This window comes from Lissotriton helveticus, chromosome 7 (genome assembly GCF_964261635.1).
Source record: "Lissotriton helveticus chromosome 7, aLisHel1.1, whole genome shotgun sequence".
In the NCBI taxonomy this organism is placed as follows: domain Eukaryota; kingdom Metazoa; phylum Chordata; class Amphibia; order Caudata; family Salamandridae; genus Lissotriton; species Lissotriton helveticus.
The window spans coordinates 86,110,185-86,182,273 of record NC_136068.1 but is presented as its reverse complement, the minus strand read 5'-3'; the positions used below and the strand labels follow the sequence as shown (position 1 = coordinate 86,182,273).

Sequence of the window (72,089 nt, the reverse complement as noted above, 5' to 3'; positions counted from 1 at the left end):
AACACAGACAGTGGAAGGGGTCAAGCAACAACCCAACCAGCGGGAGGAGGATGGGAGGGGACAGGCAACAATAAGGACGTGGAGGGAGGGGCAAGCAACAAGATAGGCGGCCGCTGCGGCAAACAGCAAAGACAGCGGTTGGGGGTAAGCAAAACCATGACTGGGGAAAGAGGCAAGCACCAACACAAACAGCGGGCAGAGGAAGGGAGGGGGCAAGCAACAATAAGTACGAGGAGGGAGGGACAAGCAACCAGATGGGCAGCAGGTGCGGCAAACATCAGCAAAGACAGCGGGTGGGGGTAAGCAAAACCATGACAGTGGAAAGAGGCAGGCACCAAGACAGACAGTGGAAGGGGTCAAGCAACAACACAAACAGCTGGAGGAGGGAGGGAGGGAACAGGCAACAATAAGGACGTGGAAGGAAGGGCAAGCAACAAGATGGGCGCCCGGTGCGGCAAAGACTGTGGTTGGGGTTGGGGGCAAGCAACAAGATTGGCAGCAGGTACGACAAACAACAGTAAAGACAGCAGGTGGGGGTTAAGCAACATGATGACCGTGAGAGGAGGCTAGTACCAACACTGACAGAGTGAGGGGGCAAGAAACAAGGACATTGGGTGGGGGCACATGAGGGATAAAGCTTGTGAGTTACAAGGTTACACATTTTAAAAATAACTAGTGAATTTACATTTTTTATAATACATGTTTATTCTGGTGTAGTGAAAAAGCTGTTTTCTTAAAAGTAAAGACTAAAACACATCTCTTTTTCTGCTACATGTAGGGTCCCTGTAGAGATTGTAGGTGCTTGTAGCCATCCCTAAGGTGATACCCATAGGCTCTGGAGGAAAATGTACTATCAAGTCACTCTATCTAACGTAGCAAGAGAACTTGCTGTGAGCTTCGTTGTGTGGCATGGAGAGAACAGGACTGCCGCATATCTAGTAAGACATGACACATTCCTGCTCTTTCCCTTCACCTGTGCACTGAGTGCAGCCTAACTCTTACACAGGCTGCTTTGCACCTTGGTGCAAGGGTGCTTGCATTCCAGGCAGGATTGTTTTTTACGCAGGAGGGGCCACCTTCCAGTACATAAACAATCCTCTAAGGCGTGTTCCTCTTTCTATGTGTGTTGCAGAATGCAGTAAACCTGGGATTGCACCAAGAAACGTATGGGAACAACTATACTCCACCCATGGAACACTTTCCCAGGGCAGGGTAACATAAGGCAGATATAATCCAGATTTACATATAGCTATGCAACATGGCTTTGCATGGTTTAGTAAATCTCAAACAAGCCCTTGCGTGACGCAATAGCAAGGCAAGGGTTTAATAAAGCTGGCCCTGGATGTCTAGAGGAGTTTGAAAGCCACAGAACACAAGGGGCCTCATTTATGAGGCCGTGCGCCACTTTTACGCCGCCGGTGTGTCACTTTTTGTGACGCACCAGCAGCGTAAAAAATGTGCCTTGTTGCACCACATTTACAAAGTGACGCATCTAGGTAGATGCGTCACTTTGTAAACCCCTGCGCTACATCATACCTGCGCCAGGTATAATGTATGCAGGGGGGGCGTTCTGACGCAAGACAGGGTCGTAGAAGTGACGCAGTGAAATCTATGTGATTTCACTGTGCCACTTCTAGGACACAAATGCGTCAATTTCTTACGCCTGCCTCACAGCAGGCGTAAGACTGACGCAGGCCCTTTCACATGGGGCAACACATTGCTGGAGTTGTGTCACTTTTGTGACACACTCCAGCAATGCGTCACTTTTGCGCCATACAGATACATCAGAAATACTGACGTATCTGTAACTCCTTGCGCCATGATGCGTCATACTGTAAATATGACGCATCATTGGTATCGCAAGGAGGGGGCAGTGAAAAGTGACACATCGCTGTTTTCACGCAGCGATGCGTCACTTTTCATAAATGAGGCCCCAGGTCTCTATAACTGCACACACTACTTCGGATGTGGCAAATAACTACACACACTACATATATACAAAGACTTGGGCACAACGCTCTAGGTGAGCTCTGCACTCTTGTGTTCACCTTATTATGGCATAATATATGGCATAATATATGCCTTACAGCTCGAGGATGATGGCTCCCACCAATTATAGGAGGTCACCAAATATACCAGGAGATGTCTTTCAATATGTATCACCTTGATTATATTGTGGTAGTATAGATAAAATTCCCTGTTCACAATAATAATGTATTGTCCACTATGACCTCAGGCCAAGATGTTTTGCTTTTTTTTTTTTAAGAGTGCTTTCTTTAACAAGTAGACAGGCAAGCCATATTGTTGACTCCCCATACAACGTGGAATTATCTTTTAAAAGAAGTTCCTGTCTACCGAGTAAATGCTCCGACAACATGAATCAAAATATGTTATGTTATATGCAATTGTACCACGCGCAGATACTCCGAGAAGTGTCCCGGCGCGAAATTTACCTGCTAGTATGTTTTGCGGTCTCTTAAGATTGGTGGGAGTCAAGATCTTCAAGCTCTTTCACACTTGGTTTTATACAACCCTATATGACCATATATGAATTCTTTATGGAAGATGCAATACATTTCTGTGCCCTGAGGAAGGTGGTCTGAATTCATTTAACCCACTGAAACGCATCAACAAACGCTAAGAACTCATTTCTTGCTCTTACAATTGGTGTTATGAAATGTAAATTTACCATATCATTTGTCTTAATAACGAGGCATACATTTAGATGACTATATGATTTTTTTAAGGAATCTTCAGTTTTTATGCGTGCTTTGTGTGAAACTTGTATTCATCTTCGTAATTTGTCGAAATAGACGTGTCACATTTTAATAAATTATGTAGTTTTTTTTTTTTTTGCACAGTTGGTAAATGGTTTATATAAATTAGCAACATCACAACTTAGGGGAGGTGTAATATTTTCCAGAGGCAGCATATCAGGACATGGCACTAAGGCCCACATTTTCTAAAGTTTGCGGCTGTGCTTTTGTGATGCAACGCAATTTAGCACAGCACATCAGCCTTTAAAATAGAAAGGAGACTGATGCAATCTCTTGCATTGCTTGAGTGTCAGCACAAACGTTTAGTAAATGCAGTACTAATGCCCTCTTGCTCGCATTATTCTTCATAATGTGTTGCATTAGAGGATGTTGATCTATCCATCTAAATTGTGATGTCCTGCAGCCATGGTTACACCTTCTCTGCAGTTGATAACACTGAACCTAACTGTTTGTAAGGTTGGGCTCTGGAGGACTAAGGATTGCACATAGTGAAACACCTACATATGTTTCCTGGCACAGTGGACGACAAACCGTCCTAGCTTCTTGTACCTGAATCCACCACTGGAGCCATGATAAAGGAATAGCCGATGGGGTCAGAGCTGATCAATCATAGAAGAGCAAGCCATATACTGCCTTGTACATGAACTGAGAAGTGGTAAACTCGAATTCCTGTCACTGTTCCAGCCAAAATTACTTCCAATGGGGAATCCACCCTTGTTCTCGAAGACATCTACAACCCTTCTGCAGAGCTCACAAGTTTTCAAAATTCTTAAACTTGAGAAGTAATTTGTGCATTAACCCCTTCACTGCGGCGGCTATTCCGCCGCAGTGCTAAGGGGGCGGGGCGGCCGCGCGGCAGCCGCATGCTGGTGACGGAACCGCTCCGTCACCAGCCTCGGTTGAGCTGTGCTCATGACGGACCGGTTCCGTCATGGCCCCGCCCGTTCAATAGAACGCCCAGCGCAGGCGCGGAATCCGCGCTGCGCAGGCGCGGCGGCAGGGCCATAACGGAACCGCTCCGTCATCAACACAACACAGCGCCACCGCAGCTGATGACGGAGCGGTTCCGTCATCAGCATACAAAGGATTAATGATGTCGGAAGAGGTGTGGCGCCATGGCTAGGGCGACTGACTCCGGAATCTGGGGATCACTGTTTGATCCCGTGTGGCGCCGTGGCTAGGGCGACTGACTCCGGAATCTGGGGATCACGGTTCGATCCCCGGCACTGGCGGCAGATTAGCCCAGCACCATACGACTCTGGGCAATAGCTTGCGTAATCTTCCCGATGGCCCCCAGCGCCTAGAGACCCTTAAGGGGGATTGTGCGCTTTACAAATGTGAATTATTATTTATCATTATTAGTATGTGGTGTCACACAACATGTATCCCCTTCTTCACTCCAGGCTTCCCCCTGAGGTTCCCAGTATCTGATGCCACCACTGAGGTCAGTCACTGCATGCCTGGCAGGGTGCTGCATAACTGCACTGCTGGAAGCTCACTGCAGTGCCAAGGGGACACCATGCCACACTGGCGTGCCCAGAGGGGCAGGCTATATCAAACTGCTACATTGTTGTGCAGTGACAGTTTGCTGCAAGCAACAAAGGCTGGGAAGACCCTCGCTCCCACAACTGGCACTGGCCTGGGGTCTACAGTGACCACCCAGAATATTACACAGAGGTCACCACTGGGCATCCAGAGCTTGGCACAGTCTGCAGACTCACTCGGACAGTGGACATAGCCACATGCACCAAGATCAGAGTGGGCACGCTGTGGGTGCAGCACAGCAAGGCCTAGCAGCCACGGGCAACAGCCCAGTTGTACCAGGTGTGACAAATCGGGGTCTGCCACCAACCCATCAACTGAGGCATGAGCCGCAGTAGAACGTGAATGCCTCCCCTGGGTGCCTGTCCCGGAGCCCACCCAAGCCTTCGAATTAACCTATGGATGGTATTGGCTTGATATGAGGAGGCTCAGGCTCCCAGCCTAGAGATTACTTTTAACTCCTTCGCCGTGGGGCTAATTCCCCTGTGGCGCGGGGGGAGGGGTGCCGCACGTGGCGCCACGGTGCTCGTGACGAGCTTAGCTCGTCATGCAGCACAGTGGAGCTGTGCTCATGACGAGCTGAGCTCGTCACGACTCCGCCCACTCAATGGAACGCCCCGCACAGGCGGGGAATTATCCCAGCATGGGTGTTCTGTGGCAATTATAACGAGCTCAGCTCGTCATGAGCACAGCTCCACTGTGCCTCATGACGAGCTGAGCTCGTCATGAGAGCCGAAGGAGCTAACCATGTGTAAGAGACATTGGACCACATGTATCAACATTAGGAATAGCGATTATCAAATTGTGATTTCCTGCGAATCACAATTAGGTAATCGCTATTCCTAATGTATGAAACTCCAAGAGTTTCATTTAGCGATTCCTAGGGGGTCGAAAATTTGCCCACCTCATTAATATTAATGAGGTAGGTCACAATTTGCGACTCCCTAGGAATCGCTAAAATCATGGGGCTGGTGGCCAGCTAAGTTTAGCAGACAACAATGTCCGTGATTGCTTTTCAATGAATTAATATTTTTTTTTTAATGCAGCCCATTTTCCTTAAAGGAAAACTGGCTGCGTTTAAAAAAAAAAAAAAAGTTTACATTTCGTTTTTTAAGAGCAGGCAGTAGTCCGTGGGTTTTCACCACCATTCCCAAAGAGGAAGGGGTCCCTTGGCTCCCATTTGCGAATGGGTTACCACCAACTTTAGGTTAGTAGTAAAATGTGAACTTTTTGCGACCGCATTCATGACCATAAAACATTCATACATTCTGCTGTGATTCGGTATTTGGAAGGGACGCACTAAACACGCCCCTTCCAGATACCGAATCACAAATCCATTTTGCCATTAATTGCCTAGGAAAAGCCTTTCTTGAGTTCACAAATGGACTGATTCTGTCAATCGGCCGGTTTGCGAACGCATAATAGGTTCATACATGTGGCCCATTGAGCTGTATTGTGTCGCTCTTGGAGTGTTTTGTTGTGGTTATGTAGGGGGTGAGATTCACTGTATTAATTAAATGTCTTATGAAAGTTCATTTAAGGTGGCTGTGTCTTCCAAGAGCATGGGATCACAGACAGCAGTGTTGAAAATGGATGTGAACATTGAGGACGTGCTGGGCGTGGAACTAATAATGGTTCTCTATGGTGAACGAGCCGCCAGCACCACTCCCTTTGTAACAACTTGTTCCAACAAGCGGATGATTGTACTGTAAGACCTCATTGCACTATATGGGTAGGATTATACCTTTGTTTGCGTTGTCGTCTTTTTAGGTTTTTAGCTTAATGCTTATCGATTACTCTGTCTGAATGTAGATCCAGTAATTACTTTCCAGGGTGAGCGAGTTGCTATCACCGCTCTTATTAACATTTCAATCAGACAAACGGATGAGTTCTTCCTTTCTCTAACGCGACTAGGAGATACAGATAGGCTTAACGAAAGGTCAACCTTTTTGGTTAGGGGGGATTTAAACAGGGGCGGCTGGTGACATTTGAAATTGGTGAGGCGAAAAAGTATTGTCGTACTGCACTGCGGCGAGCGAGCGAGCCTGAACAACCTAAATTTTGAAAAAAGAGTGGACAAATGGTGCAATTTTAAGCAAATTTGAGGAAGCAGGAAGTTTAATAAAGCAATATTATTTAGTATTTGTCATTTAAGAAATTGCCAATTTTTATGAGCTATAGAGGATGATCTTCGCGTATGCTGATGTTATCATTTACCCATATTAATTTATGAACAAACTTATACACTTGTAATGGTTTTAACTATACAATAAATACATTCATTGACTGTGCAGTGCTGTACATCAATATGATGACACTATTTCCTTACATTCATTTTCTGTTTTCATGCAAGAAACACCATTTTAAAAAGTAAAGTGCAGAAAATATGAATGCATTTCAAATAGTACTCTGTGTAAAAAATTCCAGTATATAACAGCAAAGGCTTCCCATGTTATTGTTTCCCAAAATTCTCAGTAGAAAGCCATCCCTCGTCATCAACAGAGGCTCCCAAGTTATCAGGTATGAGCAGATTAATAAACTCTGATAAATGGAAGGGGCCAGGGCGTTCATGCAATGGATTAGCCTGCACTAATGGACTCCGTGGACCTGTGCAATCAAATAAACTGAGGTGCTAAGAGTGGTTTAACCAGATCGCTGCGGCGGCTATTCCGCCGCAGCGCTAAGGGGGCGGGGGGGCGTGTGGCGGGTGCATGCTGGTGACGGAACCGCTCCATCACCAGACGCGGTTAAGCTGTGCTCATGACGGAGCGGTTCCGTCATGGCCCCGTCCGCTTAATAGAACGCACGGCACAGGCGTGAAATCAGCGCAGCGCAGGCGCGGCGGCGCGGCCATGGCGGAACCGCTCCGTCATCAGCACAGCGCCACCGCGGCTGATGATGGAGCGGTTCCGTCATCAGCATGGATAGGGTTAAAGCAACACACAACATTCAGCAAAGCATGAATTTCTGCCCAGACCTCAGGCTACTTTGACTTTTTATCAATTTTGTTTGAGGTCTGGCCTGATAACTTTAGCAAATAATAGTACATACATACAGAGAGGAGCTATTAATAGTGGTCAGTTCAAACAAGGCTCGTGACTCCACATACGTTTTATCGAAACACAGAAAATGGGTTTAAAATCAAAACAACTAGCTGCAAAAAAGCATGGAAAAGTGAATAATGTAAAGCTACATAGCGTATTTTAAAAGGAAACAAATACCTCTGGCCTAGCGCCAGGCTCAGAGACCCCTGGAATACTGCACTCCTCCAGCAACACCAGCACCAGCGGTCTTCTTTCTGAAGAGACCCCGATAGAGGTCACACCCTCTCCATTAGGCAGTGCAAGGTGCACGCTGCACCTTCACAGCTCCACAATCTAAACAGAGGCAGCTGCGAGGTAAACATGCACAGAGGCGAGCCTGCAACCCAGGGGTGGCTGCACACATACATAGGTCAGTGAAAAGCTGCTGTTGTGAGGCACAATAGCCTTTTTAACTATCTCCGGGTTCCTTTGAGCACTAATCTCGGACCGCCTGCATGAGCTGCCCGTTTGCTAACAATTTGTATCACTGACCAGGACCCTCGCCCTCCCACAATCAAGCCGCAGCACATGATTTCGTAATTTCTTATAACCTTTATCACTGCGCCCGCACAAAACGGATTTCGTTGCGCGCACTGCATCGCATTTGGTGATGCAGTGCACACAACGAAATTCGTTTTATTTATTTATATGTTTACTTACCTGTTAAAGTCCATAATCCATACATTACTACCCTGCACTGCCCCCCCCCCCCCTCCCAAGTCACCGCCCTGCAGTTACACCTTCTACCGGCCGCGGCTTCACCGTACCCAGGCCAGAACTTAAATTCTCGGGAGCAATATCACACCAGGCAGTTGTTTTCTATAATTCACAAGAAATATATAAATTCAGCGACTTGCATATTTATTTATTTATTTATTTTAAATGGGACCCTGAAGATGTTACATTCAGCATGAAATACACAATGCCAGGCGAGCGAATCTTTTGTTCCCTAAAAACACCCCGAGGTTCTAGGGAAATGTACCGTGGTGGGCCAGCTGTCTGCTACTTTGTGGTGTAAACAGGGCACATGAGAGGTATGGTCGGGTCAAAATACAGGGTACACGTTATATATTCGTATACACAAAAGAAATGGATGGGTGAATGGATGTATGTTTGGCTGGATGAACTGATGGTGTGGATGGATGGGTATGTGGGTACGTAGGTTGGTGACTGGACGCGTGGATGTATGATTAGAGGTATTGAAATGGATGGATGACTGAATGGATGCCAGAGTGGAGGAATTGATGGTTGGTTGTATGGATGAACGGGTGGGTAAATACATGGGTGGATGGATGGTTGCATGGGAATATGGATGGACTAGTGGATGATTGGGTGGATGTATGCATAGATGGGTGAAAGAATGGGTGGATGAATGCATGCATGGCCACAGGACGGATCGATTTGTATCCCTGAATATAGCGGTTTCCTTTTCACTGGTTCTGTTCAGTACACTTCACTCTGTCTTTGCTGTGGTACACATTGCCCATCTCAGCCAGCATGCTCATTTTTATGCGAAACTTTTAAAAATCGTTTCACACACTACTTTTAAGGAAGGCAAGCTAAATAAAGGGTGTCGGTTTCTGAAATATAATTACATTGTACATTCACGAACTATAAATACGTCTTGGGGAAGAAACTCGTACTCCACCCCCTCAGGTTCAGGCTCGACAGAGAAAGAGCGCGGGTCGAGGAAAGAGCGCAGCACTTGCACTTTTCATGCTAAGGCTTTTAATAATACTTTAAAGTATTATTTAGCGAGCATTAAAACGAGTATGTTTAATGTAATAGCCTTGCGTCCTGTACACGAATTTCGGGAGGAGGGGTCGAAGATAAACCGCACACAAAGACTCAGAAGTTAGGTTTCCCAGCGAGGACTCCCACCTTCAGATGTGTCAAGAGGCCTATACAGTCGCGGCTCGGTCGCAGTACTCGCAGGGGGTGTCCGGGTGGGGGCAGAGAGGGGTCGCGCGGGGCGGGGGGGGGGGTGAATACAATTGATAAAACTTACCTGACTGCCTCTGCTCCTGGTCCACGCCTCTTCAAACAGGAACAGCAGCAACCCCTCAGCCAACCCTGGCGCTGGGATTTGGCTTGGGGGCGGGGCACATGTTTCTCTTCGCCCTGCGGCCTCCTAATGGGCATGCACAAGGCAGTACAAACACAAGTGCGCATGGCACGGGCTAAAGATTCGCCCTCAGTCCCCACTCATATGCTCTTGTGCTGCTGCCTGCTGCCTCTGGTGACAATCATGTCAGTCAACATGACGCCAGACCCCCCCACCCCCTTCAGACTCTGAAGGGGGTGGGCAGGGCCGTTTCTAGGTGTTTTGCCACCCTAGGCGAGAATTGAAAAATGCCGCCCCCTCCCGTTTACTACTATTACTCCGCATCTCTCTCTTCTGAAGTTCATATCAAGCCCTCCCTATAGAGCTCCCTACTCTGCACCTCTCACCCCTCCACTGGTTCATTAACTCTCCCTGAGTCTATCACCTATTGTTCCAGTGTTCCTCGTTCCCTTGCATTTCTCCTCTGCCTCTCCCCCTTACTCTCTCTGCAGTTCTCAATTGTCTCTCTCCCTCCACCACTCTGTGTTGTTCTAACCACCCCGCCCCTATTCAAAAAGTCCTGTCCTTCCTGTTTCACCAGATCGCATCTGTTCACAGGCCCTGCACTCCTGATACTTCCTATCATACCACCTTCTCCCTCAATGATTTCCTCATCGCCTCTTTCATCTCTGCTCTTGGTGTCTTTTATCCCCACTGAACTTAGAGTACCCAATATTCCCCCTTTTTTAACCCATGCCTCCCTGTCACCTTTCATCACTTCCTGATATCAGTGGTTCTCACCTTTCGCCTTAATTCAACACTTACCCCTCCCCCCGATTCTCTAATATACTCCTTCCTGCAGAGCTCACTGCTTCTCTCAGCTGAGCCCCGGTGGCATCGGGAACCCCCCACTCCAGCAGCTTAAGCAGAGGCAGCACTTGACCCCATGGAGTGGCGAACTTGTCTCTACTTAAAAGTGAATAGGTCGTTTGGGGGCCTCTTCTTCCTGCAAGTAAAAATACCAGCATCAGGGAATATCAGGAAAGAGGGCGGATGTGTGAAAGGACGGATGCACACATGCAATGACAGATGGATGGATGGAAACAGTATGGTTGAATGGGGCAAGAGGTTAGTGTATGGAAAGGTGAAGGGGGTGGATGGATGAGTAGAAGGGAGGGGGAATGGATTGACCCTCCAAAGAAAGATGAAAAGCTGAAAGGAACTCTTTTAAGCAGGGTTGGATTTGCAGGCTTTGCGAGCTCGGTGTGATTAGAGGTAAGTTACAAGTGAGGGGTCTTTTAATTTTCTGGATACTCACTTGTGTCCCTTCCTTTAGCACCCCTACCCTCCATTCACCAGGTCCTGCTCACCCTTTCTTTCTTGCTCCGCCATCCCCCACTAGCTGCTCCTCTCCCTGCTTCTGTGCGTGCCATCCCTCCCTTCAGTGGTTCCTGCTCACACCCTGCTTCTTTCGTGTTGCATTGCCCTTCCTTGCTTCCCTAATACACCCGATGTGTCCCTGGTTCTTGCGTGGTCTGCTCTCTTCCACTCACCCCTCTTTAGCAGTTCATTATTTCTCGTCTTTCTCCTCAGCTCTCTCAACCCCTTTCTGGCATGCCACCGCCTCGAGCCCCTCTGCCTCTCCCACATGCACCTGAAAACCATTCTCCACTTGCTGCTGGCCCTAGTCCGCTCATTTAGACCCCACACATCCCCCTCCGGCCTACTAGTGCCTTAGCAAGGGTGCCAAGGGCCCTACTGTGAGCAAGGAAAACATCCCCAGTGGAGTAAAAAAGGAGCTATATTTAGACCCTTCTGTGTCTCGGTGCCACTTCTCCCACTGCACAATTAACAGCTAGGCCTCTGCTGCCCTTTTCAGCACCCCTTCCCGCTCCCTCTGTCACTGCAACGCTGTGCTTTCTCTGCCTTCTCGGCCTCCGAGGGGAAAGGTGCTCCGTGGCTGGAAGGGCTAGAGCGGTAGGCCTGTCGCCTCGTGAACTGCTGGAGCAGAGAAAGGCATGGCGGGTCAGGTGGGTCACAGGAATGGCAGGCCATGGCGGTGCCGTGTTACGTGGGGGATGCAGCGGAATAGTGGATGCAGCCACTTCTGGTGGAGGTGGGGGGGGCGAGGGCTGCGAGTGTGTGAAAGTGTGGGGAGCAGTGAGAGGAGTGAGCAGCAGATTATGCGTGAAGTACATTGGGAGAAAGTTGCGACTAGCAGAGAGCAGAGTGGGAATCTGTGTGTACACTGGTACCGCCAGCCGCTCCACACACCGTTATGCTAGGGTGCACTGCGTAGCATGGATGTACAAGCAGGTGCGCTTGCACTCACTGCCTTCAAATTTAAAAAAAAATCCCCGCTTTTGCCGCCCTAGCCCTTCTGCCGCCCTAGGCGGCTGCCTAGTCCTGCCTAATGGTAGAAACGGCCCTGGGGGTGGGCGGTCAGTTCTCCCAGGCAGAGTTCTCCCTCGGCGTCTGTGAACTTAAGTAAACTGAGTCAGTTTACTTAAGTTCAGAGACGCAGAGGGAGCTGCGGGCGCGGGCGGGAGGGGGGCTACACCCCCATGCCCCAATGGACACACCGCGCCTGGATTTAAAGTGTTAGTCCCTCTCATCAATCCAGAAATAGCTCCTTTTGTTGAGGGAGGGACCATCACTGACCTTTATTTGATAGCATCCACTACAATGAGCATATAAGCATTTGATCTATATATGATTGCCTGAGGGACGCTTATTTTGGTCTTTTTTATATTGCTGGTAAACGCAGTTTAGCCTATTTAGCGTGTTTTCCTTGTTGTTTCAACCCAGGGTCAACAGATATTCCGAATCGGAAGTAACAAAGATACCTGGTCGTGTTGCCACATATATGTATGCATGTATATGTGTATGTGTATGTGTATATATATATATATAGAGAGAGAGATTTTGTTTTTAATAGGAGGTAGATTTGTGCACAATGTCTTCTCTTCATTTATGGTAAGGCTACTTTTTCATCAAGCCTTGGCCTCTACTTGGGATAGAACTAAGGGAGACTTTACTGTATAGGACATTGAGGAACATTACAGATAATGGGAATAGGAGGATTCGCTCTGAGCTTTCAATGAATATGATGGGAAACTTTTCTGTTGTTCCTGTAGGTTTATCTTTTATCCCTGAAGAGAGCCACTCTGAATACTTAGTATGAGCTGATTCACTAGGTCTCTGCATCTGTGAATGTGATTCGTGCTCACGAACACACCCTGTCTGAAGACCTTATAGGCTGTATCCCTATTAGAATGAGGTCTTTAACAATAGTGTTTTGAAATTCCTTTGGATCATGATACTATAAGGATCACATGGTCTTTGTTACCCCATGGAGTGTTTTGTTGTGGTTCTGTAGGAGGTGATATTCACAGTATTAATTAAATGCCTTATGAAAGTTCATTTGAGGTGGTTCTGTCTTCTGAGAGCATGGAATCGCAGTCAGCAGTGTTGAAAATGGATGCGAATATTGAGGCGGTGAATTCATGAAAGCTTCTGTAGCCCCTGGTGAGCTCTGGAAGAGGAGCCAGGATGTCCTGTCCGGAGAATCGAGTGATGACGTTAGTGGTCGAGTGAGAAAATGACCCTTTGTGCTATTGGTCATTGCAAGGCTTCTGCGTACACTTCCCAGGGGGCCTGCTGAGTGAGGAACTTAAAGCCTCAACTTTCCTAGTACCATGTGCCAGAAAAGTTTTTGCATTATGGGATTTCTACCAGTGGTGGAGGAGCGTCGCCCCACTGCTTTGCAGCAGTGAAAGCAGCAGTGAAAGAAAGGAAATTAAAATGATACCAACTTGATGTTATTATCATTTTACTTGTTCCTGCTGCGGCTGCATGGAGGCGGGGCAGGACTGCTCTTCTCATAAAGCAGCGCAGGGGAGGAGTGGTGGGCACACTGAAGTGCGCATGACATTCTGGCCGGCCAATCATGTGCACTTAGCATGTTAGCATGTTCTCAACCAAGGCTACATTACAGCCCAGTTGGAAAACATGCCCAGGCCCCCCAGTCCCCATCACAATGCTGCATTGCAGTGCTTTGATTGGCTCTGGTGAACCTGGCTGCTTCCTGTTCAGCAAATGCGGAGGAGAGATGACGTGGGAGAGAGTGGCGAGGAGGTAAGTGTCTTATTTTTTTACACCCCATTTCCCCCTCTCCCCGCCACCCAGATCCATGCCGGCAACCACTAATTTATAGCCATTCTAATACAAATATAAAATCAGTGCTTCAAGTCCCAGAATGCAAAGAAACAAACTGGACTAGAGCAGCTACTCAGAGATGCAACTAGGAAACTTCGGCAACTCAACAGTACTCTGGAATGAGTTCACTGAAAATGAGGAATAATTTCGATGTGGCATGTTTCTTTTTTTTTTGAAGACCTTTATTTGCATCATTAGGATAAATATATGCAGGCCTACAACCAATCCGGCCGGCCACAAGTCAAAGACGATCAAAAATCAAAATAAGCGACACAAGACTAGTTGGCAGGCAAGCAAACATGATTAAACATTGCTAAAAATGGGATAGGCGGCAATAACGGCCCAATATCAGGATCAATGAGGTCTATTTTATGATAAGGGGACAAGGCTCATGACTGACTCACAAATACGGGATAACCCAGAAACAGGAATACACCCATGCTGAAACAAGAAGAGGGGGGGGGGGTTTGGGGGGGGAAGGAGGATGTAAGGGCACGAGTCGATCGCAGCACAAAATAAACGTAAAGCACAGTGGAGCATACAAGTGCTACCAAGATCTTATGTCCCCCACCCAATAACACGCTAACAGAGGCAAGGGGAACGGATAAACTGTACGAACCGAACCCACTTCTAACAATACGAGCCTGGGGAAAAAGGGGGAGGGGGGGGAGAAAAGGGGGGGGGAAGGGGGATAGAGGAAGGAAAGGGGGAAAAAGAGGGGGGGAAACAGAGGGAGGAAACCAAAAAGGGGGGGGACAGAAAGGGGAGGGAAAGAAAGAGAAAGAACAAAATAAAGAAATATAAAAGAAGAAACACAATCGTGCAAGATGGGCGCCACCCCGGGCCAGGCAACCCGCGGCTAATAGCACAGAAGAAAGTGGAGAGCTGGCAAATAAAAGGGTATGGCAGTCGCTACGAAGCATCGAAACCGATAAAAGTGGCATAGCAACAGACCCCAACCCGCTCATGCCTGAGAAGCGAGGACAGAAGCGGCACCGCTAAAAAGGGATAGAAAAGGGCCATAGAACCAAAAGAAAACATCTGAAAGACCCCGCCCACCCGTCCCACCCCGCACCCCTGCAGAAGGCTACGGCCTACCCTCCAAACAGCGTGCCTGTCGCCCTAATCCGAAACCCGAAATATAGGGAAAAAAGAAAGTAGAGAAAGAAGACAAAAAGAGAAGGAGAGGAAATACAAAACAAAAATAAATGTGAGGGAGGAGCCAAAGGATATGAGCAAACACATTCGGCCGCGACCCTCCCCCGACCAACGAATGAATAAGCATCGAGTCAATACTACATCTTCACATACAGCAGGAAGAGAGTGTAACGATTCACTGTGTCAGGGAGTTCATACCTCAGTGCAACGGGCAGATAAACCAGCAAACTATCATGTCGTACAACTCACCCCCAACCCTTCCGAACCACGAAACCAACCCAGTAAAGGAGAATGTGGGGCGGACCACCCAGCACAAAATAATCATAATGTTGTCTAGAGTCACGGCAGTGAAATAAATCAGGGAGAGCCTTCGTACGGAGGGAACACAAAAAGTCAATAAAGCAAGTCAATTGTAGTAGCAACGACAGGGCTAGCAAAGGCAAGCCGGAGTCCAGATGCGTAATTCGACAATACAAAGGTACACCTCCAGGACAAAAGTTCGAATCCAACGAAGCAGGATCAAACAGCGGCCCACCACAAGTCCCAGGCACCCGGGAAGGAGCAAATCTCCGCGGCGTGTGGAAGTCCTCAAAATCCAGGCGGTGAGGAGGCGGAGGGTCAAAAGTCACCGGTCCAGCAATCGGCCGAAGAATAACAACAGCAACTCCTGGCGCAGCTGAGGGGGGCGAAGCAATGGCGGCATCAGGACGATAGGGGTGCATGGAAGAGCGGCGGCCCAAAATGGCGGCGAGCTGCATGGGGTCGGCAGAGGCACCGGGGGCCAAGACAGCGTACAAAGACATCAAGGCGTCCAGAACATCTCCGGGCGTGGGCGCTCGAGTACACACCCAGGCCGCCGCACAATCCGGCCGCTAAGGAGCGCCGATGCAGAGCGGAGCATCCCCCGCGTTGTCGGTAGCCATCTTGCGAGTTTCGCCGCCCCACACTCCACCGTGGGCCCCCAAACAGTTCCCAAATGGAGGACTTTACAGACCTCCAGAGGCTCCCAACAACGGCCCCACCGGCACAGGACGGGCGAGCGCCCGATGGGGGGGGGGGGTCCCCTCCGAACAGTGGCAGGCCCCACAGGCGAGAGCCAGGCACGGGGTTCAGGGCCGCCGGACAGGACAAAGGCGAAGGGACCCCTTCACACGGTCAGCCCCCAACACATCTCGTCCCCCTCCAGCCGCACGGCCCAGTCGTCAGGGCCGGTTCAGGATCTCCGGGGCACACGCATAATGGTTCCCACCAGTGGCTCACTTTCGCGGCCGGGGCCGGCAATCTCTTCTCCGCCGGTCGGGTCCCGCAGGCGAGGTCCCGGTCTCGGGTGCCCGGAGGCCTCAATTTCACCGAGGGCACAGCTGCGGACCCACAGCACACAGGAACCTCCGGACCAGACGGTGAGTAAGAGTGGATCTTTAAATTTCGAATTCTGTATGGAAGTATCGCAGCAGTGCAGGATATATTGCAGGATAGTCGAGGTTAGCCAGAGGGCCGACGGAGCCGAGCTAAAAGGCGGCCATTCCGTCCTCGAGCTAGGCTCCTCCCCCGTGGCATGTTTCTTGAGTAGTGAGTCCATGTCACAATTGAGTAGAATATCTGCTTTGTCAACTATTTATCCAAATGTGAATGTGCATTTCAGCTAGCATGATAAGCCGTGTGTGGCTTTTGAGTAATGTGTTTTAGGTTGGGTTGGCTGCACCGGTGCTTTTAGGTCTTACCCAGGGCACAAGTTGGGAGTAGACTGCGCCAACCAAAATTTTCACAGGGTGGATGCTGTCCACCCTGCCAAGAAGTTGGGCCCCACTTAAAAAATGCTCTGCTCATCCCAGTGTAATTTTCACACACCTGGACACATTCAGCAGTCCCTGCACCTTGTCTGCTTTCATTTGGAGCAGCACTGTGCAGGAAATGAGGGATCCTTGTTATTTTAAACTCCAGCTGAGCACAAAACAAAGGCCAAAGTTAAGGGGCCATAAGATAGTACCTTGGCTGGGTGCTATCTGGGGCCTCCCGCCTAGATACAAACGCAATGGAAGGGAAGCAAAGGCACACAGCTTATTACTTCACGTACAAGAGAGTCATGGCTTTGACTTTGTTCAGTCCCGGTATATAAGAGGCACTGTCAGAATGTCATATGTGTTGGTCTGTCCCAGTATTTACACAAATAACAATTTAAAAACAACAATTTTGTTTGTATTTCTTTTATAGCGCTATTCAACCCAATGCAGTGTGTCGGAGTGCTTTACATCAAACACATATATTAAACATCGACAATAAATTGTGTGTGTCTATATCAACGTACAGGATGTGTTACATAAGACTGTGATGGTTACAAAATTTAGGAGTCACATGTCCTTCATAGCTCACTGTGCAATATTAGAAGGGTTACAATTGATCAGCTGCGAGTAAAACAAGCATTTACAATGCAATGGTTTCGCCTTTGGAAAATTTTGAGTTATTGGCATTGTATATGCCTAAATTTTGTTTATCTGTTTTTGTTTTTAAAACAGATAAGTAAATGGCATTGTCATTTACATTGCCCTTATTTTTTTTGCAGTTACTCTGCACTCCCTATGCACTCTGCACTCTTTATGCAGTCTGCATTCCCTATGCACTCTGCACTTCCTATGCACTCCCTATACACTGTGTACTCCCTATGCAGCACTCTGTACTCTCTATGTACTCTGCACTTTCCACTTCCTATGCACTCCCTATGCACTCCCTATGCAGCACTCTGTATGCACTCTGCACTTCCTATGCACTCATTATGCACTTCTATGCACTCTGCACTCCCTATGCAGCACTTTGTACTCTATGCACTCTCTGTGCACTGTCTATGCACTCTGCACTGCCTATGCACTTTCTATGTTTTCTGTATTTTGCACTGTCTGCACTCCCTATGCACTCTGCACTTTGTATGCATTCTGCATTATCTATGCACTCTATGCACTTTTTTTTGCAGTCACTATGCATTCTGAACTTCCTATGCACTCCCTATGCAGTCTGCATTCCCTATGCACTGCACTTCCTATGCACTCTGCACTCCCTATGCACTCTGCACTCCCTATGCACTCTTTATGCACTCTGTACTCCCTATGCAGCACTCTGTACTCTCTATGTACTCTGCAGTTTCCACTTCTTATGCACTCCCTATGCACTGTGCACTACCTATGCAGCACTCTGTATGCACTCTGCACTTCCTATGCATTCTGCACTCATCATGCACTCTCTATGCACGGTGCACTTCCTATGCACTCCCTATGTCCCTATGCAGCACTTTGTACTCTCTATGCACTCTGCACTGTCTATGCACTGTTTATGCACTCTAGGTACTTTTTTTCCTGTACTCCGCACTCCCTATGCACTCTGCACGTATTATGCACTCCTTATGCACTGTGCACTCTCTGCATTCCCTATGCACTCTGTACTCCCTATGCACTTCTCTGCACTTTGTATGCATTCTGCATCACCTATGCACTTGCTATGCACTTTATTTGGAGTCACTCTGCACTCTACAGTCCCTGTATTCCCTATGCACTCTGCATTTCCTATGCACTCTGTACTCCCTCTGCAGCACTCTGTACTCTCCACTCCCTATGCAGCACTCTGCACTTCCTATGCACTCTGCCCTCCCTATGCACTGTACACTCTCTGCATTCCCTATGGACTCTGTACTCCCTATGCACTCTCTCTTCCCTCCCTATGTACTTTGCATGCATTTTGCATTCCCTATGCACTCTGCAATCTCTATGCAGTCTGCATTCTCTATGCACTCCCTATGCAGCACTCTGAACTTTCCACGTCCTATGCACTCCCTATGCAGTGCACTCCCTATACAGTACTCTCTATGCACTCCGCAGGGTTTATGCACTCTGCAATTTTTCTGTACTCCGCCCTCTCTCTGCACTTTGTATGCATTCTGCATTACCTATGCACTCTCTATGCACTTTATTTTTTGCAGTCACTCTGCATTCCCTAGGCACTCTGCACTCCCTATGCACTCTGCATTTATTATGCACTCTCTCTGCATTCTCTATGCACTCTGTACTCCATATGCACTCTGCATTACCTATGCACTCTCTAGGCACTGTCTATACATCCTGCACTCCCTATGCACTCTACACTCCCTATGCACTTTGCATTTTTAATGCACTCTGCACTTTCTATGCACTCCTTCTGGACTTTGCATTCCCTATGTACTCTGCACTGCCTATGCACTCCCTATGCACTCGTCATGCTCTATGCACTCCTTACTCTGTACTCCATTTGTTAAAGTTTGAGCTTTTGATAAATGGTGTTTTGTATTTTCTTTCAATTATGTGTAAAACGTTGATGTGTTTTACTTTACACATAAATGTGCAGTGCATTTATAATGCAATTATTTGCAGATGCACTTTGTATTACAATACAAGTTATTTGATAAAGCATGTTAGCATTTTGTTTAGAGATGTAATATATATATGATAGCACAGTAATATATATTTATGTACTTTGTTTATAAGAATGAAAGGACATGAAAAAAAGGTTATTATTTTTTTATTAAAGTATATATATTGACTTTTTATTACTTTTTATTAATGCAAAGTTTTGTGCAGTATTTTTTTAGGAAAGTATTTTGATGATGTATCCATTCTGGAAAATCACATTTACTGTTTTTGGTAGGTGTTCTATTAATGCTTCTTGCAAGTCATCAATGTCGGCTGGTATATTGAAGTAGTCCATTATAACTGTATTGTTTATGTCAGCGTTTTGACAGTTTTCAGCATTTTCTATTTGTATAGCAATAGTACAATGTTCTTGATTTGTTTTTTCTATTGCATATATTGTTAACGTAATTTCTTCTTGTGGTGGTTGTATTTTCTGTGGAGAAAAAAGAAATGAGTTAGTTGCTGTTTTCTGTTTTTTATTCTTTTTGTTGCCCTAAAGATAAAAATTTTTTTTTATAATTTGGTGCAAATGAAGTTAATACATGGTGAAGGTAATAGAAGTTAGCATTTATGAGAGTATATAGTAGTGCATAGGGAGTGCAGAGTGCATAGGGAGTGCATAGAGAGTGCATAAGAAGTGCAGAGTGCATAGGGAGTGCAGAGTGCATAGGGAGTGCAGAGTGCATAAAGAGTGCAGAGTGCATAAAGAGTGCAGAGTGCATAAAGAGTGCAGAGTGCATGCAGAGTGCATAAAGAGTGCAGAGTGCATAAAGAGTGCAGAGTGCATAAAGAGTGCAGAGTGCATAAAGAGTGCAGAGTGCATAAAGAGTGCAGAGTGCATATAGAGTGCAGAGTGCATATAGAGTGCAGAGTGCATAAAGAGTGCAGAGTGCATATAGAGTGCAGAGTGCATAAAGAGTGCAGAGTGCATAAAGAGTGCAGAGTGCATAAAGAGTGCAGAGTGCATAAAGAGTGCAGAGTGCATAAAGAGTGCAGAGTGCATATAGAGTGCAGAGTGCATAAAGAGTGCAGAGTGCATAAAGAGTGCAGAGTGCATTAAGAGTGCAGAGTGCATTAAGAGTGCATAAAGAGTGCAGAGTGCATAAAGAGTGCAGAGTGCATAAAGAGTGCAGAGTGCATAAAGAGTGCAGAGTGCATATAGAGTGCAGAGTGCATAAAGAGTGCAGAGTGCATAAAGAGTGCAGAGTGCATTAAGAGTGCAGAGTGCATTAAGAGTGCAGAGTGCATAAAGAGTGCAGAGTGCATAAAGAGTGCAGAGTGAATAAAGAGTGCAGAGTGCATAAAGAGTGCAGAGTGCATAAAGAGTGCAGAGTGCATATAGAGTGCAGAGTGCATAAAGAGTGCAGAGTGCATATAGAGTGCAGAGTGCATAAAGAGTGCAGAGTGCATTAAGAGTGCAGAGTGCATAAAGAGTGCAGAGTGCATAAAGAGTGCAGAGTGCAGAGTGCATAAAGAGTGCAGAGTGCATAAAGAGTGCAGAGTGCATAAAGAGTGCAGAGTGCATATAGAGTGCAGAGTGCATAAAGAGTGCAGAGTGCATAAAGAGTGCAGAGTGCATTAAGAGTGCAGAGTGCATTAAGAGTGCAGAGTGCATTAAGAGTGCAGAGTGCATTAAGAGTGCAGAGTGCATAAAGAGTGCAGAGTGCATAAAGAGTGCAGAGTGCATAAAGAGTGCAGAGCATAAAGAGTGCAGAGTGCATAAAGAGTGCAGAGCATAAAGAGTGCATAAAGAGTGCAGAGTGCATAAAGAGTGCAGAGTGCATAAAGAGTGCAGAGTGCATAAAGAGTGCAGACTGCATAGGGAGTGCAAAGTGCATAGGGAGTGCAGAGTGCATAGGGAGTGCAGAGTGCATAGGGAGTGCAGAGTGCATAGGGAGTGCAGAGTGCATAGGGAGTGCAGAGTGCATAGGGAGTGCAGAGTGCATATGGAGTGCAGAGTGCATAGGGAGTGCAGAGTGCATAAAGAGTGCAGAGTGCATAAAGAGTGCAGAGTGCATAAAGAGTGCAGAGTGCATAAAGAGTGCAGAGTGCATAAAGAGTGCAGAGTGCATAAAGAGTGCAGAGTGCATAAAGAGTGCAGAGTGCATAAAGAGTGCATAAAGAGTGCAGAGTGCATAAAGAGTGCAGAGTGCATAAAGAGTGCAGAGTGCATAAAGAGTGCAGAGTGCATAAAGAGTGCAGAGTGCATAAAGAGTGCAGAGTGCATAAAGAGTGCATAAAGAGTGGGGAGTGCAGAGTGCATAGGGAGTGCAGAGTGCATAGGGAGTGCAGAGTGCATAGGGAGTGCAGAGTGCATAGGGAGTGCAGAGTGCATAGGGAGTGCAGAGTGCATAGGGAGTGCAGAGTGCATAGGGAGTGCAGAGTGCATAAAGAGTGCAGAGTGCATAAAGAGTGCAGAGTGCATAAAGAGTGCAGAGTGCATAAAGAGTGCAGAGTGCATAAAGAGTGCAGAGCATAAAGAGTGCATAAAGAGTGCAGAGTGCATAAAGAGTGCAGAGTGCATAAAGAGTGCAGAGTGCATAAAGAGTGCAGAGTGCATAAAGAGTGCAGAGTGCATAAAGAGTGCAGAGTGCATAAAGAGTGCATAAAGAGTGCAGAGTGCATAAAGAGTGCAGAGTGCATAAAGAGTGCAGAGTGCATAAAGAGTGCATAAAGAGTGCAGAGTGCATAGGGAGTGCAGAGTGCATAGGGAGTGCAGAGTGCATAGGGAGTGCAGAGTGCATAGGGAGTGCAGAGTGCATAGGGAGTGCAGAGTGCATAAAGAGTGCAGAGTGCATAAAGAGTGCAGAGTGCATAAAGAGTGCAGAGTGAATAAAGAGTGCATAAAGAGTGCAGAGTGCATAGGGAGTGCAGAGTGCATAGGGAGCGCAGAGTGCATAGGGAGCGCAGAGTGCATAGGGAGCGCAGAGTGCATAGGGAGCGCAGAGTGCATAGGGAGCGCAGAGTGCATAGGGAGCGCAGAGTGCATAGGGAGCGCAGAGTGCATAAAGAGTGCATAGGAAGTGCAGAGTGCATAAAGAGTGCAGAGTGCATAAAGAGTGCAGAGCATAAAGAGTGCATAAAGAGTGCAGAGTGCATAAAGAGTGCAGAGTGCATAAAGAGTGCAGAGTGCATAAAGAGTGCAGAGTGCATAGGAAGTGCAGAGTGCATAAAGAGTGCAGAGTGCATAAAGAGTGCAGAGTGCATAAAGAGTGCAGAGCATAAAGAGTGCATAAAGAGTGCAGAGTGCATAAAGAGTGCAGAGTGCATAAAGAGTGCAGAGTGCATAAAGAGTGCAGAGTGCATAAAGAGTGCAGAGCGTGCAGAGTGCATAAAGAGTGCAGAGTGCATAGGGAGTGCAGAGTGCATAGGGAGTGCAGAGTGCATAGGGAGTGCAGAGTGCATAGGGAGTGCAGAGTGCATAGGGAGTGCATAGGGAGTGCAGAGTGCATAGGGAGTGCATAGGGACTAGAAATTGATCATAGAGCTATAGTTGTATATAGTAATGAGTAAGTAGCAAAATTAGTAGTAGTGTGTTATTAATAAATAGTTTTACTTACTTGAAATTGCGTATTCCGTGTTGTATTTAACATTTTATTATTCTGAAATTCGTGCACTGATAAGTGAGTTATTTTGACGTAGGAGCCGATTTGTATTTGGAAATCTGCGGCATCTCTCCAAAGTGTTATTTTGATTGAGTCAGTTGTATCGTTTACTGTAATTGATTTAAGTTTTGTTTCCTGCCCAGCAACCAAAATATTTTTTGTTTCTTCTTCCTGTAAGACAAATCGAAATATTTAGTGTGGTGTGACAGAGTGTGGGAGTGACAGAGTGTGGGAGAGCGACAGAGTGGGGGAGAGCGACAGAGTGGGGGAGAGCGACAGAGTGGGGGAGAGCGACAGAGTGGGGGAGAGCGACAGAGTGGGGGAGAGCGACAGAGTGGGGGAGGGACAGAGTGGGGGAGGGACAGAGTGGGAGTGTGGGAGCGACAGAGTGGGAGTGTACGAGCAACCGAGTGTGGGAGCGACAGTGTGTGGGAGTGTCAGAGTGAGAGTGTGTGAGCGACAGAGTGTGGGAGCAACAGAATGACAGAGGGTGGAAGTGTAGTAGCGACACTGTCGCTCCCACACTCTGTCGCTCCCACACTCTCACAGTTTGTTGCTCCCACACTGTGGGAGTGACAGAGTGTGGGAGTGTAGTAGCGACACTGTTGCTCCTACAGTCTGTCGCTCCCACAGTCCCAGAGTGGGAGTGTGGGAGCGACAGAGTGTGGGAGTGTATTAGCGACACTGTCGCTCCCACACTCTGACGCTCCCGCACTATGTCACTCCCACACTGGGAGCGACAGTGTGGGAGCGACAGTGTCGCTACTATATTTCCACACTTTGTTGCTCCTGCACTCTGTTGCTCCCACAGTGTTGGAGCGACACAGAGTGTGGGAGCGACAGAGTGTGGGAGCAACAGACTGGGAGTGTGGGAGCAACAGAGTGTGGGAGCAATAGTGGCGCTACTACACTCCCACACTCTGTCACTCCCACTCTGTCGCTCCCAGACTGTGGGAGTAACAGACTGTGCGAGTGTGGAAGTGACAGAGTGTGGGAGCGACAAAGTGACAGTGTGGGAGTGTAGTAGCAACACTGTTGCTCCCACACTTTGTTGCTCCCACACTCGATCGCTCCCACACTGTGGGAGCGAGTGTTGCTACTACACTCCCACAGTCTGTCACTTTGTTGCTCCCATACTCTGTCGCTCCTACACTCTGTCATTTCCACACTCGCAGTCTGTTGCTCCCACACTGTGGGAGCAATAGAGTGACAGAGTGTGGGAGTGTAGTAGCGACACTGTGTGTGAGTGATAGTGTGGGAGCGGCAGAGTGTGGGAGCAAGTGTCGCTACTACACTCCCACACTCTGTCGCTTTCACACTCCTAGTCTTGTTCCCACACTCCCACAGTCTGTCGCTCCCACACTCGGTTTGTTGCTTCCACACTGTGGGAGCGACAGAGTGCGGGAGCGGCAGAGTGTGGTAGCGAAAGTGCCGCTACTACACTCCCACACTCTGTTGCTCTTAGAGTGTGGGAGCGACAGACTGTGAGAGTGTGGGAGCAAATGACTGAGTGTGGGAGCGACAGTGTGGGACTTTTTTGCTACTACACTCCCACATTCTGTTGCTTTCACACTCCCAGTCTGTTGTTTCCACACTCCCACAGTCTGTCGCTCCCACACTCTCAGTTTGTTGCTCCCACACTGTGGGAGCTATGGAGTGTCGGAGCGACAGAGTGTGGGAGCGACAGGGTCGCTACTACACTCCCACCCTTTGTCATTCTGTTGCTCCCACACTCTGGGAGCGACAGAGTGTGGGAGCAATAGAGTGACAGAGTGTGGGAGTGTAGTAGCGACAATGTCGCTCCTACAGTGTGGGAGTGATAGAGTGCGGGAGTGGCAGAGTGTGGGAGCGACAGTGTCGCTACTATACTCCCACTCTGTTGATCCTGCACTTTGTTGTTTCCACAGTGTGGGAGTGTGGGAGCGACAGAGTGTGGGAGCGACAGAGTGTGGGAGTGACAGACTGGGAGTGTGGGAGCAACAGACTGGGAGTGTGGGAGCGACAGAGTGTGGGAGCAATAGTGTCGCTCCCACACTCTGTTGCTTTCACACTCCCAGTCTGTTGTTCCCACACTCCCAGTCTGTCACTCCCACACTCTGTTGCTCCCACACTCCCACAGTCTGTTGCTTCCACAGTGTGGGAGTGACAAAGTGCAGGATCAACAGAGTGTGGGAGTATAGTAGCGACACTGTCGCTGCCACACTCTGCCACTCCCGCACTCTATTACTCCCACACTGTAGGAGCGACATTGTCGCTACTACATTCCCACACTCTGTCACTCTATTGCTCCCACACTCTGTCGCTCCCAGAGTGTGGTAGCAACAGAATGACAGAGGGTGGGAGTGTAGTAGCGACCCTGTCGCTCCCACACTCTGTCGCTCCGACACTCCGTCGCTCACAGTGTGGGAGCAACAAACTGTGAGAGTGTGGGAGCAACAGACTGTGGGAGTGTGGAAACAACAGACTGGGAGTGTGAAAGCGACAGAGTGTGGGAGTGACAGAGTGTGGGAGCGACAAAGTGACAGTGTGGGAGTGTAGTAGCAACACTGTTGCTCCCTCACTCTGTTGCTCCAACACTCGATCGCTCCCACACTGTGGGAGCGACAGTGTTGCTACTACACTTCCACACTCTGTCACTTTGTTGCTCCCATACTCTGTCGCTCCCACACTTTGTCATTTCCACACTCGCAGTCTGTTGCTCTCACACTCTGGGAGCGACAGAGTGTGGGAGCAATAGAGTGACAGAGTGTGGGAGTGTAGTAGCGACACTGTGTGTGAGTGAGAGTGCGGGAGCGGCAGAGTGTGGGAGCGAGTGTCGCTACTACACTCCTACACTCTGTTGCTCCCAGAGTGTGGGAGCAACAGACTGTGGGAGTGTGGGAGCAACAGACTGGGAGTGTGGGAGCGACAGTGTGGGAGCAAGTGTCGCTACTACACTCCCACACTCTGTCACTCCCACACTCTGCCGCTTTCACACTCCCAGTCTGTTGTTTCCACACTCCCACAGTCTGTCGCTCCCCCAGTCTGTTGCTCCCACACTCTGGGAGCGACAGAGTGTGGGAGCAATAGAGTGACAGAGTGTGGAAGTGTAGTAGCAACACTATTGCTTCCACAGTGTGTGAGTGATAGAGCGAAAGTGTCGCTACTACACTCCCACACTCTGTTGCTCCCAGAGTGTGGGAGCGACAGACTGTGGGAGTGTGGGAGCAACAGACTGTGGGAGTGTGGGAGCGACAGTGTGGGAGCAAGTGTCGCTACTACACTCCCACACTCTGTCACTCTCACACTCCTAGTCTGTTGTTCCCACACTCCCACAGTCTGTCGCTTTCACACTCGGTTTGTTGCTTCCACACTGTGGGAGCGACAGAGTGCGGGAGCGGCAGAGTGTGGGAGCGAAAGTGCCGCTACTACACTCCCACACTCTGTTGCTCCCAGAGTGTGGGAGCGACAGACTGTGGGAGTGTGGGAGCAAATGACTGGGAGTGTGGGAGCAACAGTGTGGGACTTTTTTGCTACTACACTCCCACATTCCGTCGCTTTCACACTCCCAGTCTGTTGTTTCCACACTCCCACAGTCTGTCGCTCCCCCAGTCTGTTGCTCCCACACTCTGGGAGCGACAGAGTGTGGGAGCAATAGAGTGACAGAGTGTGGAAGTGTAGTAGCAACACTATCGCTCCCATAGTGTGTGAGTGATAGAGCGAAAGTGTCGCTACTACACTCCCACACTCTGTTGCTCCCAGAGTGTGGGAGCAACAGACTGTGGGAGTGTGGGAGCAACAGACTGGGAGTGTGGGAGCGACAGTGTGGGAGCAAGTGTCGCTACTACACTCCCACACTCTGTCACTCCCACACTCCTAGTCTGTTGTTCCCACACTCCCACAGTCTGTCGCTCCCACACTCGGTTTGTTGCTTCCACACTGTGGGAGCGACAGAGTGCGGGAGCGGCAGAGTGTGGGAGCGAAAGTGCCGCTACTACACTCCCACACTCTGTTGCTCCCAGAGTGTGGGAGCGACAGACTGTGGGAGTGTGGGAGCAAATGACTGGGAGTGTGGGAGCAACAGTGTGGGACTTTTTTGCTACTACACTCCCACATTCCGTCGCTTTCACACTCCCAGTCTGTTGTTTCCACACTCCCACAGTCTGTCGCTCCCCCAGTCTGTTGCTCCCACACTCTGGGAGCGACAGAGTGTGGGAGCAATAGAGTGACAGAGTGTGGAAGTGTAGTAGCAACACTATCGCTCCCATAGTGTGTGAGTGATAGAGCGAAAGTGTCGCTACTATACTCCCACACTCTGTTGCTCCCAGAGTGTGGGAGCAACAGACTGGGAGTGTGGGAGCGACAGTGTGGGAGCAAGTGTCGCTACTACACTCCCACACTCTGTTGCTCCCAGAGTGTGGGAGCGACAGACTGTGGGAGTGTGGGAGCAAATGACTGGGAGTGTGGGAGCAACAGTGTGGGACTTTTTTGCTACTACACTCCCACATTCCGTCGCTTTCACACTCCCAGTCTGTTGTTTCCACACTCCCACAGTCTGTCGCTCCCCCAGTGTTGCTCCCACACTCTGGGAGCGACAAAGTGTGGGAGCAATAGAGTGACAGAGTGTGGAAGTGTAGTAGCAACACTATCGCTCCCATAGTGTGTGAGTGATAGAGCGAAAGTGTCGCTACTACACTCCCACACTCTGTTGCTCCCAGAGTGTGGGAGCAACAGACTGTGGGAGTGTGGGAGCAACAGACTGGGAGTGTGGGAGCGACAGTGTGGGAGCAAGTGTCGCTACGACACTCCCACACTCTGTCACTCCCACACTCCTAGTCTGTTGTTCCCACACTCCCACAGTCTGTCGCTCCCACACTCGGTTTGTTGCTTCCACACTGTGGGAGCGACAGAGTGCGGGAGCTAGAGTGTGGGACCGAAAGTGCCGCTACTACACTCCCACACTCTGTTGCTCCCAGAGTGTGGGAGCGACAGACTGTGGGAGTGTGGGAGCAAATGACTGGGAGTGTGGGAGCGACAGTGTGGGAGCAAGTGTCGCTACTACACTCCCACACTCTGTCGCTTTCACACTCCCAGTCTGTTGTTTCCACACTCCCACAGTCTGTCGCTCCCCCAGTCTGTTGCTCCCACACTCTGGGAGCGACAGAGTGTGGGAGCAATAGAGTGACAGAGTGTGGAAGTGTAGTAGCAACACTATCGCTCCCATAGTGTGTGAGTGATAGAGCGAAAGTGTCGCTACTACACTCCCACACTCTGTTGCTCCCAGAGTGTGGGAGCAACAGACTGGGAGTGTGGGAGCGACAGTGTGGGAGCAAGTGTCGCTACTACACTCCCACACTCTGTTGCTCCCAGAGTGTGGGAGCAACAGACTGTGGGAGTGTGGGAGCAACAGACTGGGAGTGTGGGAGCGACAGTGTGGGAGCAAGTGTCGCTACTACACTCCCACACTCTGTCACTCCCACACTCCTAGTCTGTTGTTCCCACACTCCCACAGTCTGTCGCTCCCACACTCGCTTTGTTGCTTCCACACTGTGGGAGCGACAGAGTGCGGGAGCTAGAGTGTGGGAGCGAAAGTGCCGCTACTACACTCCCACACTCTGTTGCTCCCAGAGTGTGGGAGCGACAGACTGTGGGAGTGTGGGAGCAAATGACTGGGAGTGTGGGAGCGACAGTGTGGGAGCAAGTGTCGCTACTACACTCCCACACTCTGTCGCTTTCACACTCCCAGTCTGTTGTTTCCACACTCCCACAGTCTGTCGCTCCCCCAATCTGTTGCTCCCACACTCTGGGAGCGACAGAGTGTGGGAGCAATAGAGTGACAGAGTGTGGAAGTGTAGTAGCAACACTATCGCTCCCATAGTGTGTGAGTGATAGAGCGAAAGTGTCGCTACTACACTCCCACACTCTGTTGCTCCCAGAGTGTGGGAGCAACAGACTGGGAGTGTGGGAGCGACAGTGTGGGAGCAAGTGTCGCTACTACACTCCCACACTCAGTTGCTCCCAGTGTGGGAGCGACAGACTGTGGGAGTGTGGGAGCAACAGACTAGGAGTGTGGGAGCGACAGTGTGGGAGCAAGTGTCGCTACTACACTCCCACACTCTGTCGCTTTCACACTCCCAGTCTGTTGTTTCCACACTCCCACAGTCTGTCGCTCCCCCAGTCTGTTGCTCCCACACTCTGGGAGCGACAGAGTGTGGGAGCAATAGAGTGACAGAGTGTGGAAGTGTAGTAGCAACACTATTGCTTCCACAGTGTGTGAGTGATAGAGCGAAAGTGTCGCTACTACACTCCCACACTCTGTTGCTCCCAGAGTGTGGGAGCGACAGACTGTGGGAGTGTGGGAGCAACAGACTGGGAGTGTGGGAGCGACAGTGTGGGAGCAAGTGTCGCTACTACACTCCCACACTCTGTCGCTTTCACACTCCCTGTCTGTTGTTTCCACACTCCCACAGTCTGTCGCTCCCCCAGTCTGTTGCTCCCACACTCTGGGAGCGACAGAGTGTGGGAGCAATAGAGTGACAGAGTGTGGAAGTGTAGTAGCAACACTATCGCTCCCATAGTGTGTGAGTGATAGAGCGAAAGTGTCGCTACTACACTCCCACACTCTGTTGCTCCCAGAGTGTGGGAGCAACAGACTGGGAGTGTGGGAGCGACAGTGTGGGAGCAAGTGTCGCTACTACACTCCCACACTCTGTTGCTCCCAGAGTGTGGGAGCAACAGACTGTGGGAGTGTGGGAGCAACAGTCTGGGAGTGTGGGAGCGACAGTGTGGGAGCAAGTGTCGCTACTACACTCCCACACTCTGTCACTCCCACACTCCTAGTCTGTTGTTCCCACACTCCCACAGTCTGTCGCTCCCACACTCGGTTTGTTGCTTCCACACTGTGGGAGCGACAGAGTGCGGGAGCTAGAGTGTGGGAGCGAAAGTGCCGCTACTACACTCCCACACTCTGTTGCTCCCAGAGTGTGGGAGCGACAGACTGTGGGAGTGTGGGAGCAAATGACTGGGAGTGTGGGAGCGACAGTGTGGGAGCAAGTGTCGCTACTACACTCCCACACTCTGTCGCTTTCACACTCCCAGTCTGTTGTTTCCACACTCCCACAGTCTGTCGCTCCCCCAATCTGTTGCTCCCACACTCTGGGAGCGACAGAGTGTGGGAGCAATAGAGTGACAGAGTGTGGAAGTGTAGTAGCAACACTATCGCTCCCATAGTGTGTGAGTGATAGAGCGAAAGTGTCGCTACTACACTCCCACACTCTGTTGCTCCCAGAGTGTGGGAGCAACAGACTGGGAGTGTGGGAGCGACAGTGTGGGAGCAAGTGTCGCTACTACACTCCCACACTCAGTTGCTCCCAGAGTGTGGGAGCGACAGACTGTGGGAGTGTGGGAGCAACAGACTAGGAGTGTGGGAGCGACAGTGTGGGAGCAAGTGTCGCTACTACACTCCCACACTCTGTCGCTTTCACACTCCCAGTCTGTTGTTTCCACACTCCCACAGTCTGTCGCTCCCCCAGTCTGTTGCTCCCACACTCGGTTTGTTGCTTCCACACTGTGGGAGCGACAGAGTGCGGGAGCGCCAGAGTGTGGGAGCGAAAGTGCCGCTACTACACTCCCACACTCTGTTGCTCCCAGAGTGTGGGAGCGACAGACTGTGGGAGTGTGGGAGCAAATGACTGGGAGTGTGGGAGCGACAGTGTGGGACTTTTTTGCTACTACACTCCCACATTCCGTCGCTTTCACACTCCCAGTCTGTTGTTTCCACACTCCCACAGTCTGTCGCTCCCCCAGTCTGTTGCTCCCACACTCTGGGAGCGACAGAGTGTGGGAGCAATAGAGTGACAGAGTGTGGAAGTGTAGTAGCAACACTATCGCTCCCATAGTGTGTGAGTGATAGAGCGAAAGTGTCGCTACTACACTCCCACACTCTGTTGCTCCCAGAGTGTGGGAGCAACAGACTGGGAGTGTGGGAGCGACAGTGTGGGAGCAAGTGCCGCTACTACACTCCCACACTCAGTTGCTCCCAGAGTGTGGGAGCGACAGACTGTGGGAGCAACAGACTGGGAGTGTGGGAGCGACAGTGTGGGAGCATGTGTCGCTACTACACTCCCACACTCTGTTGCTCCCAGAGTGTGGGAGCGACAGACTGTGGGAGTGTGGGAGCAACAGACTGGGAGTGTGGGAGCGACAGTGTGGGAGCAAGTGTCGCTACTACACTCCCACACTATGTCACTCCCACACTCTGTCGCTTTCACACTCCCAGTCTGTTGTTTCCACACTCCCACAGTCTGTCGCTCCCCCAGTCTGTTGCTCCCACACTCTGGGAGCGACAGAGTGTGGGAGCAATAGAGTGACAGAGTGTGGAAGTGTAGTAGCAACACTATCGCTCCCACAGTGTGTGAGTGATAGAGCGAAAGTGTCGCTACTACACTCCCACACTCTGTTGCTCCCAGAGTGTGGGAGCGACAGACTGTGGGAGTGTGGGAGCAACAGACTGGGAGTGTGGGAGCGACAGTGTGGGAGCAAGTGTCGCTACTACACTCCCACACTCTGTCGCTTTCACACTCCCAGTCTGTTGTTTCCACACTCCCACAGTCTGTCGCTCCCCCAGTCTGTTGCTCCCACACTCTGGGAGCGACAGAGTGTGGGAGCAATAGAGTGACAGAGTGTGGAAGTGTAGTAGCAACACTATCGCTCCCACAGTGTGTGAGTGATAGAGCGAAAGTGTCGCTACTACACTCCCACACTCTGTTGCTCCCAGAGTGTGGGAGCGACAGACTGTGGGAGTATGGGAGCAACAGACTGGGAGTGTGGGAGCGACAGTGTGGGAGCAAGTGTCGCTACTACACTCCCACACTCCGTCGCTTTCACACTCCTAGTCTGTTGTTCCCACACTCCCACAGTCTGTCGCTTTCACACTCGGTTTGTTGCTTCCACACTGTGGGAGCGACAGAGTGCGGGAGCGGCAGAGTGTGGGAGCGAAAGTGCCGCTACTACACTCCCACACTCTGTTGCTCCCAGAGTGTGGGAGCGACAGACTGTGGGAGTGTGGGAGCAAATGACTGGGAGTGTGGGAGCAACAGTGTGGGACTTTTTTGCTACTACACTCCCACATTCCGTCGCTTTCACACTCCCAGTCTGTTGTTTCCACACTCCCACAGTCTGTCGCTCCCCCAGTCTGTTGCTCCCACACTCTGGGAGCGACAGAGTGTGGGAGCGACAGAGTGTGGGAGCGACAGGGTCGCTACTACACTCCCACCCTCTGTCATTCTGTTGCTCCCACACTCTGGGAGCGACAGCGTGTGGGAGCAATAGAGTGACAGAGTGTGGGAGTGTAGTAGCGACAATGTCGCTCCTACAGTGTGGGAGTGATAGAGTGCGGGAGTGGCAGAGTGTGGGAGCTACTATACTCCCACTCTGTTGATCCTGCACTTTGTGGTTTCTACAGTGTGGGAGCGACAGAGTGTGGGAGCGACAGACTGGGAGGGTGGGAGCAACAGACTGGGAGGGTGGGAGCGACAGAGTGTGGGAGCAATAGTGTCGCTCCCACACTCTGTTGCTTTCACACTCCCAGTCTGTTGTTCCCACACTCCCAGTCTGTCGCTTCCACACGCTCACAGTTTGTTGCTCCCACACTGTGGCAGTGACAGAGTGTGGGAGTGTAGTAGCGACACTGTTGCTCCCACAGTCTGTCGCTCCCACAGTCTGTCGCTCTTACACTCGCAGTTTGTTGCGCCCACACTCCCCCAGTCTGTCTCTCCCACACTCCCAGTTTGTCCCTCCCACACTCTGGGAGCGACAGAGTGTGGGAGTGACAGTGTGGGAGTGACAGAGTGTGGGAGTGACAGTGTTTGAGGAAGTGTCTTTGTGAAAGATTGTTGTTTTTTTGTGTGAAAGTGTGTGCGCGAATGAGTTTGTGCGAAGAGTGTGTGTTAAAGATAGTTTTGGAAAGGGTGTGTGTAAAGATTGTGTATGAGCTTACTTCAGTAATTGTTCCTGATATGCTCATTAATGTGCGTAATTTTGCTCCTTTGACAGTTTTTATTGGTGAAATAGGTGGAGCAGGTGGTTGTAGAATATTTTCCGCTTCCTGCAATATTTCCGGAGATATAGTGAAGGGTTTTAATCTTGCTATCTTAGTTTGCTTTGTGATGATGACGACATTGTTTTTAGTTAGGAAATTCCGAATTATTATTGCATTTCCTTCTTTTGTTTGTTGATAAAAGTCTTCATTGTAGCATGTTGCTTTGATGGAAGCACTGTGATCAGCTAGAGCAAGGTGATATAATACTCTGTCCTCTTGTTTTGCGTTTTTATAGTTTGTTTTTGTTGAACATTTCACAACGTTCGCTCTGATGGATTTTTGGTAAGGTTTGCTTTCGGCTTCTTTCATTTGTTTAAGTTCTTCTATGGAAATCATCTGAAATGAGAGTAAATGTTAGTACACATTCTGGACATGTTTTCCCCTTTGTAATTAGCTGGAATAAAAGCACATGTTAAAGGAGATTGTTTGCATTTAAACTGCTACCCATAATGCTTTGTGATCACTATAATATGATTCTAATGTACCATAGTGCATTACATCTACATTAGTATAGATATGGTCTAATGTTGAATTGTAGTCTGTTGTGTATTGTTGTACTTTTTGCTGACATTGAAATTGTTCTAGCATATATTCTAATAGCAAAGTTGTGTTTAGTGTTCTTTGTGTTAAATCTATGTTGAAGTCTCCCATGATTACATATTTATAATTTGGATAAAAGTTGAGTATGGTAGTTAAATCGTGTAATAATGTTTGTAGACTTACATGTGGTGGTTTGTATAGTGTAACAAATAAGTAGTCACAATTATTAAGATGCTGAGTGAAATATAAAAAGTCGATTTCATGTAGTGTTTTATATATTGGTAATAAGCAAATGTTTTTTCTGTAATAAATGGCAATTCCATGTTTTGTTTGCTGATTGTGAAATTTATCAAATATTACTAGATGATATTGTTCTAGTAAGAAACTATTCATATCTGCTTTTCTAGTGGTATTTATCTCAGTGAGGCATATTATGTCGCTATTCATGATATTTTTGTCAGATTTTATAGCAGTGTAATTTCTTTGCAGAGATCTTATGTTATGCACAATTATGTTACAGTCTTCGTTATAGCACTCTAACTGTGGTACTGATATGTGCAATTGCATGTCTGTGCGTAAGCGTGTCATTTCTTCATGTACTTTTGGATGAACAGCTATTTTGTCTTGCTGGAAGTTTTTTACATATATGTTGGCTAATGATTTAGCTCTGCTTAAAGCTACGTAATGCAAATGATGTACTTTGCTATTGTTAAAGTGTATGTAAAGTGGTTCTATCGTTTCTCCCTGTGTCCTATGTATAGTACGTGCAGATGATTGGCGCAATGGGAATTGTTTGCGTATTATTGTTATATATTTCTGTGTAAATTGAAAATGTCGTGTTATAGCATGAATTGGTGTCCAATGAGGCAAAATGTTACTGTGATATATGTGTCTGTTTGCTTGTCTTGTTAGTTTTCCAACTGTTTCTTTATCAAATCTTATCCAAATTACACTTGGGCTGTTATTTATTGTTTCTACAAATTCCACTATTCCTGTTGCACCATTTGTTAATCCATCATTGACATGTATATTGCAAGTTAAGTCATATCTTAATTGTAATGCAATATGCAATATTGATGGCAGGCCCATTGTTTTAGTACTGTCTGCTGGTAACTTGTTTAGGATTTTTTTTTTTACTACTTCACTTAGGTCTGATGCAACTGTATCTATTGCTGTAGCTGTGTATACTGTGTATTGCGTTATATGTTCTAATAAAACTGCACTATTTATGTTATTCACTTCATTGTTAGTTCCCATAATATATGGTATAGTTTTGCGAATGTTTTCAGGTGGTTCTATTTCTCGTGTTTGTATCTCTCTTATATCTTCATTAGTTTGTTTTCCTTCTCTTAATCTGTTTAGTAGTTCTGCAAATGCTGAATCATTTTGTTGTCTTATGATTTTAGTTAACTCAAATAACTTAAAATGTGTTTGCCATAAATTGGTACTTACTGGCCTGTATGAATGTTTCGGATTGTCAAATATGTATGTGTCAAAAACTGGCTTTAATTGGTAAAAGTCTCCTATTGCTAAAATAGATATTCCACCAAAAGGGAGATTAGACATTTGTATTTCTTGTAGTCTATTATGTATGAAATTAAATACATTAGCTCCCACCATTGATATTTCATCTATTATTAGCAATTTTAGATGCATTAGCTCACTTTGTAGTCTACTTCTATTTTCATGAGTTAGCTGTTTATAAGTTAGTGTTTGTGAAATTGGTATTTTAAAGGTACTATGTAGTGTTTTGCCCTGAATGTTATATGCTGCTTTCCCTGTTGGAGCTGTAAGCAATACATATATGTTATCTGGGTTTTCTCCTGCTTTTGTATTGTAATAACGTACAAATGTTTGGTGAAGTGCTGTAATAAGGAAGCTTTTGCCTACTCCTGCACCACCAGTACAAAATGTGTAGCAGGGTGTTTCTTCTGTTTTAACCCAATGCAAATGATGATATATAAAGTTAAGTTGTTCTGCTGTAAGATTTTGCATTATACTGTCATATTGTTCTTTTGGCATTATGTTATTTGTTAGTGTTTCTTCTATACTTGTACTTCTAATGCCTAAATCAAATGATAGGTCATATAATGGCCTTTCATTATCTTGCATTTCATGGGATATGGAATCTTCTGCTTCACTATCTATTGGTGGTATTAACCCCTTCAGTGCTAATGACAAGGGTAACTCGTCATGTAGGGCCCATTGATTTCAATGGAAAGTCAATGGACCTACATGCACACCCCTTAGCAGCCAAGTGGTTAATGTATCTAATACACTGTTTTCATTGCTAGCAGTTGTTAGTTGTCTACAATGCTTATTATATTTATTATGATTACAGTCTACTGTGTCTTTAAGTTGGAGATAGCGTTCATAATATGTTTTGTTGTTATTAATTATTTGATTTTCATTTCGCCATGGGTAAAAAAGCATTAGCAATTCTCTATAGTAATTTTCTGAGTCATTTTTTACATTAAATCTGCAATAGCGAATTACTTTTGCTTTTTTTCTTTTTATGTAGTCTGTTTCGTCTGGTAAATTTATCTCCAGTTCTTCTTCATCTGAGCTATGGAAGTTATTTTCAGTAAGGAAATTGTCATGCCCTGTTTCTTGTTTTTTTTTACATTTTTTCTTTTCATTATACATAGATGCATAGTCAGCCAATGTACATGTTTCTAATTTATTAGGGCGTTTGCTGTACCTCACTATAACATTATCATATTGTATTTTACAAGATGTATCTGGTAACAAATTGATGGTTTCAAGGTCTTTTAATAAGTATGTACGCTTTCCATTAGGACTTGTATTAATAAATACAAAAGATCTTGAACTTTTCCGTAAAGGAATTTGAAGTATAAGATAGGCTGCTTCTTGTGCACTTATTTCACTACAGTTTAAAAATTTGTTACCAATATGCTTAAGTTGTTCTTTAATACTTGGATTGTGATGTACTTCTTTAGCTGCTTGGGCAATTAGTTTGCTCATTCCTCGCTGTGATTTACTTATATATGATACAATATACACAGCACATGCATATGCATCTAAAATGTATTGTATATCTATGTTTGCTTGCCATGCTTGCAAAATAGTTGGATTGTAGTTATTTATAAAGCATTCAGCTGGTGTCCTTTTTAGGAAAATAGTATTTTTTTGGATTATAGATCGTATACATAAAGTATATTGATTTAGATCTATGTCCATTGTATCTAAAAACTGTTCAAAAGTATAATTTTGGAATTCTTGGCTGTTTATAGTTAGATGTATTAGTTCAATTTGCTGTAAGAGCTCTGTATCTGTTTTGTCTAGTTCTATTGGTTCTAGGATAAAAGTTTCAGGCATTGGATATCTGGGATAATGATATTTGCATGTTCTTTTATGTTTGATACGGCAGTTTTTGGTATGGCCGTGTCTTTGTAGGGGTAGCAAAGACTGTATAGGTGGTTCTTGAGATTTTGCACATGTAACATACTTATTAATGAAAGTAGTGACTTCATCTATATCTGAACTTTCATATAGAGGGGCATTTTCAATCCAAAGGATAGCATGTATATGTGGTGATCCACGTTGCTGGAATTCCACTCTATAAAAGTAATCAATAATTTTGCCAATTGGATTACTTTCATGCAATAAAAGACAATTAAATAATTTCCTAACTTGGAAGTCGAAATGTCTTGCACATGTAATGGGATTTTGCTGGATTAATTTGCATTTAGTTTCCCATGACATATTTTCAAATTCTTCTTTTGTGCATTCTGGTTGTTTTTCAATACGCAATAATATGTTAATTAAGTGATACCATTTTGTTTCTGCTGCTGATAAGGTTAAAAAAAACGTCGGTAATCCTAATTGTCTAATCATAGCAAAGAGGTCTTTTTTGCATTGCTCCCAATATGGTGGTGAACTACGTATTGTTTTAAGAATTTTGTAACCTTCATTAAACTGTAAAATGGTATCTAATTTTTCTTTTATGTCTTTTGCAGTTATAATGTTTCCATTCGTTAAGTATTTTCTAAGCGAGATAAATATTTTGCTCTGTATTTGTTTAATTTGTAATGCTTTTACTTTAAAGAAAATATTAGTAATAGACTTGGCTACTCTTAGATCATTACTTCTTACTTCTGCTTGACAGATTGTGCTGTAATGTATTGGTACATGCCTTTCTTTATTAGTTGGCCTTCGTTTACCGCAAAATATAGTTGGGAATGCTAAATATTCTGAATCTTTGTCTTCATATAAGCCTCTTGGGGTGTTATATTCTGCAGGTGCTAAACTTAAAATATTATTTGTTTCAGTAGTAATCGTTTCATTATTTAACATAGTATCTAAATTTCCTGCTGGAAGGTTGTCTGAAGAATCAGATGTATTATTTGTATCTGAAGTCTCATCACAAGACTGTATATCTTGTGTTGTATAATCCCAATCTTTATTAATAGTTATTCCATATTCTTGAAACAAACTGCTAGTAGTTGCTAAATGTAAAGCTGCACGTTTTACTTTGTTAGGTCTAACATTTTCAAAATGGGTATAAGATTTATAACTTAATTTCCGTTTCAATTTTATCGGAATTGTCATGTTATCATCCATTTGTCTTGGTAAAACAGTTACAGTTGTCATAACATCAGCAGGTACATTTACTACAGCACCTGATAGGGATTTTTGGAATCCACGTGGTAATGTTTTAATTTGTAAAAAAGGTATTCTTGGTGACACTAATCTTTCCTCTAAGTTATGCAAGTTTAATACTGGTGGGATATGTGGGAATGTCATCCCATTATAAACTGAACATGGAGGTATTTTGTCCTTACAAATATACGTGTAACATGTTTGGCATATCTCATCAGTTGTACACTTGCTAATGTTACATTCTATGAATTTTGCCCGCTTACTAATATTGTTTGTTTTTAGTAGACTTTGCTTATGCCATAGTTGATTGCAAATAGTGCAAGTGTACTCAGGACCATATCTTATTTCAGCATGGAATATACTAATGATATCATTTGTTGTTTGATCTGTATTATTCATGCTATTAAGTGCATTTTCTGTGCGTTGTGTGTGTTTTCTTTTCCTATTCCCGAGATTTTGTGTACTATTTGTTGTTTGAGTCTCAGAAACATTATTTGCTGTTATTGTCTTTATTATATCAGTATTGGTAATAGCTATGTGTGAATGCAAATTAGTGTGTGTTGGTAAATCTAGTGTATTGGCTTGACTATTGCTGCTTTGTATGTTTATTGTAGTACTTTCTACTTGTAAGTTACTTAAAGGAATCTCTGGTAATGCATTTAGAGATACAAGTGTCTTATGGACATATATGCTTTTCATAGACTTACACTTTCCATTTTTATGGTTTCTTTTAAGCATGGGCGGATTTTGCGGATTGGCAATCCGCGAACTTGCGTATTTACGGATTCGCAATCCGCGAAGATCCGCGAACTCTAGCGGATTTGCGGATTTTTCCGTTTTTTGTGTTGGCGCGTGTTCGCGCCGATTTTGGGACAAGTTCGCAATTGCGAACTTACTTTTCGGCTTGCAACGGCCGCGACTATGTTGTTTCTACGTCTGGTTTATCATCACAGGTTCACAGCACCCTCTGTTTCACCACTGCCACCCTCTGGGACACCCATGCCACCCTCTAGTACATCCTCACTGGCACCTATTAGGTTTATTTATCACTGTAGATTATGGTGGTTGAAAAAAGCTAGCACACCTGCCCTTCTTCAACTGCCATCAATTAATTTGTGTTTCATTAATGTGTCAGTAATTTTGAAAGTTCCAGTCTGGCTGGCACCTGCTTCCTTCCTTATCTGTAATTTGCTTTTTGTTGCAGTGAATTTTTTTTTTTACAGGACCTTTATGGTGCTATTCTATGAGCCTGCTGTTTGGGTCATAGCAGGGTCATAGAATTGTTGCAAACTCTGGAGGGGCCCATCAGGAAGCACTACCTTGAATGTTACTAATGTTAAGTTTGAACTTTTGCACCTGCTCATTGCTTTCATTTTAGCTAAAATCGTTTTTTTTGCAATTTCGCGCGTTATTTGGGGCGCGAATCCGTGCGAGATCGATTTCGGAAGCCGCGAATACGTGCGAATACAAAATTGTTTTTGTTGCGACGTGTATGTTCGCGTGATCTTGCGCGTGTTCGCGAGGCGCTTCTAGCTATTCGTTTGCCAAGTTACCCTATCGGTCGTACACGGGCGCGGCCATCTTGTTGGCGTGACGTAATTCCGTTTCCGCCCGCTATGTGTAATCTCGCAAAGTGTGCTGCTCGCTAGTACAATTTCGCGCGTACTCGCAAGGAAAATCTCGCGCGAACTTACCCACGCGGTCGTGAACGGGCGCGGCCATCTTGTTTCTCATTCATTGCTATGGTTCTGGGCATGCTTTCTGTATCCTCTCTCAATCTCTGCCATCCTTTGCTTGTTTGAAGTTTTTTTGATCTAATTTTACTTATTATCTAACCCTCTATTTTTCTAGCTCTATATTTTTGTGTTTTCTGCAGCTTTTATTTACTTTTAAACTACTTTTTTAAACTCTTTTCTTTTCTTCTTCACTATTCTATTTCTTCTTTATCATTTAAGTTTATTTCTGCCCAGACCATGGTAAAGGGAGCCGGGAAGCACCCTGAGAAGGGGAAGGGTCCCGCACCCCGTGCCCGGCTCCCGTGCGGGCGTTTAAGGGGGGAGCAAGTGGTCCCGAGGGAGATCTTCAGCGCGGAGGAAGTGGCGGCACTGATCTTCCATGTCCAGCGCCGCCTCCCCAAGACGATCCTGGGAGGCGGCAAGATCGCGACCGGCTATGGCATCCGGGAGCGCCGCCAGCGGTGGGAGAAGGTGTGCCGGGCCATGTACAAGATCTCTGGGGTCCGGCGCACATATAACCAGGCCACCCACCGCTGGACCGATGTCATGGACCGGGAGCGGGACTTGCTGGACGCGCTCGGCGTAGAGGTCCCCGGGCTTGGTGAGTAGTAGTAGTAGTACATTTACTACTCTGTTTTATCCTGCTCTGTTATTTGCAAATCTTTGTTCTTTACCAAGAGCAATAATGCTGCCGATTACATTGAGGTAAATTATATTTCAAAATCTTCTATGCATTTCATTTTCAGGTGCACTGCTCTCCTTCTCAGTAGCCTTGCTTGCTACTATGCTTCTTTGTTTTGTATGTTGTGTTCAGAAGCATTTCATTGGCCTGAGAAATTATGTATGAGTGTACTGTAAAGAAAAGAACTGCGTAATGCTAGACAGTAAGGGTCATATTTTCAATTACCGGCGCATCCCTGCAAAGTAGCAGGGATGCGGCAGTAATTGTGTGCCATGCCACCACCACCCATTGGCCCAAAACATCACAGAAGCCTTACGCATCTGTGCCGTAAAGGCAGCGCATTGCTGGAGTTGCGTGCCAACGATGGCGCAGCTCCAGCAATGCTCTGGGGTACCCTATCTCCCCAATGCTGCATCAAGCCGTACGTCGGCTTCAAGCGCGCAGGGTTTGAGTCATGCATCATTGTCCTAAAAATGACTGATTGACATCTTGTAGATTTCCCTCAGCCACTTTTAGGATTCGTTCCTGCGCAGGTACGCCCTCCCTTGCGCCGGAACGCCCCCTGATGGCGCAGGGCTTTACAACGTGATGCATCGCCCATATGCCCATATGTGTTTTTTTTTTTTAATATATACGCCGCACCAACACCATGGCGAGTCTTTTGTTCTGCCGCTGCGTCAGAAAAGGCACGCAACAATGGAGGAAAATCAGCCGCAACTTCCGCAAGGGACTTATAAATCAGCCCCAACAGACTGAAGTCCAGTACTTCCTTTAGACAGTCACATGGCTATCAGAAGAAATAGTGGCGGTGGTGGCGGGTGGATTGATAGTTTGAGTATTCACTGATCTGCAAGCAGGATGGACTTTGTCTGTCACGTGTTGCGCACTGCTGCCTGCAGTGCCAGGCCTAGGCAAACCTCTTTAGTAGTCTGTTTATTGAGTTACATAGGAACTTTCTAAGTCAACGTTCCGCAAATCAGGCAATACGAATAACGTAGTATACCACATGAGATAGATCCCGTGGAATAGTTGTCTATCTATTTGCTATTTTTCCAAAATATGTTGTTATTGTTCTTTTGAAATGTTTGATTTGGTTGAAAAATCTCATCCATGTTTTCTGGTTTTTCTTTCTTTCATGTTGTACATCAGCTCCCCCCAAGGGCAAGAGGACACAGGAGGAGGGTGCTGAGGATGCAGGCCAGGATCGGGCAGGCGAGGGCTCCTTTGCTGGCCCCAGTAAGTTTACATTTTAATAAACAGTACCTATTTTTTCCTAGCGTTCCTCATTCGATTTTTTCTAAATCGTCTTTGATCTTCTTGTAGACTGGATATAAATTCTTATCCTGCCTCGAATATGACTCCCTGTGGTATTACTAGACTATTCTTATTAGTCTGTCTGTGTAGCTAACTAAGATTGGACATTTGGCAATTCCATTGGACTCCCATTATATTCAGCAATACCTCTATGCACTGTCTCCTTACTGACTAGATAGTGTGGCAGAGTCATTCAGCTCCCGAAGTCACCGATTATAGATCCCCAATGATCTCTAGATTATCGTACGCAGGACAAGAGAGTAGTACGGAGTCACAGCACAGTCAAGAAGTGTCAGAGGCACTCATGCTTGCAAAAATTCCAAAACCTTTAGCTCATCCACTCTAGTCTAGAGGAACAAAAACCACAGAGTCTATTTAAGTGTAAAAGCTTTATTAAAAGTAAACACATTTATTAAAATCTACTTTGTCATAAAACTATTTAACTGTAAACGGAAAAGTGGTTAGTGCTGACGATTAATTGGACACATTTCTTGTGGTCGAGCCGAACTCTCACCTAGTTTGAACTTGATCCTGGTCGTGTTCTTAGGACTCAGGAGTCAAGCTTCTGTCTGTTAGGAGAAAAAGTGGTGCGTGTTAAAAATCAAAAGCAAGCATTCATCAGTTGTGCATAAAAGTGCAGCAAGACAACAGCCTTCCCTGGAAAATGGGACATTTTTACTATGGAGTAGACAGTCACAAATTATTACATTGTATTCTGTTTTTTTAACATTTCTCCTAGACCAAATATTATATAGTAGTGAGTGGTGTATTCTAACATTCTTAAATGTACTTTGTAGGTGTAACATCTGGTGACGGGGCCAGCGCGGAGGTGGCTGTGTTGGACTTGGACTCGGAGGCCTCTGGGGAGGAGGCCGCGTTAGAAGAGCTGGTGGCCGTTCCTGTGGGGGATCAAACGGTGGTGGCGGAAACAGGTAAGCTATATATTCCTTACTTATTGAGATTGAAGACTGCATAGTGTGCTTTCTGCACGGGTGTATTACAATTACAAATCAACCAGGTAGTAGCCTCCTCGAAATGTACTTCGACTTAGCTGTGAAGTTTTTGGTGAGAAGAATCCCAATAAGTTCTTAGACGAACGTGATGGATGGGATGAACGAAAAGCGAAAGAAGGGTGTAAGTAAGTGGGACGCGAACTTGTATGATGGCTGGCAAAGAAGAACGATATGTGTTTGCTTGGACCCAGAGGTGGCTGGGAAGGAAAGAATATGGTATGGTGCATGGCTGGGTCAATGATGAAGCAAGGATGGGTGGAAGGACAGCAGCCTGGGTGGGTGAAACAGAAACTGTATGTGTGCGTATACTTTGACTGAATGGATGCCTGGAGCATGGTATTCTCTGACTCTTACATAGCACATGTGTATCTAGAGAGAGTAGATGGTCGCCAGGTGAAGTAAGTGTTACCTTGAAGAGCATGTACCACCGCACCCGCACGTCCGTCCCAGTGCAGGGAAGGCAAGGAAAAGAAATTGTAAATGTGTCCAATACTACCATGAATAGTAGCAGTACTTTGTATTGCGTTTGCATTCACAGCATATATCTGGTTATTACGGTGGACACTCCGTACCTCTCTTAATAACTTTAGTTTACTTGTAGTACGTCATTCATGTGTGGGTGTATCACTGTTCACTCAATATTAAGCAAAGCACCTAAAGTCATCTCATCTGTCATTAAATACGTCCCATGTGAAGTGATAGATAATCAAATTAGTTAGCTTCTTCAGTTTCCTTTTCTAGTACTCATTTGCACTGTAGGGTGAAAGGTAAATTAATTAAGCAGTAGCCCTTGTAACAGAGTATTCTCAGTGCCACCCGTAATAGAAAAGTAATAGCTTCACCACCTGCATGTACTGGACCGGTACAGTAACGCAAGTCTGTCTCCATCATCATGGTGTGCAACTTTTTTTCTCGGGTGCAACTTCACTGTGCTGTGTCCATGTCATTCTGCCGGCTTGCATAAGATAACGTACCCATTTCCCTAAACAAGAGAGAAGAAGAAGAATAAGACTGGTGTACTGTCATAGTCGACTGTAATGGAAGTCCATAGTGGTCGTAGAATTAGTTCATTAAACTACCACTACTGTTAGAGCAAGGATGCAGAAGTGGGAGGTTACATAGATACTGTCCTCAATAGTTATGTACTGTGCTTTCAATTTGCTACTTGTACTCTGTGACCCAACTTTCGGCTCAATCACTTTGTGTTATTAATAAGGAGCATTGGTTACAGACTATGTCTTTCTTTCTTCATATAGTTGCTCCTTCCAAATCAACAACAAGGAGGGAGCAGGCTAGATTGGCCCGGCAACGGAGGCTGGAGGCCACAGTCGCCGAGTATCGGCGGCTGGTGGCCCTGGAGGAGGAGGAGGACACGCAGTCGAGCGGGGCAACATCTTCGACTGTGACCACTGCATCCTCCTCCGTGACTAAGCCAGCGGGACCGAGCCGGGCTAAGAAAGCCGACCGCCACCGCCAAGCAACCGAAATACCAGCTGCCCCCCACAGGAGCTGCAAGGAACGCCAACGCCGCCTACGAGTCCGCATGTCCAACCTGGAGCAGGAGGTCCTGAGGTATAAGACCTTGGTTAAGGGCCTCCGCTCCGAGCTTGCCACCCTCCGCAAGGAGTATGATGCCCATGCCGCATCATGCACCAGCACCAGCACCCTCCAGTAGTGGAGTGTCCCTTGCCCTTTTTTTATAGACTTTTGGGGGGTGGGATTTGGGAGTTGGGATCGTTTTGGGACGTTTCAGAGACAATCGTTGGGGTTAGGGTGGGTGAGGGAGATTATTTTGTTAGGGATAAATAAATATATTTTTCAACTTTATCTGACCATACCTGTTTTTTACTGCTTTTCAGTCTGGTGGGTGGGGGGCGGGGGTGTAACAGTAACTTTGTTTTCCTGAACAGTCGTAGGACTTTAGTAGTACAACCGTCAATCTCTTGTCTACTCCGAAATAATACTCCATTATACTACCTCCCACCAAACGCTTATCTTACCTGTAATTTGTGTTAGAAATTAGGGCTAGGCCCAGGGCTGGCTCCAGGTGAAATGGGGATTAACGTTGTCATTCCTGGGCGGGTGACATTTCCTCATTGCGGTGGTACTAGTGGTGTGACACAGTGGCAGTTGCATGCCTATGGAAAAAAAGAAAACGAAACCTTGTTTGTACTCCTTACTGTAGCATTACAACGGTTACGGTACGATCGAGAAAATAGCAGGTGACAGTACACTAGAACAGTGCCATAATGTAGCCTAACAAATGGTAAAGTATTGCAAGTATAACTAGTACTTGCGTTGAATTTATTTGACATTGGCTACTACTACTAGAAGATATAGTACTGAAGCTGAGTAAGTCTAGAAGATATCCTCGTATTCCTTCACCAGCCTGTTGCTGCTATCACCTTATCCTCCCCAGCAAGTGTGTGGAATTATTGATGTCATTTTAGTCAGACATCAAGCAAAACAACACAGCCCGGGGGAAGAGGGTTAGGGTTTGTAAAATGGATGGGAATGGGGGTTTCTTTTTGGGTAGGTTTTGTTGAGAGAAGAAAAAAAAAGCAGAGCATGGACAAACAATAATTGAAGATACAGAGTTTACAGACAATCTTTGGTTACAAACTAAAGGTAAGCACATGCAGTCACACTCATAGAATAAAAGACAACAATGGATACTGTATCTGTATTGCGTATGTTGTTGGAGTTGTCCTGTTGAAATTGGTAAGTAAGTTGCATGCAGCAAACAATTCCTCTTATTGGCGGCACTCCTCCATTCCAGCTGACGCTTCGTCCATCAATGTGGTGGTGACCACTGACAGAAGAGACACCCTGTCCACTGCCTGCCTGGCGGATGTTGACTGAAACCCGGCCTGTAATTATTGAACGGAAAACAGGAAGTGCTATTACAATACCACTGATAAATAAATAAAAGGTATGTACGCTGTGTGGTTCAAAAAGTGACACTTTGATTTCCCTAATAGACAGTACAATATTTTTGAAATTGCGTGCTCTGTCTGAGTCACCTTTTTAAGGATCAATAAGTATGGCCAAAATATTATAGCGGATCTTTCCCCTCAAGGTGGGTGTACTACTGTGTTTTAGAACAAAATTTGACCTTCCCAGCAATGCTCCCACCAAGACCCTTACTAAAGCCAGTCGCAAAAATGTAGAAGAACCCAATCATATCTCCAAAAACGATGCCTAGCAGAAAAATGGTTACAAAACGTACTTTGAAAGTAACAGTAGACCCAAATACAGACCGTGGATTGTATTCAAACCACTTGCCTGCAAGCAAAAGTATCCATAGCCAGCATCGCTCCAACAGTGCTCTACAACAACAGAACCGCGTTGCAATAGAACCCCCCTAAACACATGCAATCCTGCTGCTAGGGCTAACCCTAACGAACCCTAACTTACAAAAAGTGCCAAAACTGGTGTTTCCTTATGGATTTTGTCCAACAAACTTCTAGCCGGTATTAGACCTTCCCAGGAATGCCCCAGCCAAGACCCGCCAACCCACCCGCAAAAAAACACGCGGCAACACCCCCAAACAGCGAAAAAGCTAAATCTCATACTTACAATATCTCTCGGCCTTCGGTCCAAAGTAACGCGCTGTGCAGCTAGGTCATCATCAATCATCATAACTCCTGTTTTCCACCACGGATTTCCTGAAAAGCAAATGCAATCAAGATTAGACTGTCGCAGCAGTGCTTCGACAGAGACCCTGGCCGCAACCCACCCACGAACAGCAGGAAGCCCCCCAAAACGCTACATTGAGCAAGATGTCTGAAGAAATGGCAAAAAAAAGGCTTTTCCTTAAGGATTTTGTCCAAAACACTTCTATCCGGCATTAGACCTTCCCAGGAATGCCCCAGCCAAGACCCGCCAACCCACCCGCAAAAAAACACGCGGCAACACCCCCAAACAGCGAAAAAGCTAAATCTCATACTTACAATATCTCTCGGCCTTCGGTCCAAAGTAACGCGCTGTGCAGCTAGGTCATCATCAATCATCATAACTCCTGTTTTCCACCACGGATTTCCTGAAAAGCAAATGCAATCAAGATTAGACTGTCGCAGCAGTGCTTCGACAGAGACCCCGGCCGCAACCCACCCACGAACAGCAGGAAGCCCCCCAAAACGCTACATTGAGCAAGATGTCTGAAGAAATGGCAAAAAAAAGGCTGTTCCTTATGGATTTTGTCCAAAACACTTGTATCCGGTATTAGACCTTCCCAGGAATGCCCCAGGCAAGACCCGCCAACCCACCCGCAAAAAAACCCCCGACACAACACCCCCAAACAGCGGAAAAGCTAAATCTCATACTTACAATGTCTCTCGGCCTTCGGTCCAAACGCGGCGCTGTGCAGCTAGGTCGTCATCATCATCAATCATCATAACTCCTGTTTTCCACCACGGATTTCCTGAAAAGCAAATGCAATCAAGATTAGACTGTCGCAGCAGTGCTTCGACAGACACCAAAAATTACACACAAACCCCCGGAACCCCGCCAAAGAGCACCTCAAAGGCAAGCAAGTCAGCAAAAACGGCAAGAAATGTCCACCTCATATTTGGTCCAAAACACTTTTGTCCATTATTAGAGCTTCACAGCAATGGGCCCAAAACCGTCAACTCACCCGCAAAGAAGTACAACACCCCCACAAGTGCTGAGTCTTTCTTCATTGTGCGTAATCCAGCACTCTGCTTGGAGGGAAATCGCAGTCTGGAGGAGGAGGATAGAGGAGCATGTTCTTCAGAACTTGTGAACCTGAGGAATGTAGACTGCGGCACCTTCAAATCAATAAGCAAACAAGTGAAGACAGTTCTGATGATGGTCTTGTTTTTGGGATTAGGTGATTAAAGTTTGAATTAAATTAACTGTGCAAAACAAAGAAAGAGAGACACAAAGCACACAGGAATAAAAGTGAATAAGGACGAAAAAGAAAGTTCTTGATTGATTGTCTCATTTTCAGGGCTCGGTGTCAGGGAATAAGAACAAGATTTCGTCATCATACTCTGCGAATTCAGGCTGGATGAGGTCAGTGGCACCGAACAGAGAAAAAATCCCCTCATCTACGTTGCTGTCCTCCTCGTCTTCATGCGGCGTGCTTTCTCGTACTTTGTAATCTGGTGGTATGAGGTGCTGATTCATCTTGATCATTGTCAGCCGCTCCACATTTTTGGGCGAGAGGCGGCTCCGTTTGGGAGTTACAATGCCACCAGCAGCACTGAAAACACGTTCAGAAGACACACTTGCGAGTGGGCAAGACAAATAGTTTATAGCCAGGTTGTAGAGCTGTGGCCACAATTGTTTTTTGCCATGCCAATACTGCAATGGCTCCTCATTAAGAAAGACCACTGTTGAGTCATTCAGATAGTCCTGCACCATCGACTCAAGGTCATCAACTGTTCCTCCACTTTGCTTACTTTTTGCTGTGCTGGCTGTGACATTTTTTCGAGAACCATACCCCATCAAACTTAGCCAATCCTCCTCCCGAGCCACTGTTAGTGTTGTCATTGTGTGTGGTGCAGATGATCCAGTTGCCGGTGTCTTTAACGGCTGAGAGGTCACTTGTGCCCCAGCCACAGGTGCAGAAGTGGATTCTTGTGACTGCGGATGGCCTGCTGATGCTGATGCTGATGTACTGGCTTCTCCTTCAATAACCTGCCGTTCTTTTTCAAACCTCTTGGCTGACCAGGCTAACCAATGTTTGTACTTTTGAACATCTGCATCAGCGAAAGGAAAGAATGCGTTGTCTGCCAGCGCCTTTTTGTAGCGTGGATCCAGAATAGTAGCACAAATGTAATGCTGATCTGAGTTGATGTTTTTAAGACGTTCATCACCACGTAGGCGATGTAATAATTTCTCAGACAAAATGAAATGGGTTTTTTTTTTTTCATCTTTTTGAAACTCAGAAGAAACCGCCATCAGTTGGTGCTCCAGTATGCACAACAATGGGATAGCTTTTCCCAAATTACAGTCCTCCTGGCTGACTGCACGCGTGAAGAACTCAAAAGGACGAAGCATGTCTGTCAGGCTTTTAACTATGGCCCATTGCGCCTTACTCATCCGCAGGTCCTCCTTCTGAGATGTAGCCTCTGTCAAGAAATAGTGATCGAGTACCGTATACTGCTCATGCAGACGCTCAAGCATGTAGAAGGTTGAGTTCCAACGTGTTGCCACCTCCTGGATGAGTGCTTTCACTGGCATTCCACGTTGAAGTAGCAGTCTCCGCAGATGCTTTCGGGCCTTAAAAGAATGGCTGAAATGGTTGCACATTTTGCGGCAGGTGGCCATTACCTCGAACGCTGGACTCTCTTTATCACTCAAGAATTTTTGAACTACCAGGTTGATACAGTGCGCCAAACACGGCACTCTAACATGGTCACCAAGGAACATGGCCTTAACTACATTGGCGCCATTATCCGTGGAAACATAACCAATCTTGCGTTTTAGGGGGGATAGCATTGTCAAGACCTTTTTGTCAAACTCTTCCAAAAGGTTTTCTGCTGTGTGACTTTTCTCCAAGCCAAACATGGCTAGTGTTGCATGTTTCCGAGCAGCTTTGAAAACTTGGTCCGGGTCAACACCTGCGTTTAGCTTTGCTATAACACCTGAAAAAGAGACCCAGTGTGCAGTGATGCACATGTAATCATCGCCTGGGCCACTGGTCCACATGTCTGTTGTCAGATGTATTGTGTGAACAGCACTCTTCTGCAAAGCTGCCCCAATCGCCTGCAGCACATCTTCATGTAGTGCTGGAACCGCAACTCTGGCAAAATAGAACCGGCTCGGAACCTTCCATTTAGGGCAGAGCGTTGCAACTAATTCAAGAAAACCTACCGCTTCTACAAAAGAAAAAGGTAGAAGGTCCACAGCTAGCATTTTAGCCAGCTTAGTGTTATACAGACGCGTCAGTGGGTGGTTGCGTTCATATGGCACGTCTGAAGTAAGCATTGTTCTAATGTTGGCCTGGACCAAGCATTTACGGGCTGATAATGACTTCGTTGACCCAATTTTGCTCGCTGGTGAACTTTTGTGCGTTGGTGTCTCACTCGCTCCAACACTCTTAGTGTGCCTCACATTGGGTGTGCTGCTGACAGGGGTACTGGGTGTAAGGGAAGTGTTTGACACGTCTTCTTCCTGCTCGTCAACATCAGATGAAACATCAACGTTTCCTTGATTTTGGCCTTTCTTGATCGCAGCTAGGTGCGCAAACCATTGGACAGCGTGCTTTCTCTCAAGATGACCACTCTGGCCGCCGGTACCATAGTTGGTACCTGACTTACCACGACTAACTGCAAGCTTACAAAGGGTACAAATGGCAAACTTTGGATTTTTGGGACAAACAGTAAAGAAGTCCCAAACTGGGGACTTGAAGTGTCTGTGGGACCTGGAGGAGGCGGCGATACTGGTGGTGGTGGTCATGAAGCTAATGCCAGATGAAGTGGAGGATCTGGATTGCCCAACTTTTGTACGTTTTCCACTTTCACCGCCACTAATTAAGGTCGAGGTTGACGCAGGTCTCTTCTTGCCAGAAAGAAATATGGAAGCGGGACGAGTTGGTGTACTACTTAACTCCAATGATTGTGGTGTTTCCACTGCCTCCTCATCGACAACATCATCATCATCATCATCACGCGCAGCAGCTCTTCGGGCTAGGGTCAAAATGTCTGTTTGCTGCATGCCCGCTGGGGCTGCAGTGACCTTTATGATGACTGGGTCGTCGTTGGCAGAGTCTTCATCAGCAGCAGTATCCGCCACTTCTTGTTGAGCCTCATCACACTCCATAAGTCTGAGACTTTGGACGAGCTTCCTTTTACGCTTAAGTACCTTTGTTGGATCATGGTGTGCCTCACTCTCAGACGGCTGTGGTGCTGGTTCCCAAGTTTGATCCGTATCATCAGAAGGAGGTGTGCTTGAAGAGGATGTAGACACCACCCTTGATCTCTTCCTTGCTAGGGTTGTGGAAGACAATGAAGGATCAGCAGGAGGAGTGGCTTCCTCAAATGATACCTCGCCTTGATTGTCGATTTCCTGATGTGCCCCTACTTCGGGAGGAACAACTATTGTGGGCACTTGTGACCCTCCATGCACCTCTGCTTGCGCATCTCCTTGCGCTGCCTCTCCTTCCACATGTACTTGGGCTTGTACTTGCACATGTGATTGTTGTTGCGGCTGTGGTTGTTCAACACTCGTCAGATGAGCTACAACAACCTGTGTTGATTGAGGGACATTGCTGCTGCTTTCTTGCGATGAGCCAACATCACTGGTCGATGGTGATTGAACAACTATACTGGCTGCCTCTGCAGCACTCAAGGGCTTGGACTTAAGTTGGCATGGTGGTGGTGGTGGCACTGAGCCCAATGGAGCGGGGGTGCTGCTGCCAGCTTGGTCCCCAGCAGATCCCGCTGCTGCTGCTGCAGGCATACTTTTTTTTTTACTCCCAAAAAAAGGGGCGGGCGGCACACCAGTGTCCTTGGTAACTTGCTTCTTCTGCTCCTTACTGGCACCTTTCTTGCTAGAGGAGCTACGGGTTACTTTTTTTGGGGCCATCCTCTTCAGAGCAGGTCAGCAGGCAGCAGTTGCACGAGTTGCAGAGGGTTCTGTGTCCAGACGTGACGTCGCGTGACGTTATGCTGCACACACCGCTGCAGGACTTCTTCCTGGCACTGGTGGTTCTCTTGAGTCTTCTTGTGCACCTAAAAGCAATGGAAGACAGAGGAACATCAGTTCAGTTATACACCCCAAAAATTCGACAAAACACAGAAAAATGAGCACAATCCCATGCCATCCTTGATGTTTACATTGAAGACACCCCACAGAAAGACTACGGACATGCAAGTATGCAACACTCACTACCCCTGGGCATAATGGATGAAAAGTAGGCAAAATAAGTGCAGGCCTCAGACACTGCCTCTCCTCAAAATGGCCCCTTACACCCCAGGCACATGTTGCCTGTACCAGCCAGCACTCAAGATGGCCACCACCACCACCCACATGGCCAGTCCACATCAACAGTACACCCCCAAAAAACATAAAAACAGCCAGAAATCACCACAATCCAACGCCATCCATGATGTTTACATTAAAGAGAGTGAGACCACACCACAGGCACACTCAGTCCATGCACCACCCACCACCCCTGGGCAAAAGGCCACACCAGCAGCCCCCCAAAAACGACAAAAAACAATAAAATAAGCCCAATCCCAGCCCATCCATGGCCTCAATTATGTTTAAATTCAAGAAGACACCCCACAGAAAGACTAGGCCCATGCAACACTCACCACCCCTGGGCAAAGGGCCCCACCAGCAGGCCCAAAAAAACGACAAAAAACAATAAAATCAGCACAATCCCAGCCCATCCATGGCCTCAATGGTGTTTAAATTCAAGAAGACACCCCTCAGAAACACTAGGCCCATGCAACACTCACTACCCCTGGGCATAATGGATGAAAAGTAGGCAAAATAAGTGCAGGCCTCAGACACTGCCTCTCCTCAAAATGGCCCCTTACACCCCAGGCACATGTTGCCTGTACCAGCCAGCACTCAAGATGGCCACCACCACCACCACCCACATGGCCAGTCCACATCAACAGTACACCCCCAAAAAACAGAAAAACAGCCAGAAATCACCACAATCCAACGCCATCCATGATGTTTACATTAAAGAGAGTGAGACCACACCACAGGCACACTCAGTCCATGCACCACCCACCACCCCTGGGCAAAAGGCCACACCAGCAGCCCCCCAAAAACGACAAAAAACAATAAAATAAGCCCAATCCCAGCCCATCCATGGCCTCAATTATGTTTAAATTCAAGAAGACACCCCACAGAAAGACTAGGCCCATGCAACACTCACCACCCCTGGGCAAAGGGCCCCACCAGCAGGCCCAAAAAAACGACAAAAAACAATAAAATCAGCACAATCCCAGCCCATCCATGGCCTCAATGGTGTTTAAATTCAAGAAGACACCCCTCAGAAACACTAGGCCCATGCAACACTCACTACCCCTGGGCATAATGGATGAAAAGTAGGCAAAATAAGTGCAGGCCTCAGACACTGCCTCTCCTCAAAATGGCCCCTTACACCCCAGGCACATGTTGCCTGTACCAGCCAGCACTCAAGATGGCCACCACCACCACCCACATGACCAGTCCACATCAACAGTACACCCCCAAAAAACAGAAAAACAGCCAGAAATCACCACAATCCAACGCCATCCATGATGTTTACATTAAAGAGAGTGAGACCACACCACAGGCACACTCAGTCCATGCACCACCACCCCTGGGCAAAAGGCCACACCAGCAGCCCCCCAAAAAAGACAAAAAACAATAAAATAAGCACAATCCCAGCCCATCCATGGCCTCAATTATGTTTACATTTAAGAAGACACCCCACAGAAAGACTAGGCCCATGCAACACTCACCACCCCTGGGCAAAGGGCCCCACCAGCAGTCCCAAAAAAAAGACAAAAATCAGCACAATCCCAGCCCATCCATGGCCTAAATGGTGTTTAAATTCAACAAAACAGTTGTATCATGCACCCCTAACCAACCCTGGTCCTACTGGATACTGTGGCTACCCACAATATAATTTATTTAATGTTCTGAAAAAGTTCCAAAATTTTACTTGCAGCAACTGTAATGCCCCAAACAAACTTACTTGTGAAAGTTGATTTCTAATCCAAAAGTGATCCAAAGACAGTCAAAAAGGCCTCAAATCCAAATATCCAGCAGCACCCACAAAAAGTAATCCTTCCAGCTCCAGATCCAAATGAAAGTGACCAGGAGATGGACAAAGCACTGGGAGGAGCCTGCTGGACAGGAACAGGAAGTTGGAGACTGTGGGGCACTTCCTTCCTCCCCCCCCCCCAAAATGGACTCCTTGCAAAAAAAAAAGGCCATGCAAATGTCAACCTGAGGAGTGATTCTGATAAAAATCATAATTTTCTGAAGGTTTATCCTGTTTGCTGGTGATTTTCTTGTGCGAAATTGCAAAATCTCTATTTCGCAAGTGCGAGATTGTTCCTTTCCGCCGCAACTACGTGTTCGCAATTGCGAACTCTCGCGAGGTGTGCTGTGCAAGGTGGCAAGCCGCGAGTACGTATTCGCGGGCGACAAACTCCCGCGGGAACACGCAGCAAGATCTAAAATGGCGCGTCACTCGCAAAGAAAAACAACTCGGCAAACGCTAATATGACGGAAAGTGAACGCCGTGCACCACGCCGCGCGCCGCAACCAAGCAAAAAATCCGCCGCGAGCGGATTCACGGATTTTCGACAAATTCGCGAGCGTTCGCGGATTGCGGATTTGCCGAAAATCCGAAAAATCCGCGAGCGGAGCGGATTTTACGCCCATGCTTAGTTTCTTTGTGTCTTCTGTAATGATATTTTGCTAAATTTTTTTATGTTCACTGTAGTGAACTCTAAAGTAACACTTGCTGAATTTGTAATCTTTTCTCTATCAGCTAACTTTAGGATGTATTCCATAATAAGATTAATAGAGTCCATTGGTATAGCAATACATGTTCCATTAGGATGTGGTATTGCATTTTCATTTTGGCTATGTGAATCAAATATAAAGTATGGATGTATAGTTTTAAATACAGCAATTGTATATTTACCTATACAGATTAATACACCATTTTGCGAATTTATAGTAGAAGCTAATGTCGTTATCAATTTACTATGTAAAGTTTGTGCTGATTTTGTTACTTCGTCTTTAAAGCAAGTCTTTAGCTTAATAGAATATACGATGTCATTGCTATCTATATAATTAGGTAAATTTTGAGGTTGCATACAATGTTGTTTATTAATAGAGTGCATGTCTGTGTACAAAGCATCTCCGAGATTCATAATACATTGGAAATCTCCAGTATCCCAAATATATGCTGGTTTACAGTAGTTCTGTAGAATAGCAAATATACTATTTTGTAAAGACTGTGTATATTGTATACTATTTGCATTCTGTGTAATTGTTTCCTGTGTATGTGTTTTATTTAAATAAGCTAATTCTTGTTGTGCTTCTGTTAAAATATTTTGATGTATGTTGGTATTATGTGTGTTAGTTTGCTTGTTGTGCAATGTGCTATTGTCTATACTTTCAGAAAGTATTATGGAATTACTTTCAGTAATACTTGAATATGTGTTGGTATGTAACTTCTTTGTTGATATTGTGTGTTGTTGTACATTTATGTGTGTGCTACTAATACGTTCTCTTTCTGTGTTGCCTTTAAGTGTTTTCTTAAGTATACTTGCATATGTGTTAGTAATAGTAGTGTCTTGTGGTATATTAGTATATTGTGTTGCAGTTATGTTTTGGCTGTTTGTTTTATGTATATCTCTAGGAGTTGTTGTTGGAGTTAAAAGTGTACTTGAATATGTAGAAGTACTAGGAGTATTATGTAAAGATAGTAATGGCTGTTCTGTATAACTAAATTGCTTACATTTAGATCGGTAAATGCTTTGTTTTGCAGTTTCTATCCGCGTTTGAAATGCCTGTGTGAAAAAATGCGGACTTACTTTAGTAGAATATACATAAAGTGTTTTCGGTGCTACAGCATTCTGATTTTGTTCATTAATTACCATTGCTTTTTGAAGTGACTCTTTTTTTATCGTACTAAGCTGTATTGGAGTTAATTCATAGAGTACGGAATTTATATTTGGTTTCTTGAGATAGTGTGCCAGATTTGTGATGTACTCGAAAAGTTTTTCAAATGTGAACTGTATAGTAATACATGTTCCATCTGGGTGAGGCATTCCAGTGCTATCACGACTATGTGAGTCAAAAACAAAGAATGAATTATTTGTTTTAAAAATGGATATTACATACATTTCCATGCAAATTAAAACACCTGAGTTTAAATCAAGTGCATGTTTTAATATTGTTTGCAAATTTGGCAAAGAAGGGTCAAATTGGTGTAATATGTCTCCATAAGAAGGTTCTTTAAGCTTAAGTGAATAGATAGTCTTATTGTGTTCTATAAAGTTTGGTAACTCGTCAGGATGCATAAGTTTCTGTTTATGAATTGAATGCATATCTGTATATAAAGCATCACCTAATTCCATAATGTAATGCAAGTCTTCTTTCGTCCATGTATTGGCATGTTTGGAATAGTTATGTAAAATTGCCAATGTACTATTTGGTAAGCACTGATACCCTCTTGAATTAGCTGAAAATTTGTAATGGCCTTGATGATAATCTGCGTGTAGTATGTGCAGCATCTTTCACTAATTGTAATAGCAATTCCTTATTGGATTACTTTTGTTATTGATTTAATTTTTGTTTTACCTATGTGTGTATGTATGTGTATATATATATATATATATATATATATATATATATATATATATATATATATATATATTTTATTTGAAGGATGTAATTATTTACTTTTATGTGAAGGTAGTACCTATTTGTCTTTATGTGACAGTAGCAAATATTAAGGTACTTTATTTGCAAAAATGCTTTATAAATATCTATCTATATATATCTATATATATATCTATATATCTATATATCTATATATATATATATATATATATATAGCTATATATATATATATATATATATATATATATATATATATATATAGATATATTGAGGAGTTCTATTTGTTCTGATATATATATATATATATATATATACCCTTCGGATATTGTGATTATGTTTTACTATTTAGGCTGTTAATAAAATAAAGGTACTTTGTCCTAGCGAGTGTTGGATAAAGAATTAGCAATGCTTAATAATGAAACAATTGTCAATGTTGGTGTGTATATATAGAGATTATATATATATATATATATATATATATATATATATATATATAAAGTGTTGATATAGTTCTTTTTTTACCTATTTCTGTACTTACAGGTGGATATATACAAAAAATAGATACTTCTACCTTGGTGATGTTTTCACTGATGATGTTCTGACAAACAATGTTTCCAGTCTGATTTCCAATATATGAGTGGCAACCTAGTAAAGATTGAAAAGAAGCCTTATAAATGTGTTCACATAATGTTTTTAAAAAAATCATTTATGCTCTTACAAAAGTGTCTGTATGTTCTTAAATAACTTTCTATCTAAAAGTATTTAGCAAAGTATTTTAATAAATGCATTTGTAGTAATGAAACCGGTTTTTGAGTAAGTTTTAAAGAATAATGTAGCATATATTGTATGTTAAGTGTGTATGATACATTGTGTGTAGAGAGTGTGTGTGTGTAAAGAGTGCATGTGTAGAGTGCAAGAAGGTGAGAGAGGGCAAGATAGAAAGTGAAGATAAATGAGAGAGGGCAAGAGGGAGAGACACGGAGATTGAGAGCAAGAGAATAAGTGATAGAGATGGAATTTAAGAGAGATGGTGGAGGAAAGGAGAAGGAAAGAATGAGAGAGAGGACAGGAGGGAGAGTGAGGGCAGGATGTGGGGGGTGGGTGTGTAGGAGTAGGAGAGAAGTCAAAAAGGAAGGGGGAGGGATGTAGATTGAGGAAAGAAGGGAAGGCCAAAGAGAGTATGGTCAGGAAGGAGGGGGAGGGCAGGAGACAGCGGCAGAAGAGAGAAGAAGAGCAAGAAAGGACGAGAGAGGGTAGATGATGAGTGCAGAAGAAAGAGGGGGCAAGAAAGAGAGGTAGGGCATAAAAAGAGAGCAGAACAGAGTGGGAGAGAGGGCGTCAGGTAAGAGAGGGAGGGCGGAAAGGAGAAGGAGGACTAGAGGAGGAGAGAGAGATGGAGGACAAGAAGATGAAAGAGAGATGGAAAGGGAGGGCAGTAGAGACTAAAAAGGCAGAAGAGAGAGATAACAGAAGAGAGAAGGTCAGAGGTAATAGAGTGAGAGAAGGCAGAAGAGATAGGGAGGGCAGGAAAGAATAGAGCAGGAAGGAGGGCAGAAGCAAGAGAGTGTTGAAAGAAAAGAAGGAGTGCGGGATAGAAAGTGAGTAGAAAATGTGGATGTAGATGGAGAGTGAAAGGCAGGAGTGTGAGAGATGTAGAGGGAGGGCGAAAGGAAGTGAGATTGAAACAAAGGAGAGAGAGAAAAGAGATTGAGGACAATAAAGTCAAAGAGAGCAGAAGAGAGGTTGAAAGGGAGAGAGGAGAAAAGGAGTGAGTGAGAAGGAAGGATGTAGGACAAGAAAGAGAGAGTGTAGAAGGGAGAGAGGGGGCAGGTATTAGTGTAGTAATGTAGACAGAAAGAGGAAAAAAAAGTGTGAAAAAGTTGACAGTGCCTCAGGAAAGCAACACCATTGGAGTTTGCAGATTTGTTCTCATCACATAAGGAACACCCTTGGAGTTTGCAGATTTGTTGTCACCTGCACTCACTTTCTCATCATAAGCACTGGTCAACTTATAGCCTCTACACATGCCCTTTTAAACATGTACTATTTGCACTTGATCTCTCTGTACTTGCCCTGTCCAAAAAACACCCTCTTTGCACACGCCCTCTTTACTCATGCCTTCTCTTCACTTGCCCTCTCTACACATGGACCTGTGCAGAGAGATCATATGGAGAGAGGCATGTGCAGAGAGGCCGTGTGTAGAGAGGCTGTGTGCAGTGATAGCGCATGTTGAGAGGGCATATGCAAAGAGGAGAGGACAGGATACAGAGGTAGTGTAGGAATGAGAAAGTGCAAGAAGTAGTGGGAGGGCTGCAAAAAATGGAAGAAGAGGGCAAAAAGGGAAGGCATGAAAGAGGACAGGAGTAAGAAAGAAGAAAGATCAAAAGGAAGCGAGTGCAGGATAGAGAGGGAGGACAGGAAGGAATAGAGGCAGAAGAGAGTGTAAGGGCATGAAGGAGTGTGGGCGGCTGTTAAGAGGGAGTGCAGGAAGGAGGACTAGAGGAGGAGAAAGAGATGGAAGACAAGAAGGTGAAAGCAGAAGAGAGGTGGAAAGGGAGGGCAGTAGAGACTAAGAAGGCAGAAGAGAGGGATAACCGAAGAGAGAGCAAGAAGGAGGGCAGATGTAATAGAGTGAGAAAAGGCAAAAGGGATAGAGAGGCCAGGAAAGAATAGAGCAGGAAGGAAGACAGGAGCGAGAGAGTGTGGAAAGAAAACATAAGGAGTGCAGGATAAAGAGTGAGGAAAAAAATGGGGATGGAGAGTGTAAGGCAGGGGTGTGAGAGATGTAGAGAAAGGACAAAAGGAAGAGGGATTGAAACAAAGGAGCTAAAAAAGAGAGATTGAGGATAATAATGGAAAAGAGAGGCGGAAAGGGAGGCAGAGTGGGAGAGGGGGGAGGGAGTGAGAAGGAGGGATGTAGGGCAAGAAAGAGGATAGAAGGGAGAGAGCTAAAGGTATTAGTATCGTAATGTAGACAGAAAAAAAGGAAATAAAAGTTGTGTACAAGTTGGCAGTGCCTCACGTAAGCAACACCATTGCAGTTTGCAGATTTTTCACCTGCACTCACTTTCTTATTATGAACACTTGGCAACGTATAGCCTCTATACATGCAGTATTTGCACTTAATCTCTTTGAACTTGCTTTCTCTGCAAAACACTTTCTCTGCACACACCCTCTTTACTCATACATTCTCTTCACTTGCCCTTTACACATGGACCTGTGCAGAAGCAATCAGGTAAGGAGCATTTTGTTTACAAATGATCTTTCACTTTTGAATTTTACCTGTCGGGCATGAGGGAAGATAGGAAAGTGTGAGAATGGCAGAAAGGAGAGGGCGGCATGTAAGAGAGGGAGTGCGGAAAGGAGAAGGAGGGCTAGAGGAGGAGAGAGAGAGATGGAGGACAAGAAGGTGAAAGAGAAGGAAAGGGCGGGCAGTAGAGACTAAAAAGGCAGAAGAGAGATAACAGAAGAGAGAAGGTCAGAGGTAATAGAGTGAGAGAAGGCAGAAGAGATAGGGAGGGCAGGAAAGAATAGAGCAGGAAGGAGGGCAGAAGCAAGAGAGTGTTGAAAGAAAAGAAGGAGTGCGGGATAGAAAGTGAGTAGAAAATGTGGATGTAGATGGAGAGTGAAAGGCAGGAGTGTGAGAGATGTAGAGGGAGGGCGAAAGGAAGTGAGATTGAAACAAAGGAGAGAGAGAAATGAGATTGAGGACAATAAAGTCAAAGAGAGCAGAAGAGAGGTTGAAAGGGAGAGAGGAGAAAAGGAGTGAGTGAGAAGGAAGGATGTAGGACAAGAAAGAGAGAGTGTAGAAGGGAGAGAGGGGGCAGGTATTAGTGTAGTAATGTAGACAGAAAGAGGCAAAAAATGTGTGAAAGAGTTGACAGTGCCTCAGGAAAGCAACACCATAGCAGTTTGCAGATGTGTTCTCATCACATAAGGAACACCATTGGAGTTTGCAGATTTGTTGTCACCTGCACTCACTTTCTCATCATAAGCACTCGTCAACTTATAGCCTCTACACATGCCCTTTTAAACATGTACTATTTGCACTTGATCTCTCTGTACTTGCCCTGCCCGGAAAACACCCTCTCTGCACACGCCCTCTTTACTCATGCCTTCTCTTCACTTTTCCTCTCTACACATGGACCTGTGCAGAGAGATCATATGGAGAGAGGCATGTGCAGAGAGGCCGTGTGTAGAGAGGCTGTGTGCAGTGATAGCGCATGTTGAGAGGGCATATGCAAAGAGGAGAGGACAGGATACAGAGGTAGTGTAGGAATGAGAAAGTGCAAGAAGTAGTGCATGGGCATGAAGGAGTGAGGGCATGAGGGAAGGTAGGAGGGTGTGAGAAAGGCAGAAAGGAGAGGGCGGCTGTTAAGAGGGAGTGCGGGAAGGAGGACTAGAGGAGGAGAAAGAGATGGAAGACAAGAAGGTGAAAGCAGAAGAGAGGTGGAAAGGGAGGGCAGTAGAGACTAAGGCAGAAGAGAGGGATAACCGAAGAGAGAGCAAGAAGGAGGGCAGATGTAATAGAGTGAGAAAAGGCAAAAGGGATAGAGAGGCCAGGAAAGAATAGAGCAGGAAGGAAGACAGGAGCGAGAGAGTGTGGAAAGAAAACATACGGAGTGCAGGATAAAGAGTGAGGAAAAAAATGGCGTTCGAGAGTGTAAGGCAGGGGTGTGAGAGATGTAGAGAGAGGAGAAAAGGAAGAGGGATTGAAACAAAGGAGAGAAAAAAGAGAGATTGAGGATAATAATGGAAAAGAGAGGTGGAAAGGGAGACAGAGTGGGAGAGGGGGAGGGAGTGAGAAGGAGGGATGTAGGGCAAGAAAGAGGATAGAAGGGAGAGAGACAAAGGTATTAGTATCGTAATGTAGACTGAAAAAAGGAAAGCAAAGTTGTGTACAAGTTGACAGTGCCTCACGTAAGCAACATCATTGCAGTTTGCAGATTTTTCACCTGCACTCACTTTCTTATTAACACTTGTCAACGTATAGCCTCTATACATGGCCTCTTAAACATGCAGTATTTGCACTTGATCTCTTTGTACTTGCTTTCTCTGCAAAACACTTTCTCTGCCAAACAGCATCTCTGCACACACCCTCTTTACTCATGCATTCATTCTCTTCACTTGCCCTTTACACATGGGCCTGTGCAGAAGCAATCAGGTAAGCAGCATTTAATTTTTATTAGAAATGCTCTCTCTTTGTAAGTTTACCTGTCGGGCGGACTGTTATGTTATTTTTGTGGGGGGGGGGTGGGTACATTTCTTTGAATCTGTATTTTAAATTGCTTTTTTGACGAAAGCGCTATTGATGTTATGTTCTGGGTGTGGCGCACTTCTCCGGTAAGCTGTTCCACGACGCGATCAGGTAAGGAGCATTTTTTTTTTGTAAATGTGTTTTCACTTTGTAAGTTTACGTATTTTCCAGTTTTAGCTCTTAATGTATTTTTTCTGTTTACTCCGTAGGAAATCCTTTGTTGACAATAAGGACTTCGGGAACGTCCCCCGGGTCTCATTGGCTAGCTCCATAAATGGAGGCTAGCCATTGAGTGCCGGATCTGTCCATCAAGGCCGGACCAGATTCGGGGGCGTTCCTGAGATTTTTTCCCTGGGCGGAGTTACGTTTTTTCCCGTTCCCTCCCGTTTCACTGAAAGTGATTTCAGATGCGCTGTCCATTCCCGCCCCCTCCTTGTGCCTTTCCGCCCCCCCCCTCGCTGTCCTGTGCACGTTTCCCGCCGTCCGTGTCCTCTCCCGCCCCCTCCCGCAGATGTAATAGAGTAAGAAAAGGCAAAAGGTATAGAGAGGCCAGGAAAGAATAGAGCAGGAAGGAAGACAGGAGCGAGAGAGTGTGGAAAGAAAACATAAGGAGTGCAGGATAAAGAGTGAGGAAAAAAATGGGGATGGAGAGTGTAAGGCAGGGGTGTGAGAGATGTAGAGAAAGGACAAAAGGAAGAGGGATTGAAACAAAGGAGAGAAAAAAGAGATTGAGGATAATAATGGAAAAAAGAGGTGGAAAGGGAGACAGAGTGGGAGAGGGGGAGGGAGTGAGAAGGAGGGATGTAGGGCAAGAAAGAGAGAGGGTAGAAGGGAGAGAGGGGGCAGGTATTAGTGTAGTAATGTAGACTAAAAGAGGAAAAAAAAGTGTGAAAAAGTTGACAGTGCCTCAGGAAAGCAACACCATTGGAGTTTGCAGATTTGTTGTCACCTGCACTCACTTTCTCATCATAAGCACTAGTCAACTTATAGCCTCTACACATGCCCTTTCAAACATGCACTATTTGCACGTGATCTCTCTGTACTTGGCCTGTCCGGAAAACACCCTCTCTGCACACGCCCTCTTTACTCATGCCTTCTCTTCACTTGCCCTCTCTACACATGGACCTGTGCAGGGAGATCATATGGAGAGAGGCATGTGCAGAGAGGCCGTGTGTAGAGAGGCTGTGTGCAGTGATAGCGCATGTTGAGAGGGCATATGCAAAGAGGAGAGGACAGGATACAGAGGTAGTGTAGGAATGCGAAAGTGCAAGAAGTAGTGGGAGGGCAGAAAAAAATGGAAGAAGAGAGGGCAGAAAGAAAAGGGAAGGCATGAAAGAGGACAGGAGTAAGAAAGAAGATCAAAAGGAAGCGAGTGCAGAATAGAGAGCGAGGGCAGAAAGGAATAGAGGCAGAAGAGAGTGTAAGGGCATAAAGGAGTGTGAGGGCATGAGGGAAGGTAGGAGGGTGTGAGAAAGGCAGAAAGGAGAGGGTGGGTGTTAAGAGGGAGTGCGGGAAGGAGGACTAGAGGAGAAAGAGATGGAAGACAAGAAGGTGAAAGCAGAAGAGAGGTGGAAAGGGAGGTCAGTAGAGACTAAGAAGGCAGAAGAGAGGGATAACCGAAGAGAGAGCAAGAAGGAGGGCAGATGTAATAGAGGGGCCAGGAAAGAATAGAGCAGGAAGGAAGACAGGAGCAAGAGTGTGGAAAGAAAACATAAGGAGTGCAGGATAAAGAGTGAGGAAAAAAATGGGGATGGAGAGTGTAAGGCAGGGGTGTGAGAGATGTAGAGAGGACAAAGGGAAGAGGGATTGAAACAAAGGAGAGAAAAAAGAGAGATTTAGGATAATAATGGAAAAGAGAGGTGGAAAGGGAGACAGTGGTAGAGGGGGAGGGAGTGAGAAGGAGGGATGTAGGGCAAGAAAGAGGATAGAAGGGAGAGAGACAAAGGTATTAGTATCGTAATGTAGACAGAAAAAAGGAAATAAAAGTTGTGTACACGTTGACAGTGCCTCATGTAAGCAACACCATTGCAGTTAGCAGATTTTTCCCCTGCACTCACTTTCTTATTATGAACACTTGGCAACGTATAGCCTCTATACATGCAGTATTTGCACTTAATCTCTTTGAACTTGCTTTCTCTGCAAAACACTTTCTCTGCACACACCCTCTTTACTCATGCATTCTCTTCACTTGCCCTTTACACATGGACCTGTGCAGAAGCAATCAGGTAAGGAGCATTTTGTTTACAAATGTGCTTTCACTTTGTAAGTTTACCTGTCGGGCATGAGGGAAAATAGGAAAGTGTGAGAATGGCAGAAAGGAGAGTGCAGCAGGTAAGAGAGGGAGGGCGTAAAGGGGAAGGAGGGCTAGAGGAGGAGGGAGATGGAGGACAAGAAGGTGAAAGAGATGGAAAGGGAGGGCAGTAGAGACTAAAAAGGCAGAAGAGAGATAACAGAAGAGAGAAGGGCAGAGGTAATAGAGTGAGTGAAGGCAGAAGAGATAGAGAGGGCAGGAAAGAATAGAGCAGGAAGGAGGGCAGAAGCGTGAGAGTGTGAAAAGAAAAGATAAGGAGTGCGGGATAGAAAGTGAGTAGAAAATGTGGATGTAGATGGAGAGTGAAAGGCAGGAGTGTGAGAGATGTAGAGGGAGGGCGAAAGGAAGAGACATTGAAACCAAGGAGAGAGAAATAAGAGATTGAGGAAGAGGTCAAAATGAAGAGAGTGCAGGATAGCAGGAGTGTGAGAGATGTAGAGGAAGGGCAAAAGGAAGAGAGATTGAAACAGTAAGAAGAGACAACAAGAGAGAGATGGAGGATAAGAAGGTGAAAGATCATAAGAGAGGTGGAAAGGGAGGGCGGAAGAAGAGATATAGATGGCAGAAGAGAGAGCAAGAGGGAGGGCAGAGGAAATAGTGCGAGCCAAGGCCTAAGGGATAAGAAGAACAAAAAAGAAGGAGCAGTAAAGCGGGCAGGAGCAAGAGAGAGTGAAAAAATAGGTAAGCAGTGCAGGATAGAGAGTGATGAGAATATGGGGGGTAGATGGAGAGTGAAGGCAAGAAAGAGAAGAAAGTAGAAAGGCTAAAGGAGAGCCTGAGAGAGAGTGAAGATAGGAGAGACAGAGGAATGAGGTAGAAAGAGTGTAGGATGGAAGTGAGTAGAAAATATGGAGGTAGGTGTAGAGTGAAGCCAAGAGTGAGAGAAATATAAAGGGAGGTCAAAAGGAAGAGAGATTGAAAGGGAGGGGATATGAAGAAAGGAGTGCAGGAAGGAGGCCAAGAGCGTGAAAAGAAAAGAAAGAGTGAAGGATAGAAATTGAGGAGAAAAAGGGGAGGTAGATGTAGAGTGAAGCTAGGAGTGTGAGAGATATAGAAGGAGGTCAAAAGGAAGAGAGATTGAAAGGTAGGGCAAAAAGAAAACAGATTGAAACAGAAAGTAGAGAACAAGAGAGATGGAGGAAAAAACAGAAGAGAGCTGGAAAGGGAGGGCAGGAGGGAGTAAGAAGGCAGAAGGGAGGGCAGGAGGGAGTAAGAAGGCAGAAGAGAGGGATGGCAGAAGAGAGAAAGAAGGAGGGCAGAAGGAATAGAGTGAAAACAAGCAGAAGGGATAGGGACGACAGGAAAAAAGGAGAGCAGGCAGGAGCAAGAGTGTGAAAAGGTAAGATAGAGTGCAGGATAGAGAGTGAAGATAAAATGTGGAGGTAGATGGAGAGTGAAGGCAAGAGTGTGAGAAATGTAGAACAAAGTGTTTGTTACATGTTTTCCTTACCTTTAGGCTGGTTAATCTCTCCTTCTAAATGCGACCTTACTAGTGCAGACCTCCCTCAGAAATGTAGAACAAAGTGTTTGTTACATGTTTTCCTTACCTTTAGGCTGGTTAATCTCTCCTTCTAAATGCGACCTTACTAGTGCAGACCTCCCTCACAAACAATACTTGAAGTTAGCATCACGAGTGAAAGTTTTTGTGCAATTATGCAGTAAAGAATGCCTAGGACAGACAGCAAGTAATACAAAGAAGAATGCGTAAAGTAAACAAACATTTGTTAATATAAACGTACCGTGTTCACTGAACAAAGTTTTAAGATGTGTAGGTGATGGTGCAGCTGTCTCAAATGGTTTAACGTTTTTTTGCTCCTGTGTAAATAAATGATAGTGTTAGTAAAAGATAACAAGCGCAAGCAAAACAACATCATATTAAGGCAATGGCCTGTAAAGAAAAGCAGATCAAAGAGAAGTGAAAGGAGAAGTCGAGATAAATGGATAGAACTCTGTGCACATAAGTAGCGCATAGAGTTTACTTGTGAGGAGCGTCCAAGTTTGTATTATATCACATGAAATTAATAGTTAATATGAGTTACTGAAAGTGTGCGGGAGCCACATTCCTGTGCTACTCTTAGATTTTACTAGATGTCACTGTGCGAATTCCCTGCTTCACGTTAGTTAGTATGTGTGTGTGTATAGATATCGAAAAGTGGACATGCATGTAAATGGTGAAGGTAAAACACGTAAAGGTCAAAACAAATGGCTTACATTTTGCACGCAATGTATCTAAATTTGTAGTGACGTGCGTGCTCTCTAAAGCTTACATGCAATAAATTGCTACTATATAACTAGACGTAAGTAGCGCTAGTAAAAACAAATTAATTTTGAGTCAAGTCTGAGCTCAGAAACAACATAAACACAACGGCCTGTAAATCAAACATGAGCAAACAAAGTAAAACAAATGCGACAGAAATGCCGTTGTTCACGTTAGTAGCGCTGCTAAAAATAAAATACAATATGAACGCAATGGTGTATAAAAGCAACATGTGCAAAGAGACGGTAAAACAAAAGCAGACATAAATGCATAGAACTTTGTGCTCGCAAGTAACGTTCCCAAAACTAAATAATTCTTAGTGAAGCCTACGCTAAGAAACAACACATTATCAAATAATTCTTAGTGAAGTGTACGCTAAGAAACAACATATTATATCACATGCATCTAATAGTTACTATGAGATCGTGAAAATGTACGGGAGCCACATTCCTGTGCTACGCTTAGATTTTACAAGATGTCACTGTGTTAATTCCCTGCTTCATGTTAGTATGTGTGTGTGTAAAGATATCGAAAAGTGCACATGCATGTAAATGTTGAAGGTTAAACACGCAAAGTTCAAAACAAATGTATAACTACATTTTGCGCGCAATGTATCTAATTTTGTAGTGACGTGCGTATAATGTTGAAGCCTCTCTAAAGCTTACATGCAATAAATTGGTACTATATCACTACACGTAAGTAGCGCTAGTAAAAACAAATTAATTTTGAGTCAAGTCTGAGCTCAGAAACAACATAAACACAACGGCCTGTAAATCAAACATGAGCAAACAAAGTAAAACAAATGCGACAGAAATGCCGTTGTTCACGTTAGTAGCGCTGCTAAAAATAAAATACAATATGAACGCAATGGTGTATAAAAGCAACATGTGCAAAGAGACGGTAAAACAAAAGCAGACATAAATGCATAGAACTTTGTGCTCGCAAGTAACGTTCCCAAAACTAAATAATTCTTAGTGAAGCCTACGCTAAGAAACAACACATTATCAAATAATTCTTAGTGAAGTGTACGCTAAGAAACAACATATTATATCACATGCAACTAATAGTTACTATGAGATCGTGAAAATGTGCGGGAGCCACATTCCTGTGCTACGCTTAGATTTTACAAGATGTCACTGTGTTAATTCCCTGCTTCATGTTAGTATGTGTGTGTGTAAAGATATCGAAAAGTGCACATGCATGTAAATGTTGAAGGTTAAACACGCAAAGTTCAAAACAAATGTATCACTACATTTTGCGCGCAATGTATCTAATTTTGTAGTGACGTGCGTGTAATGTTGAAGCCTCTCTAAAGCTTACATGCAATAAATTGGTACTATATCACTACACGTAAGTAGCGCTAGTAAAAACAAATTAATTTTGAGTCAAGTCTGAGCTCAGAAACAACATAAAAACAACGGCCTGTAAATCAAACATGAGCAAACAAAGTAAAACAAATGCGACAGAAATGCATATAACTTTGTTCACGTTAGTAGCGCTGCTAAAAATAAAATACAATATATTAACACAATGGTCTATAAGAGCAACATGTGCAAAGAGACGGTAAAACAAAAGCGCACCTAAATGCATCGAACTTTGTGCTCGTAAGTAACGTTGCAAAAAAGAAATAATTCTTAGTGAAGTCTACGCTAAGAAACAACACATTATCAAATAATTCTTAGTGAAGTATACGCTAAGAAACAACATCTTAACACAATGGTCTGGAAAAGCAACATGTGCAAGGAGACGGTAAAACAAAAGCGGACATAAATGCCTAGAACTTTGTGCACGTAAGTAGCCCTGCTAAAAATAATAAATTCTCAGTGAAGTCTGCGCTACGAAAAAATATATTAACACAATGGTCTGGAAAAGCAACATGTGCAAGGAGACGGTAAAACAAAAGCGGACATAAATGCCTAGAACTTTGTGCACATAAGTAGCCCTGCTAAAAATAATAAATTCTCAGTGAAGTCTGCGCTACGAAAAAATATATTAACACAATGGTCTGGAAAAGCAACATGTGCAAGGAGACGGTAAAACAAAAGCGGACATAAATGCCTAGAACTTTGTGCACATAAGTAGCCCTGCTAAAAATAATAAATTCTCAGTGAAGTCTGCGCTACGAAAAAATATATTAACACAATGGTCTGTAAAAGCAAAATGTGCAAAGAGACGGTAAAACAAAAGCGGACATAAATGCATAGAACTTTGTGCTCGTAAGTAACGTTTCTAAAAATTAATTAATTTTTAGTTTTGTGTACGCTAAGAAACAACATATTATGAAATAATTCGTAGTAAAGTGTACGCAAAGAACCAACAGATTAACACAATGGTATTGAAAGGGCAAAGAGAAGGGTAAAACAAAAGCCGAAAATAATACAAACACGCTATTGCAAGAGGCGTTGTTTTTAAAGGAAGACTAAGTTACTTACTGTTTTCCCAGAAAAGCTTTAGTCCGCTGGCTCGAAGTATACCTGCTGGGCTCGCTCCAAGAAATGAATCCGACGGTTGCCTTACTCCTTTAAATACTGTAAAAAGAAAAACTAACAGTTACTTAATTAAATAACAAAAGCGGTCAACTCTTTGTACTAAAGAACAGCATGTAGGTGTGATGTTGCGGAGGATGTTGCTGTCTCGCCGTATGTAAATTGCAGATAGGAGGCTGCCTGTAAGAATGAAAGGACTGTGGATGTTGTAGCTTGTTCGAATAGTTAGCAGCGATGTGCGACATCAGCCTATCTTGAATAACAAAGCATGGTGTCCGACAATTTGGAGCCATGTCCCTTATGGTCTGCAAAAAAAGGGGAAAAAAAAAAAGAACGTGCTGCTGAGTGGAATTGTAGAAATGTACAACAAAAACACGAGTTTACAGAATGTAACATTTTTGCTACACAGAAAGTACACAACATGCGCAATTTGTATTAAGTAAACCTAAAAGTACACTAAAGTATGAAATCGACCAAAATTGTTTACCCGACTTTACACAGCATCCATAGTTACCATGAGACACGATCCCGAAAAGGAGGTGCATCTTCATCCCTAAAGTTTTATAAACAAAAAAAGAATACAAAATGCCTTACCGGAGGACACTTGCACCACGGGCAAAGCGCCAAAAAGAAACATTAGCTCCCATGAATTCAAAGAAATGTAACCCCCCCACAAAAATAACATAACAGTCCGCCCGACAGGTAATCTTACAAACTAAAAGCACATTTGTAAACAAAATGAAATGCTGCTTACCTGATCGCGTCGTGGAACAGCTTACCGGAGAAGCGCGCCCCACCCAGAACGTAACATCAAAAGCACTTTCGTCAAAAAAGCAATTTAAAAAACCGATTCAAATAAATGTACGCCCCCCCCCCACAAAAATAACATAACAGCTCGCCCGACAGGTAAACTTACAAAGTGAAAGCACATTTCTAATAAAAATGCTCCTTACCTGATAACAGCTCACATGACACCGCCGAACATACAAAGGAAACAGAAAAAGTACATTAAGAGCTAAAACGGGAAAATACGTAAACTTACAAAGTGAAAAGACATTTACAACTAAAATGCTGCTTACGTGATCGCGTCGTGGAACAGCTTACCGGAGAAGCGCGCCACACCCAGAACATAACATCAAGAGCACTTTCGTCCAAAAAGCAATTTAAAATACAGATTCAAAGAAATGTACGCCCCCCCCCACAAAAATAACATAACAGTCCGCCCTACAGGTAAACTTACAAAGTGAAAGCATTTCTAATAAAAATAAAATGCTGCTTACCTGATCACGTCGTGGAACAGCTTACCGGAGAAGTGCGCCACACCCAGAACATAACATCAATAGCGCTTTCGTCAAAAAAGCAAATTAAAATACAGATTCAAAGAAATGTACCCCCCCCCCCCCCACAAAAATAACATAACAGTCCGCCCGACAGGTAAACTTACAAAGAGAGAGCATTTCTAATATAAATTAAATGCTGTTTACCTGATCACGTCGTGGAACAGCTTACCGGAGAAGTGCGCCACACCCAGAACATAACATCAATAGCGCTTTCGTCAAAAAAGCAATTTAAAATACAGATTCAAAGAAATGTACCCCCCTCCCCCCCACAAAAATAACATAACAGTCCGCCCGACAGGTAAACTTACAAAGTGAAAGCATTTATAATAAAAATTAAATGCTGCTTACCTGATCACGTCGTGGAACAGCTTAGGCGGCAGGGATGGCGGGAGAGGACACGGACGGCCGGAAACATGCACAGGACAGCGAGGGGGGGCGGAAAGGCACAGGGCGCTTTCGTCAAAAAAGCAATTTAAAATACAGATTTAAAGAAATGTACCCCCCCCCCCCACAAAAATAACACAACAGTCCGCCCTGTAAACTTACAAAGAGAGAGCATAAGAGAGCATTTCTAATAAAAATTGCTTCAAAGAAATGTACCCCCCCCCCCACAAAACTAACATAACAGTCCGCCCGACAGGTAAACTTACAAAGAGAGAGCATTTCTAATAAAAATTAAATGCTGCTTACCTGATCACGTCGTGGAACAGCTTACCGGAGAAGTGCGCCACACCCAGAACATAACATCAATAGCGCTTTTGTCAAAAAAGCAATTTAAAATACAGATTCAAAGAAATGTACCCACCCCCCCCACAAAAATAACATAACAGTCCGCCCTACAGGTAAACTTACAAAGTGAAAGCATTTCTAATAAAAATTAAATGCTGCTTACCTGATCACGTCGTGGAACAGCTTACCGGAGAAGTGCGCCACACCCAGAACATAACATCAAGAGCACTTTCGTCCAAAAAGCAATTTAAAATACAGATTCAAAGAAATGTACCCCCCCCCCACAAAAATAACATAACAGTCCGCCCTACAGGTAAACTTACAAAGTGAAAGCATTTCTAATAAAAATAAAATGCTGCTTACCTGATCACGTCGTGGAACAGCTTACCGGAGAAGTGCGCCACACCCAGAACATAACATCAATAGCGCTTTCGTCAAAAAAGCAATTTAAAATACAGAATCAAAGAAATGTACCCCCCCCCACAAAAATAACATAACAGTCCGCCCGACAGGTAAACTTACAAAGAGAGAGCATTTCTAATATAAATTAAATGCTGTTTACCTGATCACGTCGTGGAACAGCTTACCGGAGAAGTGCGCCACACCCAGAACATAACATCAATAGCGCTTTCGTCAAAAAAGCAATTTAAAATACAGATTCAAAGAAATGTACCCCCCTCCCCCCCACAAAAATACCATAACAGTCCGCCCGACAGGTAAACTTACAAAGTGAAAGCATTTCTAATAAAAATTAAATGCTGCTTACCTGATCACGTCGTGGAACAGCTTAGGCGGCAGGGATGGCGGGAGAGGACACGGACGGCCGGAAACATGCACAGGACAGCGAGGGGGGCGGAAAGGCACAGGGCGCTTTCGTCAAAAAAGCAATTTAAAATACAGATTCAAAGAAATGTACCCCCCCCCCACAAAAATAACATAACAGTCCGCCCGACAGGTAAACTTACAAAGTGAAAGCATTTCTAATAAAAATTAAATGCTGCTTACCTGATCACGTCGTGGAACAGCTTACCGGAGAAGTGCGCCACACCCAGAACATAACATCAATAGCGCTTTCGTCAAAAAAGCAATTTAAAATACAGATTCAAAGAAATGTACCCCCCCCCCACAAAACTAACATAACAGTCCGCCCGACAGGTAAACTTACAAAAAGAGAGCATTTCTAATAAAAATTAAATGCTGCTTACCTGATCACGTCGTGGAACAGCTTACCGGAGAAGTGCGCCACACCAAGAACATAACATCAATAGCGCTTTCGTCAAAAAAGCAATTTAAAATACAGATTCAAAGAAATGTACCCACCCCCCCACAAAAATAACATAACAGTCCGCCCTACAGGTAAACTTACAAAGTGAAAGCATTTCTAATAAAAATGAAATGCTGCTTACCTGATCACGTCGTGGAACAGCTTACCGGAGAAGTGCGCCACACCCAGAACATAACATCAAGAGCACTTTCGTCCAAAAAGCAATTTAAAATACAGATTCAAAGAAATGTACCCCCCCCC

At 45.3% G+C, this 72,089-nt stretch overlaps 1 protein-coding gene across 1 annotated transcript; it reads right to left on the bottom strand.

Annotated features, from left to right (window-relative positions):
* Positions 1 to 19,345: 19,345 nt before the first annotated feature.
* Positions 19,346 to 69,321, bottom strand: LOC144766634 (uncharacterized). Its single transcript, XM_078650420.1, has 6 exons — positions 68,442 to 69,321; positions 65,492 to 65,567; positions 56,756 to 56,829; positions 32,834 to 33,271; positions 22,813 to 23,028; positions 19,346 to 19,685 (listed from the first exon to the last, which is right to left on the bottom strand). Exons 4-6 carry the CDS (start codon positions 33,269 to 33,271, stop codon positions 19,428 to 19,430), a joined length of 912 nt encoding a protein of 303 aa, XP_078506546.1. The 5' UTR covers positions 56,756 to 56,829; positions 65,492 to 65,567; positions 68,442 to 69,321; the 3' UTR covers positions 19,346 to 19,427.
* Positions 69,322 to 72,089: the final 2,768 nt, after the last annotated feature.

Bases quoted from the DNA above. Each gene is read 5' to 3' on its own strand.
- LOC144766634 (XM_078650420.1), bottom strand. From the start codon at position 33,271: ATGATTTCCATAGAAGAACTTAAACAAATGAAAGAAGCCGAAAGCAAA. The intron at 23,029-32,833 runs GTAAGCTCATAC...TTTGTCTTACAG, and splicing joins TATCAGGAACAATTACTGAA to GAAGAAGAAACAAAAAATAT. The intron at 19,686-22,812 runs GTAAGTAAAACT...TTTTCTCCACAG, and splicing joins CACGGAATACGCAATTTCAA to AAAATACAACCACCACAAGA.